Source organism: Antedon bifida, chromosome 11, assembly GCF_963402885.1.
Source record: "Antedon bifida chromosome 11, ecAntBifi1.1, whole genome shotgun sequence".
NCBI lineage: Eukaryota > Metazoa > Echinodermata > Crinoidea > Comatulida > Antedonidae > Antedon > Antedon bifida.
In genome coordinates, this window is record NC_136236.1 from 14120346 (window position 1) to 14180523 (window position 60178).

A 60178-nucleotide genomic window follows, 5' to 3' on the forward strand; every position below is an offset into this window, starting at 1 on the left:
AAAAGTTTTTCTTTCTTGTTGTTAAACCATAATACATTGAAATTTCTAATTATGCTTTATTTAATTAATTTATTTTTTATTTTTTTTTAAATGTTTATTTTGGTTTTTTTTATTGGATTATTATTTTATTAACAAAAAAAAAGGAATTTAACCTTTATTATTAGATTTACAATCTATTACTTAATTGTAAAGGAATACATTTTTTTTTTTTTTTTTTTTTTTTTTTATTTATTTTTTTTTTTAAACAAAAGAAAATAAAAAACTAAAATTAATATCCTTGGACAAAATAAAAGAAACTGAAAGTAAATGTCAAATGCACAAATAAAACTAAATTTCTTTGAACAAAAGAAAAATAAAATGAAAATGTAAGTGAACATAAGAAAAAAACTAAAAGCAATCATAATAAAATCATCTTCTTCATTTCATCTTCTTCATTTCATCTTCATTTCATCAGCCAGGAGTATACAGCCTCAGTTGCAAAAACTTCACCATCGGAGATGTCGCTATATGATTTCATCCTTTTGGTCGAAATCCACCCAGAATAAATAAAAGACCAGCAAAAAAAGGGAACAAATAAATACAATACAAAAAGGACCAGCAAAAGAAAGGAATAAATAAATAAATACAATAAAAAAAAGGACCAGCAAAAAAAAGGAATAAATAAATAAATACAATAAAAAAGGACCAGCAAAAACAAGGAATAAATAAATAAATACAATAAAAAAAGGACCAGCAAAAAAAAAAAGGATTAAATAAACAAATACAATAAAAAAGTACCAGCAAAAAAAACAAAGGAGCAAATAAATAAATAAACAAAAAAAGATCACCACCAAATTATACAAAAAAAAAGGAATAAATAAATAAAAAAAAGCACCAGCAAAAAAAAAACAAACAAAAGAAGCAAATAAATAAACAAAAAAAGATCACCACCAAATTATACAAAAAAGGAACAAAAAAATCCGTCACTAAATCATAAACATAAGAAGGAACATTAAAATAAACAAAAAAAAAAGGAAAAAAAAAAGTATAAAGAAAAAAAACCCATATGGAAATAAAAGGTACTTAGACGTTTAGAGCCACTAGATATTTAAAAATCCAAAAAGGGATGATTATACAAAAGGTAAGCGAAACGTGAATAGATGGAATTTATGAACAGAAGTCACTACTTGAAACCATATGGCTTCTCAATGCTTTATAGGAAAGCTAATCATTTCTGCCATATTTTGTAAAAATGCAAGTTGGATTGTTGTTTACTTTAGCAGAAGATTTTTACATGGTGTGTATATGAACTACTGCATACAAAAACATAGCAGTGAGATTGGGTATTTACAATTTGTAAATTCATGGTGATGTTATCTTGGTTCATAAATTCCCTCTATTCTTTACAAAACTAGATCAGCTGTGCAAATCACTTGTACAGATCAGCTATACAATAGCTGTACAGATTGGCTGTACAGATTGGCTGCACAGATTGGCTGCACAGATTGGCTGCACAGATTGGCTGCACAGATTGCCTGCACAGATTGCCTGCACAGATTGCCTGCACAGATTGCCTGCACAGATTGGCTGTACAAATTACTGTACATTTCTGCACAATGGGAGATGAAGTTGGCCTGCAACCGATAGAAGCAACAATAAATAAAAGAAGCAAAAAAAAAAAAAAAAGAAAAAAAAAAAAGCAAACACAAACATGGAAAGACGTAAAATATTATACTAACAGTCAGGGAAAAATGACAACATTTTTCCTAATTTTAATTTTTTTTTTTTTTATTATTATTATCATGAACCGGATCATCATCGATCATGAACTGGTTCATCATCAATGATGACAAATAGCAGCTGCAGGATTCCTTTGTTGATTTTGATGGATGTAAACACCTGTGCCATCCTTCTAGGTAGTACCAATTCATTCCACATGGAACTTGCAAACGATGCATCTTAAAAATATTAAGCAAAATTTATTGAACTGGTGCTCGACTTTTCCCACATGATTCATCATCACTGATGACAACCGGTTCATCATCAACGATCACAACCGGAATAGCTGCTGCAGCAACTCTCAGATTTTGGCCAAAAGGACCTTCATGGACGAGGAACTCTTGGTGCAGCATTTGCATCGGCTTCATGTCAATAGGCCTTGTACACTCCGTAGCTGATGAAACCATTGGCTTCTTGCTGAAGCCTAAAATAGACAGAATATTCGAACCGGTTCATCATCATCAGCTGGTAAATAAATGTGTCGCAGAAGCAATGGCAGAAGCGTTCTAATTTTACTTTGGGTACCTGTAAGTCGCCTCTTGAAGCTGCTCTTTTCCAGTGCATACTGGAACTGTGGAAAATCGATGGATGATATTAATTACTTAGATGATATTAAAAAAAGGACACGGCTAATACAGAGATAATAAATGTTTGTTTTTTTTGTGTTCAAAATAAATATACATAAACATGTACTTTCATTTTAATGATGGATGTTAAATACTATAATCAAGAACCAAGATATCTATATTGTTTAATATGTCGAAGGCACCTCTGACTCTCCACACCCCAACAATAATAGCACTAATAACCAAAACACAAGTAGCCTAGGCTAACATTTAGGCCTCTAAACTAGCTAGGTCAGTCCTTTTTTTCATCCTCTCTGCTCTGCCTACTAGCTTAAGGCTACATCTACCCTCCTCTTTAATTAATAGCTTCGGCTATTATTTAAAAAAATTTAATTAATACCTTGTTTGACGAAATTTGCCTTCCATAATACTGAATTACTACTTTATTTGACGAAATTTGCCTTCCATAAAACTGAATCAATACCCTATTATTGACGAAATTTGCCTTCCATAATACTGAATCAATACCCTATTATTGACGAAATTTGCCTTCCATAATACTGAAACACTACTTTATTTGACGAAATTTGCCTTCCATAATACTGAATAAATACCCTATTATTGACGAAATTTGCCTTCCATAATACTGAATCAATACTTTATTTGACGTAATTTGCCTTCCATAATACTGAATCAATACCTTATTGTTGACGAAATTTGCCTTCCATAATACTGAATCAATACCCTATTATTGACAAAATTTGCCTTCCATAATACTGAATCAACCCTATTATTGACGAAATTTGCCTTCCATAATACTGAAACACTACTTTATTTGACGAAATTTGCCTTCCATAATACTGAATAAATACCCTATTATTGACGAAATTTTCCTTCCATAATAATACTGAATCAATACTTTATTTGACGTAATTTGCCTTCCATAATACTGAATCAATACCTTATTGTTGACGAAATTTGCCTTCCATAATACTGAATCAATACCCTATTATTGACGAAATTTGCCTTCGATAAATCTGAATCAAATACCTTGTTTGACGAATTTTGCCTTCCATATTATTGAATCAATACCTTGTTTGACGAATTTTGCCTTCCATAATACTGAATCAATACCCTATCACTGACGAAATTTGCCTTCCATAATACTGAATCAATACCCTATTATTGACGAAATTTGCCTTCCATAATACTGAATCAATACCTGTTATTGACGAAATTTGCCTTCCATAATATTGAATCAATACCCTATTATTGACGAAATTTGCCTTCCATAATACTGAATTAATACCCTATCATTGACGAAATTTGCCTTCCATAATACTGAATCAGTACCCTATTATTGACGAAATTTGCCTTCCACAATACTCGATCAATACCCTTTTATTGACGAAATTTGCCTTCCACAATACTCAATCAATACCATATTATTGACGAAAGTTGCCTTCCACAATACTCAATCAATACCCTATTATTGACGAAATTTGCCTTCCATAATAGTCAATCAATACCCTATTATTGACGAAATTTGCCTTCCATAAATCTGAATCAATACCTTGTTTGACGAATTTTGCCTTCCATATTATTGAATCAATACCTTGTTTAACGAAATTTGCCTTCCATAACACTGAATCAATACCCTATTACTGACGAAATTTGCCTTCCATAATATTGAATCAATACCCTATTATTGACGAAATTTGCCTTCCATAATAGTTAATACTGAATTAATACCCTATTATTGACGAAATTTGCCTTCCATAATACTGAATCAATACCTTATCGTTGACGAAATTTGCCTTCCATAATACTGAATCAATACCCTATTATTGACGAAATTTGCCTTCCATAATACTCAATCAATACCCTATCACTCAATCAATACCCTATCATTGACGAAATTTGCCTTCCATAATACTGAATCAGTACCCTATTATTGACGAAATTTGCCTTCCACAATACTCAATCAATACCCTATTATTGACGAAATTTGCCTTCCACAATACTCAATCAATACCATATTATTGACGAAAGTTGCCTTCCACAATACTCAATCATTACCCTATTATTGACGAAATTTGCCTTCCATAATAGTCAATCAATACCCTATTATTGACGAAATTTGCCTTCCATAAATCTGAATCAATACCTTGTTTGACGAATTTTGCCTTCCATATTATTGAATCAATACCTTGTTTAACGAAATTTGCCTTCCATAACACTGAATCAATACCCTATTACTGACGAAATTTGCCTTCCATAATATTGAATCAATACCCTATTATTGACGAAATTTGCCTTCCATAATAGTTAATACTGAATCAATACCCTATTATTGACGAAATTTGCCTTCCATAATATTGAATCAATACCCTATTATTGACGAAATTTTCCTTCCATAATACTGAATCAATACCCTATTATTGACGAAATTTGCCTTCCATAATACTGAATCAATACCCTATTATTGACGAAATTTGCCTTCCACAATACTCAATCAATACCCTATTATCGACGAAATTTACTGGTACTGGTACTGGTTCAAATAACCGTCTCACAGAGACATCTGGTAGCCATTGACTTAAAGTTGGCATTTGGATGTGTTACTTTTAAATGTAGGCCTACAGTATGAGAGTGACTACTACCAAATTACACAGTCTCAAAACAACTTATAAACAGTTCATATATACAGTTAAAACATTGCTGGGAATTATAAATTTCTGTTGAAGCAGGCTCTAATGAAGTTGCATCTAGTAAGTTGACTTTGTTGTACAACTCTATCAAGTATTGATGGTATCTTCCGACCTCTTCGTTTACTTTGGGTTGTGTGAAAAGTAAGAATTTTTGTAGGATCTTCATTTTCTTTTCTAATTACATGTCCGATCCAGTTGAATTGTTGCTTGTAGACATATTCTTCTAGCGGTTGACAGCCAGTAATTTTGTAGAGATCGTCATTATCAATAACGTAACGCCAGTCTATATAGTTTTCATCTGTTTCTTCATCTGAGGATATGTCTACATGGTTTGGTGGGCAGACTCTTTGAAAGCCATTCACTAGCATTCTTCTTAGGAAGGTTTTGTATGTTGTGCTAAGTTTGGACATTTCACTTCCTGTTGCCCTCCAAGCATGGCAACCATAGGTGAGTCTACTCCTAACTAGACCATTAAGAAACATCATTCTTGTTTGTAAGTGGATCGTTCTGTTGGTAAGCAATGCTCTATTCTCTGCAAATGCTCCTTTGGCTGAATTGATTCTGTATTTTACTTCTTGATCTCCAATATGAACATCATTGTAGGTAGCCCATACACCAAGGTATCTAAAGTGTGTTACGTTGTTAATGTGTACGCCGCCAATTTGTATGATGCATCTTGGGTATTCTTCAACTTCCTCTTTCCAGTTCCATATAATGGTTTCTGTTTTGGGGGCACTAATTCTTAGACCAAATTCCAGACAAACTTTATTCAAGATGTTCACAATGGTTTGCAGTTCTTCTTGTGACCAGGAGCTTACAGCAAAGTCATCAGCATAGCCACTTTCAAAGTCGTCATAGATGCCCCTTGATGGTGCTTTACGTCTTTGAGCACGATTTGTAGCTTCAATAGGAATTAGGTATTGTATCATTAGGCCATCCAAACTAGCATCTTTACAGCGTTGTTTGAACACTCTAATAACGTAATCAAAATATTGGTTAAACATGCTGGTACTCTCAATACCACCCTGTCGCACCCCAGAAGATGTTTCGAACTTATCATCACTCGGATCGTCGTCAGCAAGGTATGCTTTCGTTGAGCTGTACAGTGATTGTATAATGTCAATCATAGTAGTAGACTGGTTTAAGTGAAACCTATTACGAACGCTTAGGAAAAGAAGATTACGATTCACATGGTCGAATGCTGCTGTTAAATCAATGAAGCATGTATAGAGTTTGCGATTTGAGCGATACGCAATTTCCTGGATCTGCTTGATTACATATATAGCATCATTGCACCCTCTGTTGGACCTGAATCCAAACTGTGTGCGTAGAAGTTGACTTTCATAAAAGATGGAAAAACGTGAAAGAATGATAACCATAAGTATCTTTGAAAATGTAGACCCAATCGATATTCCTCTATACATTGATGGATCAAGTGGACTGCCTTTTTTTTTCCAAATGGTTGTTAATTTGGACAGTCCCCAATCACTTGGTACTTCTTTCGTTCTCCAAATTTCCTCAAACAGTCTATGTACATGGTCGACGAATACTGGGTTCTCTGTGGCGACTTGCAACATTTCAGAAGCGACATCTAGGGTAGCTTTGCGACCTTTTAGATGTCCGATTGCATCAATAATTTCTTTCTTGGACGGAGGTTCATTGTCTATCTCAAATTCTGGTTGTCTCAGGTTGATAATATATTCTGGAGGTGTGCTAATTTCATCTGGGATTTTAAGGCTAGATTGGTCTGGATTAAAGTGATCTTTAAAGTGTTCACGTAATCCAGGACATTTTATAGGCTTTGGTGCTTTTCTTATAACATCACCGTGCTCCTTAGCTTTTCTCCATAAATCAAATATTTTTCTATTTTGGTGGGCTTCATTTAACTTGCTTGCTTCTTCATACAAATATTCATTCCGTAGTTCCTTAACCCTTATCTTAATTGCTTTCTGCATAGCCTTGATCTCCTCTTCTTTGTAGGTAACTGTGCTTTTGTTAATATTCTTTCTTTCTTTTATAAGCTGTTGTAGTCTTTCATCACCATCCCAGGGATGAGCATTTTGGTTTCTTGTTTTCTTCGGGACTTCTTCAACTGCCTTATTTAGCACTGTCATAAGTGTTGTATAGCGCTCAGTTGATGTAGTGGTTGTTGTCTTTTCAGGAGAAGTAATTTTATTAATTTTATTAATTTCTTCTTCTATCTTTGTTTTAACATTATTTCTTACTTCTCGATCTTTAAGTTTACTCATGTTGGCTCTTTTGCTCTGTTTTTTCTTTTTATGCTTCTTCCACCTGGCTGCTTTGTTGGCTGGTGTTGTCATATTACTCACAAGGATTCTATGATCAGACGAAAGATAATAGTTGTTATAGACTCTTGTGTCAGTAACATACTTCCTCAACCAGTGATCACATATGTTGTAATCTAGTGTTTTCTTTGTAACACCATCGCTGCTATGCCAAGTGATCCGATGAACGTTTGAATGGTCAAACCAGGTGTTCAGTATGCATAGCTTGAAGTCAGAGCAGTAGTTGATGAGTCTTGTGCCATTGTCGTTACTAATGTCATCTGTGTCTTGAAATCTATGTAGGTTTCCATCAAAGAGTGATTTTCTGGTTGTTATTGTTGATGTTGCATTAAAGTCTCCCATCAGTAAGAGTTTTGTGTTGTTCTCGACTCTTGTTACTTTGGAGAGTTTTGCATAGAAAATATCCTTTGATGATTCTGAACCGGATTCCGTAGGAGAGTACGCAGACACAATTCTTAATTTACAATTTTTTATTGTGACGTCTATTGCCATTAGACGTTCATATACATAATAAACATTAGACACTTTGATATGGGGTGACTGTTTGATGGCAATAGCAACTCCATACATCTTTTTGATTTTCAGTCCAGTCCAGTATACATTGTAGCCCTCATGTGAGATTGCACCGGTACCAATCCGTCTCACTTCCTGCATACACACGATGTCAAGGTTTGCTGCTTTAATTTGAATGAGGGTTTCATGTAGTAAGAAGTCATCTGAGCAGGTATTAACATTAATCTGTCCTGCTCGCCAATGAAAATATTTTGCAGGCTTTTGTTTCCTAACTGCTTCTTGTACTTTCTTGTTTATGTTTGAAAGGTTTTTAGAATCTATATCTTTATTACTCTTTGTGTGAAATTTTGACTTGCGTCCACCACGGGTACCTTCCATAATAGTCATTCAATACCCTATTATTGACGAAATTTGCCTTCCATAATAGTCAATCAATACCCTATTATTGACGAAATTTGCCTTCCATATTATTGAATCAATACCTTGTTTAACGAAATTTGCCTTCCATAATACTGAATCAATACCTTATCATTGACGAAATTTGCCTTCCATAATACTGAATCAATACCTTGTTTGACGAAATTTGCCTTCCATAACACTGAATCAATACCTTATTGACGAAATTTGCCTTCCATAATACTGAATCAATACCCTATTATTGACGAAATTTGCCTTCCATAATACTGAATCAATACCCTATAATTGACGAAATTTGCCTTCCATAATACTGAATCAATACCCTATCATTGACGAAATTTGCCTTCCATAATACTGAATCAGTACCCTATTATTGACGAAATTTGCTTTCCACAATACTCAATCAATACCCTATTATTGACGAAATTTGCCTTCCACAATACTCAATCAATACCATATTATTGACGAAAGTTGCCTTCCACAATACTCAATCAATACCCTATTATCGACGAAATTTGCCTTCCATAATAGTCAATCAATACCCTATCATTGACGAAATTTGCCTTCCATAATACTGAATCAATACCCTATCAATGACGAAATTTGCCTTCCATAATACTGAATAAACCTAGGTCATGCAGTGCCAGCACCATGTTTGTAGAAAACCACATCTGCTCGTTCTACGAACTACAACGTAAGGTGGTGTTTGGCATGTTGTGCAGGTTAGGGAGGTCAGACAATATTGTCATAAAATGTATTCATGAATTTGCTTTTCCTTCATCCAATCTACATAGTAGATGGATGAAGCTACTGTATAGTTCTAACCACGTGTCTATGTAACGTAGGTTTTTTTCTTTTTTATACATCTACATATATATATATATATGTGTATTCGTTATATTTGTTACTGAACTATGGAGAATTTTTTTTACGAAATAAAAGATGAATGAATGAATGAATACCCTATCATTGACGAAGTTTGCCTTCCATAATACTCAATCAATACTTTATTTGACGAAATTTGCCTTCCATAATACTGAATCAATACCCTATCGTTGACGAATTTTGCCTTCCATATCAGTAATACTGGCCTCCCAGCAGATACATCATTCTCGTCGTTGTTGTTTAAAATAATGATTTAAAATTCAGTGAATCATGGAGATAATGGCCATCAACATTTTGAACGAAAGGTGGTTAGAATTAGAGAGTGATCCAGGTAAGAATTGTTGTATAGTTTATTGATAATATTATTTTAATTTAAGGCTAGCCTAGGCTAGGCCTATATAGCTAGGCCTCCCCTCTCCTTGCATAGCAAGGCTAGCCCAGGCCTTCTACTCTAGGCTAGTTAGGCCTGGCTGGCTGGGCTAGGCTTGGACGGGAGGGCCTAGCCTAGAGAGATAACCTAGGCAAAGTTGAAGAAAATGAAAATAATATTGTTTTGGATTATTTGGAGTGGCATCCACCAGATAATAACCCGTGGCTGCAAGATAATTAAGTGGCATCCACCAGATAATAACAGGTGGCTGAAAGATAATTAAGTGGCATCCACCAGATAATAACAGGTGGCTGCAAGATAATTAAGTGGCATCCGTCAGATAATTAAGTGGCATCCACCAGATAATAACCGGTGGCTGCAAGATAATTAAGTGGCATCTGTCGGATAATAATCGGTGGACGGCAGAAAATTAAGTGGCATCCACCAGATAATAACCGGTGGCTGCAAGATAATTAGGTGGCATCCGTCAGATGATAACTGGTGGCCGCAAGATAATTAAGTGGCATCCGTCGATAATTAAGTGGCAACCGTCAGATAATTAAGTGGCATCCGTCGATAATTAAGTGGCAACCGTCAAATAATTAAGTGGCATCCACCAGATAATAACCGGTGGCCGCAAGATAACTAAGTGGCATCCACCAGATAATAAACGGTGGCTGCAAGATAATTAAGTGGTATCCACCAGATAATAACTGGTGGCTGCAAGATAATTAAGTGGCATCCACCAGATAATAATCGGTGGCCGCAAGATAATTAAGTGGCATCCGTCAATAATTAAGTGGCAACCGTCAGATAATTAAGTGGCATCCGTCGATAATTAAGTGGCAACCGTCAAATAATTAAGTGGCATCCACCAGATAATAACCGGTGGCTGCAAGATAATTACGTGGCATCCGTCAGATAATAACCGGTGGATGCCAGATAATTAGGTGGCATCCGTCAGATAATAACTGGTGGCCGCAAGGTAATTGAGTGGCATCCATCAGATAATAACTGGTGGCTGCAAGATAATTAAGTGGCATCCGTCAGATAATAACTGGTGGCTGCAAGATAATTATGTAGCATCCACCAGATAATAACAGGTGGCTGAAAGATAATTAAGTGGCATCCGTCAGATAATAACCGGTGGATGCCAGATAGTCCAGTCGGGTCATTCCATGACAACTCAACACATTTTCTGAAAATCATGGCTGGGTACCCCCTCAGATTTTCTTGAAACTTTCATGTAATATGCAACTATATGTCTCATGAACACACCAAAAATTTCAGTTGCGAACTCCAAGTCGTTAAAAAGTTATGGCCATTTGAAAATGTGTCGTCTGTAGAATTTTTGGTCTTAATAAATTACCTTTTTGTAAAGTTGCATTTTTAATTAGCCATATTTTAAAAACTATCAGAAGCCTCAAAGAAAACCAGAGGTTTGGCAAGAGATATAGGAATGAGTACAGTACATCCAGACCAAATCTGCGCTGAAATGTATGTAATGCCTTGCAATAGTATCAGGGCGTTACTACAGCAGCAGCCAACATAAGACCTTATGGCCACACGTCAGGGACACAATGGCAATTGAAAAATGCATTTGGTTCGACTTAGAGACTTCATACCATTGATACGGGAGTTACTGCAGGTGATTCGGAATATTAGCAATGTGGTATTAAGCATTGAATATTTTGGCCATAAAGTCTTGCAATGTATTCAAGATCCTGGCAATAAAGTCATATGTACATACAGGCAAATATGTGTGCATCGATCCTACAGTTCCAGAGGAGACTCGAGGTGACAACAAGGAAGTTTTTGAACATGAACTTTATTATCCACCAGCACTTTTTGAAACTACCAACTTACAATACTTTCAGCTAATAAACCAACATGATGCCATGTGGAAACAACTTCTTCTGAATAGTCTAACACATCCAACTCACTGAATGATGTCCAGTAGGCCTACATTCTAGATGGTAGTGCTCTACTGCACAGCATTCCATGGAATAGTGTAGAGATCTGTTTAAAATATTGCTCTGCCATCATAGTCTTTGATGATTATGAAAGCGGCTCATCCACCAAAGACGGCGCACATGGTAAGGCGTGTCAGGTGGTAGTCTCCCTGTACATTTTACCAATGACATGTTCCACAAAATAGGATCACTTTCTGTAACAAACAACAATTTATAAATCTTTGTAACTAGTATTTGAACAACATGGCAATGAGTGAATGCAACTGCTGATGCAGATGTTCTTTCGGATAGTACAAAAAACCATTGAATCAGCAAACGGGAAAACATCTGTCATTATCTGATGACACGGATCTACTAGTGCTCCTCTGCAGTCAAGCATTTAAAACATATTGTGATATTCTTTAGACTGGAACTGAGATGCTGGACTATCAAATTGGTTCAAACAGTACTTTTGAGAGACATCTGTGATAACCTTCTGTTTGCTCATGCGATACTGGTGACACAACATCCAGAGTTTTCGGAATCGGAAAACAAGTGGCTCTAACAAAAGCTTGTCATTGCACTTATTTCTTACATATGCTGTAGTCTTCAGATGCAAACAAGCTACAAAGGATGACATTGTGGTTGCTAGAGAAAATGATTTAGTGTGTCTGTACAATGGACGACCTGGACAACGTGGAATGCCTTTGACTCAATCCCATCTACAAGTATAACCTCGCATATTGCCAACTTCATAATCGTACCACAACCAATGTACTTAACATCATGTTCAAGTTCAAGTTATCTTTTAGCAATGGAGTGGGGTTGATATGTGTACCGAGGATTGGGGATGGAAGATCAGATGATGGAAACATGGTTCCTCTACACACAGACTTAAAGCCAGCACCTGAGTATCTCCTTGAAGCATTCAGGGGTAACTGGAACTACATGTGGTGAATGCAATGGCATTGCACTGTACTAATACCCGAACAAGAAAGTGATACTGATGACATAAGTTGTGAGTCCTTTTCTATTTGAAGGGTTTAACAATATCATCCAACACGGAACAATACAAATAAAAAGGTCTGGATTAAAATGATCTTACAAAAATATACAAAATATCACAAACAGTACAATATAACAAGAGTCAAAGTTCAAGAAGAGTCGGATGGCAACTGGCAAAAACGAATTTCTTTTCCGGTTTGTTCTACATGCCGGGCATTGAAAGCGACGCCCATGAGGCATGAGCTCGAAATCACTGAACAAGGCATGGTTAACATTTTTTAGAATAGCTCTACTTTTTTCAAGAGTTTGCATGTCACAGAAGGAAGATAAGCTACAAAGTTGACAACCTATTAATTTAGAACTTAAGATAACAATTCTTTGTAGTGAGTTTCTCTCTTGACCCTAAGACTAAAGAACCAGCATATAAAGGAAAAAAGTTAAAACGTTCTCAATAAAGGAATTATAAAAAACCCTGAGAATTACTTTATCGACATTAAAATGGTTCAGCTTCCTTAACAGATAAAGTCTCTGGTGTCCTTTTTTTACTATTCATGCCTCTGTATTTAAAATTCCCAGCTGAGATTGTCCTCAAATATAGTACCTAGGTATTTAAAGGAATGGACAATATCGCTGGTTCGTCATTTATGATGGATACCAGAGGGCTGCGTCCTTTCTCCTTCCTAAAATCTACAATCATCTCCTTGGTTTTGGTCACATTGAGTTCCAAGTAGGAGTTTCCACAAAATTGGATAAAACCATCTAATGTGGAACGATGACCGTCCTGTGAATTTTGAAAGAGAGACAGCAAGACAGTGTCGTCAGCAAATTTGACAAGATGACTACAATTTTAAGGAAAAAATGAGTTTTTGTAAAAGGTCAATAACCTTTTGACCTCTAGTTATATAAATAAGTGTTGTATTTTGTTTTTGTTAGAAAGAAATATATATTCTACACATTGATATCAAGATTATTGAGATTGGATTATAAAACCACAAGTTATGGGCATAAATGTTACCCCCTACCCCTAAAATATTTACGGAATGAAATCACTATATTATAGTTGTTGAGATTACGTAAAAAATAATGTGTTCCAATGCTTCAATTTTCGGTGACTTTTAATATGTCATTCTAAACTACATTTGGAATGAAAAAATCAATGTTTCGTTACTATTGCAATTTGTGGTGGGTTTACCTCTAAATATCACTAGATTGACTGGACTAAGATAATTAAGTGGCATTCGTCAGATAATAACTGGTGGCCGCAAGATAATTAAGTGGCATCCATCAGATAATAACTGGTGGCTGCAAGATAATTAAGTGGCATCCACCAGATAGTAACGGTGGCTGCAAGAAAATTAAGTGACATCCACCAGATAATAACAGGTGGCTGAAAGATAATTAAGTGGCATCCGTCAGATAATTAAGTGGCATCCACCAGATAATAACAGGTGGCTGAAAGATAATTAGGTGGCATCCACCAGAGAATAACCAGTGGCTGCGAAATAATTAAGTGGCATCCACCAGATAATAACCGGTGGCTGCAAGATAATTAAGTGGCATCCACCAGATAATAACCGGTGGCCGCAAGATAATTAAGTGGCATCCGTCAGATAATTAAGTGGCATCCACCAGATAATAACCGGTGGCTGCAAGATAATTAAGTGGCATCCACCAGATAATAATAACTGGTGGCCGCAAGATAACTAAGTGGCATCCACCAGATAATAACCGGTGGCTGCAAGATAATTAAGTGGCATCCACCAGATAATAACTGGTGGCTGCAAGATAAGTAAGTGGCATCCACCAGATAATAACCGGTGGCCGCAAGATAACTAAGTGGCATCCACCAGATAATAACCGGTGGCTGCAAGATAATTAAGTGGCATCCACCAGATAATAACTGGTGGCTGCAAGATAATTAAGTGGCATCCACCAGATAATAACCGGTGGCCGCAAGATAATTAAGTGGCATCCACCAGATAATAACTGGTGGCCGCAAGATAATTAAGTGGCATCCACCAGATAATAACTGGTGGCCGCAAGATAATTAAGTGGATAATTAAGTGGCATCCGTCAGATAATTAAGTGGCATCCACCAGATAATAACCGGTGGCCGCAAGATACTGTAATTAAGTGGCATCCACCAGATAATAACCGGTGGCCGCAAGATACTGTAATTAAGTGGCATCCACCAGATAATAACCGGTGGCTGCAAGATAATTAAGTGGCATCCACCAGATAATAACCGGTGGCTGCATGCAAGATAATAAGTGACATCCATCAGATAATAACCGGTGGCTGCAAGATAATTAAGTGGTGGACGCCGGATAATTAAGTGGCATCCGTCATTGGCATCCACTAGATAATAACCGGTGGCTGCAAGATAATTAGGTGGCATCCACCAGATAACAACCGGTGGCTGCAAGATAATTAATTCATGTAAAAATTGTGTGTATCGGATGTTGTGACATGAATTTAAAAATGCGTATTTCATCTTTTGTGTGTTAGTTCATCACATTGAAAAGAGCGCTCATCTACGTATCCACAGTTTTTCAACACGTTAATATGTTATTACTCAGATAAATTATTTCAAAAATTGCTATCTTCATGTTTAATTTTGATGACGTTATCATGTTCAAAATTGGAATAAAAGGCGGGTCCCGTAATTTCCCCTATGCTACACTGTATGTAGTATGTATCTGTATAGATATCTCACAAAATGTTATTTTCTTCAGGTCATAATTTGGCATAATCTTTTTCTATGTCCAATGTTCTACCGTGTAGAAGTGCATGTGGCGTTTATCATGCGAATAAATATCAAAGTGACGAGTTTAAACCGAGTTTACTATTATCTATATGATACTCTACGAATAGATTACAGAAAATGTTATAATAAACAAAGTATTCCAAAGATTAATTAATATTACTAAATGTTATATTTTATATTTCAGCTTCTATGGAACAAGTGAATGAACACAGACAACAAATGGAAAATAAATGTACAAATTCCTGAATATAATAAAAATTCAGATGTTGATAGTGAAAGCAATGAGGATGATAGCGGTAAGGCTTTTTTGGTCAAATTTTATGCAAAACTTTAAAATAAATAATGTCATTAGGATTCTGTTTTAATCTCCCATTCTTACTAAATGTGAGGACTATTTTTGTGTAGGCCTAACTAGTGACAGCTGCATGTAAGTAAAGTAGGCAAACACGGCAGCCTTTTTACGATACGATTCTGATCTACGTATTCGGGATCAATTTAAGGTCATCCTGGATTTTACGAATCCCATGTTTTACGTACATATTTCGGTTGCGTACTGTACTGACATTAATAAACATTAAACTGATGCGCACTTCTATCAACTCTATTTTCTAAAACCAAGATTTATAAAAATGTAAATAAAATACAAAATTGAAACATGAATTCTATCACTCAATCAATTAAGCCTCGCCAGTTTAGATAGATGGAATGAACAACCGAGATGAAAATAACATGTGTACAGTAATCTCCATTGCAAAATTAGGTTCCAATTCTAATATTCCCAACCTAAAAATAATTAATGTTTGTACTGTATTATAGCTTCCTTAGAATTTCGTCCACCCCATCTTAACCTGTTTTCCACATCGTATGGATAAACGAGAGGACACGACTTGATTGCAAAATTATATTCTTGAGTAGTAGTTCTAATGTTCCCGACTTCAATGTATAGAGTTATGTATATTATAGAATTTTTATCCACCGTATACAAACTTTTTTCTACACCGACTTCATTGCAAAGTAGGTCCCAAAGTAATAAATAAAATGTTATGTTAATATTTATAGGTTGCATAGAATTTCATTCATTCATCCCATCTTCCAACATGGTATATAAACAGACGAGATAATGACACGACTTCATTGCAAATTTAGGTTCCATTATCGCAAATGCATGTTGTTCCCGACCTCAAAATAATTAGGGCTATGTATTTAATAGGTTTCTTAGAATTTCTCTCACCGCCCCCATCCCATGAGATGATGACTTTATTACAAAATTAGGTTCCATTATGGCAAATTTACGTTCTGTTTCCAACCTCAAAATAACTAGTTATGTATTTAGCTTGCTTAGAATTTCACCCACCCCATTATGTTATATGCATTATCACTTTATTTAGTCATTTATTCTTTCCTTAGCACTATTTTGTCTGTCAATTATCTATAGCTATGTCAATTTTTCAGAGTAATCCTTATCGCCAGGAAACGATGTGGTTATATTTTCATGGTGCGCAATAAAAAATTAATTAACAAAATGTTTGTAATCATTTCTTCACAAGATTGTATTATAATTAAACCAAATTTGGTACTCATGAATTCCAGGTCATACAGTATTTCATCATATGACAATACAATTATGTTTGTAGCAAATATAACGCACACGTACACGCACTTACAATTTTCAAAATTTATTTTATTTTCTACGAATTTAGAGTACGTTTCAGGCAATTTTAAGCGTTTAAAAATTGCCATGAGTGCGCAGAAATTAGCACGCGCACTGCATGTATAATCTGCACACTCTTTTTGCCCGATTCTGTTTTACAACCTTTCTTTAGCAATTTCATCATATTTTATTCACTTTTCAACTAGAAACCATGTTATATGAGCACATTAAAAGTGACAGGCTACGCACGTGTAAATTAACAAAATGGTGGAAAATATGCTACATTTTAAAATTATTATATATAATAATAACAATAATATAATGCAACATATAACGCTATTTCGTAAAGATCAGAGCACTTTGAGTGTTAGTTGATCATTAAAATTATCTAGACTCTGAACAGGAAATAGGCTAACCAAAGACAACCCGTTAATGACAATAAAAAAATAAAACAACAAAGATGATTCAAACACCACCGCACTGTTCCCCTGCAATTTAAGGTGCAAGGCCCGTCTGGACAGTATTTACAAGTGCCATAGTGGTGTTTGGCGTCTATGCCTACCAAAAACCTAGTCTATCGGAAATAAATATGTGGCACATGCAAGCGTAATCGGACATAAGTCATTTGTAGATTTGTAGAAACAGCCAAAAACATTAAAAGGCTGAAAAATTAAACATTTTTTTATTTTTACAGAAAATGATAGCTGAAACAATAATTATTTACATTACCTTGGTGTTTTTCTATTTTGAGACAAATAAATAGATACATTTTAACATTTTGTGTAGTATGTTGGTTAAAAAGATGGTGTAAATTATGTATGATTTTCATAAAACCTATCATGTTTTATGCTTAAATTGAAAGTGTTCCATTGGGTTGATTTTAATGAAATTTTGCATAATAAAATAGAACAATAGTTAATTAAGGAAGGTGCGAAGTTTCATTGAAATAAAACAATTAGAATACCATTTTGCCAAGGCGTAAACTTACACGCCCTGTTTATTTTGTTGTTGTTGTCATTTCCAAGATTTGATTGGTACCAAATCCTGAAGGCAGGGTATTATTATTTTTAGACCTTAAACCAGTGCATCCAGAGCAATGCAACGGCAAGCAGGTTGATAGATAGTCTGGAACCAGGCGTTGGATGCACTTATAAACCATCATAAAGACTCTGAATTGAATCCTCTCCCGCACCGGTAACCAATGTAGTTGACGCAAATATGGCGAGGTATGGTCAAACTTCCTACCACCATAGATGATCTTGGCAGCCCAGTTCTGAGCATGTTGAATGTGATCAAGATCTGACCCTGGGAATCCGAGTTACAATAATCAAGTCTTAAATAGACTGCCCTGGTTACTGCATGGCACAGTTTGGTGTCAAGTTTGGTGTCAATGTATCTCTGGATTTGTGAAATATTCCGGATATGTGTGTAGACATCATCATTGAAGAGTCGAAGATGACACCCAAGTTCAGAACATTGTCCATTGGCCTAATGGTTTTGCCACACACCTGCAATGTAATAGTTGGCATGTGACATTTGAGATGATGTGCGACAGCTACAAGGAACTCGGTCTTCTCTTCATTTAACTTCAGCATGTTGGTACTCATCCATTGCTTCACTTCACTAATGCATTGCTTAGCCTCTAGAAAACCAACATTTATAGATTCAGTATCTTTTGGCTCGAATGGAACGTATAGCTGAATAGCATACATATGGTACTGAATACCATGTCTGCGTAATATCTGCCCAATAGGGATAGCGTAAAGAGTGAAAGCATATGGGCCTAAGTGATTACAGATTTAGACATGACAACCATTGATGTTTACACTTGATGTTCTACCAGACAAATATGACCGAAACCAATTAAGGATAGTGCCTTGAAAACGGACCCTTAAGCAGGATTGAATGACTAACAGTATCAAAGGCTGTACTAAGACACAACAAGACCAACAATACATCTCTCCGCTGAGCAATGTTTTGTACGATATCACCCTTAACCTTCAGTAGAGCCGTCTCAGTGCTTTGATGTGATCTGTAAGCTGACTGCAAGGGCTCATGTACTTATACAAGTAATTGCTAATGTTGATCATGGCAAACTTCTCAATTACCTTAGAGAGAAATGATATATTGGACACTGGTCGATAATTAGATGGCTTATTAGAATCAAGTAAAGACTTCTTTATGATAGGTGTACTTAGGTGAATATGGAAATACACCAGAATTCAGAGAAGCATTAACTATCTTGGTGATTATAGGAACAAGTGCTGATGGACTCTGCTTTATGAACCAGACTGGCAGAGGATCAAGTACGCATGACTTCACCTGAACCTTGTTGATGTACGCCACAACATCAGTTACTTCCTGAAAGTTGGAAAAAGAATGAGAACACTTGAGTGTGTTTCCGACCTTAAAGTAATTGTTTTGATGAAACAATTTGATGAATTTCCCCTCGACGTACCTCACCATTCTCACATTTCGAGAAAAATTCTCCAACTACATGTGTTCGGAGGAATTATTTGAAAGAATTATGCTACAGTCACATGATGTAATGAAACAGTTTAGTATTTAAGTAAAAGTGAACAAAGCTAGTGGCCCTGATAAGATCAGTGGTAAAATATTGAAATCATGTGCTCCTGAACTTGCTGAACCTATCAACAATTTGTTCCAATTATGTTCCAAAAAATTGGAAAGCTGCAAATATAACCCCTGTACCCAAATTAACACATGCAAAGATCCTAAATGATTATCGTCCGGTAGCTCTCACATCATTAGTGATCAAATGTCTGGAAAGATAGTTTCTAAAATAATTATGTCTCCCCTTATTCTAAATGAGATTGATCCACTCCAATTCGCTTGTCAATCGAATAGATCTATTGAAGATACAGTACTCTCCCTTATATATATGTTGTCGCAACACACAGATAGTTTGCGATGTTTAATGCACATGTTACCTTTGCGGATTTTTTATCAGCATTTAACATTCTTGATACAGCGACTCTTAGTCTTAAGAACAAGGAGTTAATCCTTGTAGTCCGTTGGATTGAAAGTATTTTAAAGGTCCGTACTCAGAGAGTGACTGTATGCGACTATGTTTCAGAAGTAATTACTATCAATACTTGAACCCCGCAAGGATGTGTACTTAGCCCGTTGCTTTACAGTATATCCTGTATACAAATGACTATAAGTCCTGTACAAATAATATTCACTATTTGAAATATGCAGATGATACTGCCATTGTTGGCTTGTTAAAGGATAGAAATTCTGAAATATTTTATCACGAAGAAGAAGAACAAAGAATTTTCTACCTATTGAACCACTCAATATAAATGGTTCTGTTATTGAAATCGTAAATAATTACAAATATCTAGGTATTACCATTGACAATGAATTAAATTGGGCTGAACAATTTAAAAATACTATACAGAAAGGAAATATACGACTGTTCTTTCTTAGGAAACTAAATAATACGACTGTTCTTTCTTAGGAAACTAAATAATAAAGTGTCATCACTTTCTGCTGTGTTGTATGGTATGGAAAATGTAAAGAAGAAGATAAAACTTCTATCCAATGCATCGTGAAGAAATGTGGTCTAATCACAGAAATGAATTATTCGCTTAAGGAAATATGTCATAAATGTATTAAATATTAAACCATTAATATTCAAAAAGACGCTCGCTTCGCTCGCGTACCATTAGGTCGTGTCCACAGATGATCGAAAAACACCCCTATTTGGGGCAAATTGTTGAACCTAAATTTGTTTTAATCGTCAATAACTAATTAACTCAATTTAATTAGTAAACAGGGTTACATCAGGTGGTTAAAATCAGTACCGAAAGAACGAACCAACTTTATATACCATCGAGTAAACATTCTAGAAGTAACACGCAATTTACCGAATTTTGCCCTTACGTAAATTTATATATAGATTAGGCGTATAGTAGTAAAGTCAGTATTTATTTTTTTTTGCCAGTTTTTATTGCATATTTTAACTAATTATTGGAACCAGTATAAAGTAAATATTATTATTATTATTATAGCTTTTTGATGTTCTTATATGTTGCTTTTAAAATATTGTATCCCTGTGGTATTCATGTCTGTTTTTAAATTTTGATTGTTTGAAGTAACATCTCAAGTATCCTTAAATATTTTTATATAGTAATAATTTTATTAAATAATATACATTTTAGAATTTTAAATGTTTGAAAATGTACTCATATTATTCCATTTTAAATTGGCAAATAAAATTGAATCTTGAATCTTGATCCCTTATTTGCTTAGGTCACATGTATAACAAATGAGATGACATTACATCGCATTTGAATATCTAACAAAAATTTGCAAAATTAGGTTCCATTATTGCGAATTTATGTTTTGTTGTTTCAGACATCAAAGTAAATATAGTACAGTATATTAGGCATCTAGCTTGATTATAATTTCTCCTACCCAACAAACTTGCTAAAGTACTGATACCGTATGATATGGAAATCCCAAGTGGCTCAGGTGGTTAAGACCACTGCACTTGGACCTAAACCTTTGTCCGTTTGAAGGGGTTCGAATCCTACTAGGTACATTTAAAATTATATATAAATTGTGTCAATTACAATGTATAAAGTATCTTAGAATTTGCGGCGATCCATCGAAATCCCAAGTGGCTCAGGTGGTTAAGACCACTGCACTTGGACCTAAACCTTTGTCCGTTTGAAGGGGTTCGAATCCTACTAGGTACATTTAAAATTATATATAAATTGTGTCAATTACAATGTATAAAGTATCTTAGAATTTGCGGCGATCCATCAAAATCCCAAGTGGCTCAGGTGGTTAAGACCACTGCACTTGGACCTAAACCTTTGTCCGTTTGAAGGGGTTCGAATCCTACTAGGTACATTTAAAATTATATATAAATTGTGTCAATTACAATGTATAAAGTATCTTAGAATTTGCGGCGATCCATCGAAATCCCAAGTGGCTCAGGTGGTTAAGACCACTGCACTTGGACCTAAACCTTTGTCCGTTTGAAGGGGTTCGAATCCTACTAGGTACATTTAAAATTATATATAAATTGTGTCAATTACAATGTATAAAGTATCTTAGAATTTGCAGCGATCCATCGAAATCCCAAGTGGCTCAGGTGGTTAAGACCACTGCACTTGGACCTAAACCTTTGTCCGTTTGAAGGGGTTTGAATCCTACTAGGTACATTTAAAATTATATATAAATTGTGTCAATTACAATGTATAAAGTATCTTAGAATTTGCAGCGATCCATCGAAATCCCAAGTGGCTCAGGTGGTTAAGACCACTGCACTTGGATCTAAACCTTTGCCCGTTTAGAAGGGGTTCGAATCCAATCAGGTACAGTTGTTTAATTAATATAAATTGAGTCAATTACAAGGTATAAAGTATCTTAGAATTTGCGGCGATCCATCGAAATCCCAAGTGGCTCGGGTGGTTAAGACCACTGCACTTGGATCTAAAACTTTGTCCGTTTAGAAGGGGTTCGAATCCAACCAGGTACATTTAAATTTATATAAAAATTGTGTGAATTCCAATGTATAAAGTATCTTAGAATTTGCGGCGATCCATCGAAATCCCAAGTGGCTCAGGTGGTTAAGACCACTGCACTTGGACCTAAACCATTGTCCGTTTAGAAGGGGTTTGAATCCAACCAGGTACATTTCAATTTATGTATAACTTGGGTCAATTACAAGGTATAAAGTATCTTAGAATTTGCGGCGATCCATCGAAATCCCAAGTGGCTCAGGTGGTTAAGACCACTGCACTTGGACCTAAACCTTTGTCCGTTTGAAGGGGTTCGAATCCTACTAGGTACATTTAAAATTATATATAAATTGTGTCAATTACGTATAAAGTATCTTAGAATTTGCAGCGATCCATCGAAATCCCAAGTGGCTCAGGTGGTTAAGACCACTGCACTTGGACCTAAACCATTGTCCGTTTAGAAGGGGTTTGAATCCAACCAGGTACATTTCAATTTATGTATAACTTGGGTCAATTACAAGGTATAAAGTATCTTAGAATTTGCGGCGATCCATCGAAATCCCAAGTGGCTCAGGTGGTTAAGACCACTGCACTTGGACCTAAACCTTTGTCCGTTTGAAGGGGTTCGAATCCTACTAGGTACATTTAAAATTATATATAAATTGTGTCAATTACAATGTATAAAGTATCTTAGAATTTGCAGCGATCCATCGAAATCCCAAGTGGCTCAGGTGGTTAAGACCACTGCACTTGGATCTAAACCTTTGCCCGTTTAGAAGGGGTTCGAATCCAACCAGGTACAGTTGTTTAATTAATATAAATTGAGTCAATTACAAGGTATAAAGTATCTTAGAATTTACGGCGATCCATCGAAATCCCAAGTGGCTCGGGTGGTTAAGACCACTGCACTTGGATCTAAAACTTTGTCCGTTTAGAAGGGGTTCGAATCCAACCAGGTACATTTAAATTTATATAAAAATTGTGTGAATTCCAATGTATAAAGTATCTTAGAATTTGCGGCGATCCATCGAAATCCCAAGTGGCTCAGGTGGTTAAGACCACTGCACTTGGACCTAAACCATTGTCCGTTTAGAAGGGGTTTGAATCCAACCAGGTACATTTCAATTTATGTATAACTTGGGTCAATTACAAGGTATATAAAGTATCTTAGAATTTGCGGCGATCCATCGAAATCCCAAGTGGCTCAGGTGGTTAAGACCACTGCACTTGGACCTAAACCTTTGTCCGTTTGAAGGGGTTCGAATCCTACTAGGTACATTTAAAATTATATATAAATTGTGTCAATTACGTATAAAGTATCTTAGAATTTGCAGCGATCCATCGAAATCCCAAGTGGCTCAGGTGGTTAAGACCACTGCACTTGGATCTAAACCTTTGCCCGTTTAGAAGGGGTTCGAATCCAACCAGGTACATTTAAATTTATATAAAAATTGTGTGAATTCCAATGTATAAAGTATCTTAGAATTTGCGGCGATCCATCGAAATCCCAAGTGGCTCAGGTGGTTAAGACCACTGCACTTGGACCTAAACCTTTGTCCGTTTGAAGGGGTTTGAATCCTACTAGGTACATTTAAAATTATATATAAATTGTGTCAATTACAATGTATAAAGTATCTTAGAATTTGCAGCGATCCATCGAAATTCCAAGTGGCTCAGGTGGTTAAGACCACTGCACTTGGATCTAAACCTTTGCCCGTTTAGAAGGGGTTCGAATCCAACCAGGTACAGTTGTTTGATTAATATAAATTGAGTCAATTACAAGGTATAAAGTATCTTAGAATTTGCTCCGATCCATCTAAATCCCTAGTGGCTCAGGTGGTTAAGACAACTGCACTTGGATCTAAACCTTTGTCCGTTTAGAAGGGGTTCGAATCCAACCAGGTACATTTAAATTTATATAAAAATTGTGTGAATTCCAATGTATAAAGTATCTTAGAATTTGCGGCGATCCATCGAAATCCCAAGTGGCTCAGGTGGTTAAGACCACTGCACTTGGACCTAAACCTTTGTCCGTTTAGAAGGGGTTCGAATCCAACCAGGTACATTTCAATTTATGTATAACTTGGGTCAATTACAAGGTATAAAGTATCTTAGAATTTGCGGCGATCCATCGAAATCCCAAATGGCTCAGGTGGTTAAGACCACTGCACTTGGATCTAAACCTTTGCCCGTTTAGAAGGAGTTCGAATCCAACCAGGTACAGTTGTTTAATTATATATAAATTATGTCAATTACAATGTATAAAGTATCTTAGAATTTGCTGCGATCCATCGAAATCCCAAGTGGCTCAGGTGGTTAAGACCACTGCACTTGGATCTAAAACTTTGTAGTTGTCACACTTGCTCAATTCACAATCATAACAATACATACATTTCTACACGAGACAATCATGATCATTAGGGACTTTACGAAACACGACGGGAAGCCACAGGATGGTGCTCATGATTTATTTTTAAATTTGTGCATGAACTTTAACAAAACGCCACCATTTGTTGGTGGCGTTTAAGTGTACAAGTACATTTGAAAACCAATTGCTTAAATCTATATTATTTTAGATCAAACGCTATAATTTCTTGCATCAACAGTTGTCGTGTTTACTTGTAAAGGTATACGTAATATATAATCAAACAAGCAATCGGTATTTGGAAATCTGAAGAATTAAGATTTATTCGTTTTAAAGCCAGACCAAAGGAGTACGCAAATACATGATCAGCATACAATCAGAAGGGGACCCAATTCAACCGGAGTAAGTGCCTTTGTTTACCCTAACAACAGCCTCAAGGATAACGATATTAGAAAAAAGGGTGAGGAATATTTAAAAGAAGAGGTTTTATCGGAGCTCAAAAAATCAAAAATCTATGGCGAATTTATGTTAATGATCGTACTGAACGTGTTAAAGCAATAACTACAGGATTAAACATCAACGGCAAACACATTAACGTACATGATATCAACCCATATCTCAACGAGGAAAACGGCGTTAGAATTCTTGTGAAAGACATACCACTTTCAGTAAGGAACGAAGAAATCACTGATTCTTTAAAAAAATTGGGATGTAAGATCCTAAGCGACATCCAATTTATAAAATTCAGGATAAATGGAAAACTTTCACATTTTCTCAATGGAGACCGCGTGGCCTTTTAAAGGAAGCCTTCCACGATTTTCAAAAGTTAACAATTTTAACGCAAGATTCTTCCACAAAGATCAACATTTTGAAATTAAATGCTTTGAATGTGGCCGTCATGGTCACAAAATAAATGAATGCCCGCAAAAATTTGAATCCACAATATGTCACAAATGCAACAAACTAGGCCATCTTGTTCCTCAAAATAGTAGCAATCAAACAAAGAAGACAAAACAATCAAAAGGAAAAAAAGAAAGCAGAGCAAGAAAATCCGGAATCAGAGAAAGTGAAACACGGTGGCATACGACCTATTACAGACTTTACTATCACGGTGAATCCTGAGGAGACGACTGCCGACGCAGCTGCCACAGCCAGGCTTAATTTTGCTGCTGGAAAGAGAAAGAAGCAAACGAGGAGTGGAGAAAAGAGTGTACAGAAGAAAGAATTGTACTTGATAGAAGGTTTAACTTACAGACCCTGATTTCTTTACTATAATCAACATCAATTTGAAATCAACTATTGTTTTCTTAATATATAAATAAATAAAAAAAACAAATTAAAAAAAATGAATACAAGAAACACACTTTGGTAAGTCTAATGTAGGTCATAATGATATGCTTTGGAAAGGTAGCATGTATCATAGTTTCGGTACCACAAGAAGTAGAGGCGTTTCAATAATACTACTAAGGCCCGGTTTTGATACAAAAGCTATAACATGTAAATACATAGACGATGACGGTAGAATACTAATACTTACCTTAAAAGTTAATGATAAAGTGTTTAACCTAATTAATATTTATGCTCCAAATAACTGTAAAGAAAGAGCATTATTCTTCAAAAAACTTGATAAAAAAAATAAAATATGTAACAAAAAAAATGAATATCTCCTTCTTGGAGGTGACATGAACTGCGTTTTAGAAAGAAAATTAGATCAAAGAAACAGTGTCCATAGGTATGATAATTCTCCAATGACGTTAAAAAAGTGTATGAATAAACACAAATTAATAGAAATTAAAACTCAGTTTACGTGGAGACGTAAAAACACATACAGAAGACTAGACTTTTGGTGTGTATCAAAAGCCCTTTATAGAAATGGGGACGTACTGTCTACTGATATAAGACCTTCAATTTTCTCTGGTCACCAAGCAATCTCTATTAAATTATTAGATGATCAACCAAAGAGAGGTACAGGTATGTGGAAAATAAACAATAGTGTTCTCCACGATAAAGTTTACGCTTTAAATATAAACATAATAATAGAAAATACAAAAAAAAATGATCAAAATCTTATCAAAACGATTTAAAGTCTGATTTTATTAATGTTCATTTTTCATGTTTTTTTATCTTCTAAAACTGAACATGGTCCAATTATTAGGTAGTTACTGAAGTACAATCAATAATTTTATGGATTCATCGCATTTGAATACATCATTTTTAATTTGCCCATATCCATTTTCATAACGATATTTATAGCATGGATCTTAGACACTTTGTTGTTCCAATCGGTCACCATTTTTCCTCGTGATAAGCTACTTTGCAGCTCAATCTGTACATGTACATGTTCCAACTTAGTCACACATGACTTATCAACAAGGTAGGCTATTGCATATATGTCGTATGGCACGTATGGGTCCTTTTCACCTCTCTCGTGTTGTAGACAATATTCAGTAATGGCTTTGACAAATTTTGCCTTTTTGTTATCTCGTGATACCAGATCTTCAAAGTAATTCTACAAAATAAATAATAGTAAAATCAATTGTTCAATAATCTTGACTCTACTAAACTGATTAGTAATTTGATTTCTAATTGGAGTGAGAGAATTAGGGGGGTGTAGTTTTGTTGTGTGTGTGTGTGTGTTATTGTTATTCTTATTAAAAGTATGCATAAACTGAAAATTCACTCTTTTTAAAAGGACCAGCAAAATACATGACCAGGTCACTTGTACCAGGTCAGTCAACAATGGCTCTTTGTAACTGTGACAATTACAGTATAAGTAACTGTATATTGCTGTTTGCTCTACTAAGCAAACACTACAGTACTTCAAAGATGTACAGTATTGTCCCCCAAATTAGTTCGGTTATAAATTGACAAAATAAATGGTTTATGATTCAACCAAACACCCATTGGCCAGCAGTCAATTTGACTATTTGTTGCTTCAAATTACAGTTAAGGTTTTACGTAAATTTATCGATCCAATTTTTGGTCAAAGTGGATAACGATTATGTGTCATTAAAATGGCATATTCAACAACATAAGCATATTTTTTCAGGGGGACAATACATTGTTATATTTTGTTTTAAGGTTCTGGTGTGGGGTTTCTGGACTGCAGCACAGTTCATGACTGTATGTAAATACCCGTCACAATGATCGCCTGTGCGACATCAAGCATCAAGGACACAGGCTTTTCCCCATTCTATAGCAATCAGGTTACCTCGGGCCAAAGCCCATCAGCCTTCATTAGAAAAGTTCATATTCATTTTGATTCGCTACATAATAAAACATAATAAAATCTGTAAGGCAAACAATTTAACTTACAATTGGCAACCCATGTTGAGTACAGATTTCAAATGGCAGAATAATTACTGGGCATACGCTAGCATTAAATACCACGTGGGCTGCTTCTGGGTCACAGGTGAAATTGAATTCAGACGTGATATACGATAAGGCTTTCCCTTGAAAAGAAAGAAAATCACAATTATAATGTTAGGTTATACAGTAGGCCTATACAAAATTAGCCATTCTTAATCATTATCTTGTCAAGTCTCATGATGCAGCAACCAGTGCTTGCATTGTATAACAACCACCAGATTATCTATAATATTACCTTCTAATTCTCCACCCATTATTACAATCTCCTTCACTTTCTCTGTGAAATGTGGATCTAGTTTCATAGCGATTGCGATGTTTGTCAACGGACCAATAGCAGCTATGCTGATCTCTCCAGGTCTCTCATTTACCATTCTCACCAGAGCAATGGCTGCCACTTCTTCCTTTATCAACTTGATGTCGGGTTGAGGTATTTCTTTTACATTTCCTAGGCCATCTTCACCGTGATAATACCCTGCTCTTTCTTCGTGGCCAAGGATTGAAGTCGATGCTCCTTTGTATACTGGAATCTGAAGTAGTACTTACTTAATTAGGTAGTGTTACCGATGATTAATGTGTCCAAATTGTGTTCAAATATTTATTTAAAAAAATTAGTATTTTATTAGTTTCCAATGTACGCTTAATGACAGATGCGCGTAAACGTTTTTTTTTTTACTACAATGTTTACGAAACAAAAAATACATTGTGTCAAATAACAATAATTTATTTGAAAGATACACTTTTGAAAAAGTGGTACAAAATATAAAAGTAACAAATAATACAATAGTATAACAATAGTTCAATCTTATATGGTGGGTCATTTGGAATGTTGACCCTGGCACATATATAACATACACACATACACACATAGTCTGCAATGTAGGCCTACACTTCCACAATTCAGCGTTGGTGCAAATATGTGATCGATCTGATTTTATTTTATTAGTTATCCGCTTGGTAGAGCGGATAACTCCTTGTTATTGTATGAGATCAATATTTTTTTTTCTGTATTATGCTTCTTCTTTTTCAAGCCTTTCCTAGTAATTTTAAAAACAATTTAGACCTTTTCCAGTTTAAATAACGCCACACGAACACGTTGAATTAGACAATTCGTGCGCGTTTTTTATGAAAAAGCTTTAAAAATCATCAAAATAATGTCTTTTTTTAAACAGTCATAGTTTCTAAAGTAAACCGTGAACCGTTTATTTTTATTACAAAATCTAGAAGTTGATGCCTAAAAATTTTAATAACGTGGGTCATTAATTTCATCTTTACAGTAAATTTTAATCTGTAAGAATAAAATGTGATAATCACGATTAAAACGTTTTCTGGAAGCTATTGGATTGTAGATACGAATTCATGTAAAAATGTTGCCAATCGGATGTTGTGACGTCATCATATGGCCAGTTGAATAAAAAAAGTCGTATTTTCATATTTTGCGTAATAGTTCATCACATTTAAAAGGGTGCGCATCTATATTTTACGTATTCAAATTTCTTCTACACGTTAATATGTTGTTCCTGAGATAATTTCCTTCTGAAATTGCTATCTAAGTGTTTCATTTTGATACCGTCGCCATGTTAAAAATTGGAATAACTGGCGGGTCCTGTAATTTCACCTATTCTACACTGTATGTAATATGTATACAGATTATACTGTTTGCATGTATATACTATATGACACAAAATTGACAGAATTCAGCACTAACAGCATATCATATTCTTCAGTTCTTAGTCATAATGCCATAATCTTTATCTGTGTGCAATATTCCAACGTATGACGTGCACGTGTCGTTTGTCATGGTGCGGATAACTAACTCGTCAAAGTGACGAGTTTCATGTCTAGTTTATTTTTTTGTATTGTATTTTACGTTTTATAGTGGATGTACTATGTGAAATACAAGAATGAATAAAGATTGATTTAATACAATTTAAATGTTTGTAGCATACTCACATCAAGTCTGTCACAAACTTGAAGAACTTTAAGTGTGTTGATGCATACTTTATCAATACCAACATTACCTGCAACGCAGGTGATAGCAAGTAACTTGATGTGGGGCGTTGTTAGGGCCAACATAATAGCCTGAGCATCATCAACTCCAACGTCACAATCAATTATCAAGTTCACTTGATCCACCATTATTAGTTTTAAATTATTCCTGTAACGTAAAGATGAAATATAATTTAAGTAAATTGAGGTGCCATCAAATTGGATGCCCCTCCAACATTTGTTATTTTATACCATGTATCCTATAAAACTCAATCTGCATTACTTACCTGCCTGTAATAATGTTTTCCGAGTTTTTTTTAGTATTGGCAGTACGTGTTTTGTTTAAAATCCTACAAACATATAAAGGTTTAAAAATTAACCTTGCAGTATGTACTGCTATACAATTATAAATGAAAGTGCTATTCAAATACGGAACACTTGATTAGATTTGTTCTGCATGGCTAACTTTCATTGTCATGACGTCCCTTAGATTTTTGAACCAAGGTCTTTTAACCTGTCAAAATTGTAATGAGGTATCCCAACAGCAGGGTCCTTGTAACACAAATCTGCTTCATTGGGACTGCTATACATTTTATAGTAGTACAGTTTCTAGACATCTAGACACTGGACATCAGTGATTACAGGGTCGTAAATTATCAGAATTGAGCTTTATTTTAGGCCAAATTTTTGTGCTTTAAAAACAAATTAAAAACATTTGTTGACATAACTGGCCAATATAATATGGCACAATTTATGCTCATATATAGTAAAATTATCGCATACACAATATTTTAGTTTTTTTGGAACAAATCCCTGGGATTTTTGATAATCACATAATCGCATAATAATTGCATAATAATTGCATTTTAAAAAGTCGATATTTTGGCTATTTTTTGCGAAAATCCTTATACTATATGGTAATTGTAATTATTTTATTTTCAAGGCTGTTTATCGTCGGTCATCAGCATTAACTAAAGATTGTCTCAAGTTGAGGTCGTCGATGGGTACCGTCAAACCAAATTGTGAGCAGAAAGATGAGTGAAGCTGTACACGTCTAATCTGTGATTCATTTATAGGAAAGCGAGTGGTAGATCAAAGACAGAGATGAGTGAAGAAGTACGCATCTGACCTACAATGTTTGTGGTGCAGTGAAAGCGTCTAGTCTGTGATTCATTTATTGTAAAGCGAGTTGAGCGGAGCTGTACGCCTGTTTATTAATAATTTTGTCATGTTGTACTTTATGAAATTTTTGATATGCCCAGAACGAGTTGTTACTCGTAGTAGATATAAATGAATAAATACTTGGATACACACTTATATTGTTTATGCGTCATTTGTTTCACGTGTAGACAAGATATTAGTGATAATTATTCATTATTATTTCCAACCCAAGAAAAACTAAAGGTCAAAGTTCAAGTCAGGTCGTGACCTTTGAACTTTAACCTTTTGTTTTTCTTGGGTTAAAAAGGTCAAAGGTCATGACCTGACTTGAACTTTGACCTTTTGAACCCAAGAAAAACTTTTGTTTTTCTTGGGTTCAAAACATACTTGTGCTGTCCCGAGAAACTACAGAACAAAATTCTCTACTATTTGTTTATTGTATAAGAATAGTATTTCACAAATACTGTAACATTTTCATGTATATTATTGTATTACTATACATACATTATATTAAAAATATATAGAGTTTGATAACAATTCTACGCGACTCTACAGCTCACTATGTATGTCGGTCGGTCGGTTGGTTGGTAAACACTAACTTGAGCAAGCGACTGTTATTTATGGCCCTTTAGTATTTTGAGTTGCTCTACCAAGTTGGACTTGTTTAGCATTTGATCCAAACTGGAGTGTACTAATTGACTCGCTCTGGTTCTTCTCATCAGGACTCACGTTAACAAACAAACATGCCTACAAATAAATTTAGTATGAAGACATTACCTAGCAATGGTTTTTTTTCATACATATAAAAACAAAATTGATCACACTATAGTATAATAATTAACTCTGAAAAAAGACGAGGATATGAGGATATTGGACCACTTGGTATGGTTCAACTCCGATTGGATAATGACGATTGCACCCTTGGAACTACAGTAGTATCAAGAGGAAACCATGGGCCAATGAATTAGTAATGTTCAAACAAGTTGATATGAAAGAATCTTTTTAATATCGAAATGTTTATCATTGTACGTTTTTTTTTTAATATCACCACACACATGTACAAGCATTACAGTCTCATTCATGTTGGGTTGGGAATTAAAAGTTGTAGTTTAAATTTACCTTAGAATCTCCGCCCAGTGATGGTTGAAGTAGATGTGTTAATTTTGAATTTCTATAAGGTATATGTAAAGCACCTGATTTTAAACCTGAGAAAACCTGCAACAAAATTAATAATTACAATAGCATTAAAAGTATATCCACAAGTAACAATACTAAATCAAATTTATATCAATTGGTCAGATGTTTTTAAGTAATTCTTGGGTGAGATGCAAACCTACTATACGACCTCCAGATCACTAGCTATGGCTTTCATACATGACGTATAGCTTTTTCGAAATAGTTATTATCAACATTATATTTGTAAGTTTATAAATAATATGAAAAGTTTAGTGTACTGTACCTGTCCAAGTGACGTAAGTGATTTATTAATAGCTGCGGCCTCAACTAGTCTTTGTCCAGTGGCTTCTGTTTTACTTATCCTCTCTGATCCAGCCAAGTCAACCAAAGTCAGAGATCCAAAGCTGGTCGCCTTAGAGATCTTGTCCACACCCTCCACAGTCAACATCAGCAGCAAGTGTGAACGAGAACTAAGGGAAACAAATAATAATAGTTTTTAATGATAATAAAAGCAGACAGTATCCAAAGGTATATTCGATAATCAGACTCCTTGCTGTTTATATGCCGGTAGTGGGAGCAGATCACTGTGAGGTGTTTGCATGTGACCAGTTAAATACGTCTATATATTTAGCACTTTGAAAGTCAGCGATAGATGTGAACATTAGTTAAAATATGTCTTCCAGCTGAAGAAATTTGTCAAATTTGGTTTTCATTTTCAGATGGTAGTAAAAAAATAGATTTAAATTTGGACTAAAAAATAAGAAAAATGTGCACCTCCATCATAGAAAGCAAACACACTGTTTTACAATATCAAAGTGTATTACCTTGTTGAATTCATTTTAGTAGATGCCACTGATCGATTCCTATCTCCTATTGCCATGACCTCGGTAATATCCCCTTCATTGCCAACTTTGAACTCTTTCAGTCCTTTGATTGTTAGCCTCTTCCCCTGCATCCTGATGTCTAGCGCTTCTTTGCTGTTCTCCGACAGTAAATCCAGTACATGCTCATTGTAAACTTCAACCATAGAAACCTATTGAAAAAAGTGTTATTTATATGTATTAGAATTGTTTTCTTTGTGTATTTTTTGGTATAAACAAGGCAATTTAGCAACAGGACGCTGAGCTCGGCCAGATCAAAGGTTTACCTCTAGTTTCCAAATTATCAGTCTACAACCAATCCCCCCCCCCCCCCCCAATAAGCGCTTGACTGATTTTTGATTGGCTTCCTCAAATATTTAGTGGGTACCAAAATAGCACCATCCATAATCCATACACTTATTGATAGCCTTGCATCAAAATGAAGGTAAACATAATTTCATGGGAAAAAATAGTTAAAATAACTGTTAAATGGGAAATATTCTGTCTACAATCAATCAATTTAATTTAAAAAATTAGATGCCTATTTAAACTTTAAACTAAAAAAATCAGGTCATATGGGCCTTTCAAAGTACCAAAATACAATTAAATATCAATAAAAACGAATCAACATAATTATGGTGTAGAATTTGATGGCTTTGATCTGTGCTTAGGCTTCACCAAATTTATACAAAGTCTGTTACGATAGCCTATCTTGGCAAGTCGAGCTCAGCGTCCTGTTAGATTGCCTTGGTATAAATATGTTTTTTCTTTTGTGGGTGGTTAGTTTTTGTGTTTTTTACCTTTTATATCATATCATTTGTTTTACCTGACAAAAACATTTGTATGGTATATAAAAATTAAAAAACAATAGCACACAGCTAAAAAAGTTTTGAAGTTCAATTAAAAAATATCTCTGATATTAGTATAAATAGTTAACATATTAAGCAGAAGTTATTATTATTATTTACATAGTTTTATTTACTGTCAGTTTTAAGTTTGTTTATATATTGAACAATGAGGAAATGTATTTTATCAACTAAATTAATTTTTTAAGTGTTTGACAACCAATTAAATTTCTCTATGTCACTGCCAATCAGGTTGTCTTATCCCGTCTTCAGAGTGTATGAGGTGGCGCTTTCCAAGCAAATGCTATACACTGCAATATTTTGTCGCACTATACTGTATTCTGTTGTTTGGTCTAATTTTGTTGTATTTTAGCTTATTAGCTGGTGTGGTGAATTGTGAAACTTGTCTCGTGCTTTTGTGTTTGTTGTTTTACTTCAATCGCTCTTTCTGTGCCTAGCCACACCTGCTAGTCCTGACAATGTTGTTCGAGTGAGATACACGGGCGAGGTGTTGCTCGAACTATGTCAACAATGCATCCTGTGATGTGGTCATTGCTGGAATTCCGCTCGAACTGTCTATACAATATGGAATCGACGTTATAAAGAAATGAAAGAGGGGTAAACGTGGTGGTATAAACAACGACTTCGTCTTAGACCTAACATACTTCCACCGCCTTCAATTTCAATTCAACAAATACAAGGTCAGTAAAAGATAAAACTGAAGAACTGGGTGCTCTGGTTAAATTTGGTCATGCCTTTCGCGATGCCAATCTCATTTGTATCACCGAAACGTGGCTAAATGAGCATGTATCTGATAGTAGCGTAAATGTTAATGGCTACACATGTGTTCAGATATTACAGTCCTTAATAAAGTATGTACTATAGATTACAAATTGTTGTCGCTGTATATGTGCCAGGAAATTTCTCAGTCACTGCAGACGCTATAGCTGAACTTACTCATAGTCTGCAAGAACGTTCCCCGGAGAGCTCCATTTCAATATTGGGCGACTTAAACCAATACTTCAGACAGTATGTATCATGTTCAACAAGAGGAAACAATCTCTTTTTGTGAGGAACTAACCAATGTTAGTTAGTGTGGACTTAAAATAGCTACATGAAATTTAAAATCCACTATAAAAAGAGCAAAACAGAAATTAAAGGATTTTGTTGAGAAAAATTCTTAGTAAGAAATGTTGGAATGATGTTAAATCAGTAATTGGGTTTCAGTGAGGAAAGCCTTGCCAGTTTTTGTTAAATGAATTTTACTGTCGGTTTGATAATGACATTTTGAGGGGGAAAATATTAGCTTCTGTAAGAATCTGAATTATAATAGTAATCATGTTAATATATCTGTTGAAGACGTTCCCAAACTTTTGCCTAAAATTAAGACTAATGATGGACTGGCAAGTATCTTGATTAGAAAATGTGCTACACAAATTCCCACTATCTTCCTGCATATTTTATTATCATTTCAATTGGGTGTTGAAATGAGGTTCATGTGCTATAGTGTAGTGTTGGATCAGTTTCTGTTTCTCGTTGGATTTAATCTTTGGTCATAGCTTTTGGTATTGTGTGGTTGATTATGAAGTTAACGTATTTGTCTTGTGTTGCGTCCATCCCTGTTTTTTATCGGGTGATAATTTGCAGGATTCTAGCTTCCTGGTCTGTATTTGATCTCAAAATTGTAGGGTTGGAGTCTTAATCCCCATCATACAATTAGTGCTTCTGCCTTTGATTTTGGGACTCCACAAATGGATTTCCAAATAAGTATAGGTGGAAGTGTTTTGCTCGTTCAGTTTGAGAATATTGGCTTTCCGTGTCAGATAGTGCCCTACTTCCATATCTGTGGTTGCGCATCGTTGTTACTATGTGACCTGTCGATAGGCCAACCGGGCTTGCATCTGTGTCAATTTCTGTAAGTTTTGTAGGGTCTAAGTATGCCATTACTGCGTCTCCTGTGAGGATGTGTTTTAGCTTTTCTTAAACTTTGTGTATGGATTTGTGTCAATTTCCACTCTACATCCTTTCTTGTGAGTTGTCTTAATGGTTTTGTTATGGTTGCAAACTCTGGTACAAATTGTGCGCAGTATGACGTTTGTTTGAGAAGATGTGACCATAGAAGGATATTGAAGATGCATTTATCAGTATTGAGTTTCAAGCCTTTTTTAAAAATCTTTTGAGTACATCTCGTAGGCTTTCATCATGTTGCACCAAACACTATTATATCATCACTCATGTTTTGTGCTCGTGGTATGCCTTGTAAGATCTCCGCAGCTGAACATACAACAAAATTTAGTTTTTTATATCTTCTTAGACCAACGAATGTTGCAAATGTTGTGATTTGATGTATATAGTTCCAATTTGTGGTACCCTGATTTTAAATTGAGAATATATTTTGCACCGTTCTAGTCATGAATGATCATTGGGGTCACATGTCTTTCCCTCTGAATGGCTTCGTTGGCCTGTCTGATGTCGATGCATAATAGCCTTTGGGATAATTACAAGTTGTGACACCCATGGTGTTGTTTCTCTTCTCAATTATATTTTGTTTTTTCCACTTTCACACATGAAATGGAATCAGTCTGTGTGCTTGTTTCTGTGGTTGGATACTTTCATCAATGTGTAGCTTAACTTGGTAGTTCTTTAGTTTGCCAATGCCACCAAACACTTCTGAGTATTCATCAATGATCTTTGTATTTTTTTCCTTATTTGGAGTGTGTTGGTCATTGATTATCGTGTTTGAATTAGGTCAAGTTCTCTTGCCATTTTGTAACTCAGTAGTCATCCTGTATCGCCTTTGACAACATAGCAACTGCTATCTTCTGGTTGCTTTCAGTGTGTGCTGTGAATTCTCCCAGTATAGGAATAGTCGCCTTTGTACCATATGGATGGATTTTAGCTGAGCATTCTGGAGCTTCGGTCGGTTTCCTTTATTCAATTTACTGAGGCTCCTGTGTCTAGCACTGTCATTAGGTTGATATTTCTTCCATCTACATGCAAAGTGATGCCAATTGTTGATGGACCCTCTGTATTATTTATGTCAACTATGAATACCCATTCGTCATCTAAATCTTTATCATCACCTGACTGTTCAACCACTTTAAATTGTATTCTCTTTTTTGTTTCGTTTGTCGTCAGTCTTACTAACAAAACAAAAAACTGGAAAAGTGGTTATTCTTTTTACACTTGTAGCATGTTTTTCCAAATGACGGGCATGAGGTTTTCCCATTTTTATGTGGAAAATTGCCTCTACAATTTCTGCATTTTGTACCAGTCTCCTTTTTGTTCTCATAGTGAGATTTCTGCCTATGTTTCTCAACACTTTTTTCTTGAGATTTCTGCTTATGTTTCTCAACACTTTTTTCTTGAGATTTCAGATGTTTTTAATCCTCTTCCCATATCTAATAGTTAGTCTAGTGTCATATTTGTGTCTCTGAATACTCGGCATCATAATATCCCTGACAGGCAACTTTGTATTATTTGGCTTTGTATTTCTTTATTGGTGTCACCAAATTCACAATATTTGGCTAATGCCCTCAACCTGGTTACATACCGACGATTTGTCTGCATCTGGATGGAAGGCGCCTAGTGTTGTTGACAGCATTAACGGATTCGTTGCCATCTCTGCTGATGTATATAATTACTCCTAGGTACTCACCGATCTATTGTTTAGCAGTGTATTGTTTATTTTGACTGTATTTTGAATTTTATTATTGATTTTCCTTCATCGCCATTGAAATGAAGTTACACAAACTCACGTTTGTAGATAACCTGTTTATTTAACTATAGGTGGCGCTATTACAATATTACAGGTGTTATCCCCTCGATCTGGAAGTGCTCATTAACTGTGTGCCAAAACTCCAAATGTGAGTACAGTAATTTAAATGATTATCGACCTATTTCCTTGACATATCTGATTGTCAAGTCCTTAGAGAGATCTTAATTAAGCAAGTTGTCAAACAAAACTTGATACCTTGCTTGCAGGGAGCGTCGTGGTGTGGAGGATGCAAAAGCAACCTTCATCATATCAAACAAGGCCATATACATGGCTGCAGTCCCATGCTCAAGTTAGTGTTTACCGACCGACCGACCGACATAGTGAGCTGTAGAAAAACATCTTGAAACCCTCTTTATCACGTGCTTCTTCCTAAACTCGTTTGGAATCAACCATCGCATTGTTCTTTGGATTCGTGATTTCCTCTAGCTCAGATTCCCACAGGTCAAGGTTAATAATACTCTTGCCTCTACTATGTATAATAGCACTGGCTCTCCTCAGAGATGTGGCCTTTCCCTGTTGCTCTTCATCCTCTACACAAATGGCTGTCTGAGAACTGCATGGTGATCCTGTATGCTGATGACACTGTTCTTATCAGTCTGGTAAATGATGACCGCCCCATTAGAAATTATTTTGGTGACGTGAATCATTTTAAAAATTGGTGTAAAAAAACAGACTAGTTCATAAGCTTCTTGAATTAGGTGGCGAGCTGATTACAGTTTTTCCCGAGTATAAATATCTATGATTCTTCGTGTAATGTCTTTCTGTCGTGTCAGTCGGGAGGCGAGCTTCTCGTTAAAGAAAAGAGAATGTTAGATAAGATCACCAAAAGTACAAGTCGTGGAGTCGATGCTTCTGTTCTTGACTTCAATTATGATGCAGGTGTTCTCTCCATGGTTAAAGGTATTATCTCCAAAACGACCACCCTCTTTATAATGAATACACTTTTCTACCATCTAATATTAGTATCCATCAACCCTGTCGTCGTACTAAATGTTATAACAAGTCATTATAATGGATCTGATATTATCTTACCTTCAGAGTGTATGATATCTTGGAACGTTCATTACACATTTTCAAGAGCTCTCTGATGGATCTGATATTCACGCCAGGATCTTCGAGTGTTCCCATCATTGTGTATGTTTTTCCTGCTCCTGTTTGACCGTATGCCATGATGCAAATGTTGTAGCCATCTACACACGATGTTATGATTGGTAGAACCTCCGAAAATACCTAAGATTAAGAAAGAATATTTTAGGTTGACTTATATAGTTGACTATGAGTGGCTAAAACTTTCTTCTTCGAAACATCAATATTCTTTTGGGAAAACACATATTGTACCACAAACCTAACTGTATTAGTGTTTACAAACAAATGATATAATACTTCTTGCCATTAATTCTAAGTATTTTAACTAATGCCAATTCTTAGGAACTTTGTTAAAACGGTATGTAAAAAGTTGAAGAAAGATTCTTCCGTATATTTATGCACTTATCAATTGTATGACCCACTATACGACACCCGGGAGAGGTGCATCATTTACAAATAATTACTGAGGGTGCGTCAAAAAACCTAAATGGTACATCACATCAATGAACAATGGTGTGTCAATGTCCGTTTACCAACTACCATATCATAAACCACATGGTCACAGTGTGCCAAAATGAGTGCGTCATGGTCACCTAAAGGCAAGTCACATTTTGTATGAACAGGTGGGTCATGGTATTCATAGGGTATGACGCACATCGGACAAATGATGCACCTCTCCCGGGGCTTGTATAGTGGGTCATAAAATTGACAAGTGTGCAATTTCAAGTTGAAAAGTGAATAAAATATAATGAAATTGCCTGAAACGTACTCTAATTTCATCAAAAATAAATTGACATTGTTTTAAAGTTTTAAGCACGCGTACGCATGTGCTATGCACGTATTTCCATATGAAGAACTATGAAAAGAATAACTATTGAAATAGGTAAGTTTTCATGAGAGGATGGAGTGTAATGGATGGAACGAGGAAGTTGGTTCCAGATCTCTGGTGCCTGAGCAAAGAAGCCTTTAGCCATGGATTTTAGGTTTATTCTAGGTGGTGTTAGTATAAGAGGATTCGTTTCAGAACAAAGACCTCTGCATAGTGTGACATATGTGGGACAAGATAAAAGAAAGAAATTGAATACAAGATAAAACAAATTTTATCCATTTTCTTACCTCAGTTTGTTTTGACTCTGGAGTAAATATTTTATCAAATTTGAAGCTCATTTTCTTGCCAGCTGCGTTATTGCACACAATATCTTGATCTGATGGAAACTTATGACAATTTTCAGTTCGTTGATCAAATCGCACACGACAAAAAACCCGAATATTTCCTCGGAGTTCTTGTACCTGGAAATAACAAAAAGAAATTTACTGTTAAGTCAAAACAAATAAAAAATGATTATGGCAACTTTATCTTTATCATCTGCGCATGTCCATGGTAGCGTGAAGACGTGTGGTGTTACAGCTCAGCAAATATAAAAGGTGAATAGAATTTTTATGATTAAGTAGACATTCTTCCAATTATCTGTTAGTTATGGTATAGGAAACACAATGGATAATACTAATACTAGTTTAACCAGGCGGCAGAAATATGATATTCGTAGGAGGACAACTAAGCCTGATTCACCGGTGACAGGCATAGTCATAGAGGATACATGTGATACAATCTCTGCTGTTGATCCTCCTGGGGCGATGGGCTGACCTTCCAGAACGCAGCTAGATTTGATTAATGAAAGGCTGACGCTGATACTTGATGAGTTAAAATTATTAAAGAAGTTACAGGATAAGGAATTTAAATGCATCAACGAAGATGTTTTTGAAAACAGAAAATCAATGGAATTTTTGTTAATACGAATTTGAAGAATGAAAAACATCTCTTACACAAATGGTATACAAAGAAGAAATAGCTGAGGAAAAAAGTTGATAATTTGGAAAACAGGTCAAGAATAATAATGTGGTTATACACATTGTTGGCCTTTGAGGTATATCATGAGGTAAAAGTGGTTCTGGTGTCTGAGCATGTTGGTGTTCTTGACATATTTCACAGTGTTTTACTAGCTTGTCAATGTCGGCGTTAATGTTGTTAAAAAAAACCCAGATTCTTTTGCAAGTATAGCTTTGTTTTTTCTTGTCTGTGATGTGTGCAGTTGCTTTTGTATCTCTCTTTGCATGTGTGCTGGGATGATGATTCTTTGGCCCTTTAATATGAGGCCATTTTCAATTGACAGCTGATCACGGCACTTGTGACATGCCTTCTGGTCAACCAGAATGATTTCTTGAGAGATTTTAACACTGCGTCACATGAAGTATAGTCGATGAGCTGTTGAACGAACGAACCATATTCACTCGCATGTCTAGCTCTAAGATTGGTAGTCTGGATAGGCCATCCGCTAACTGGTTAGCCAGATTTTGCATCGAGTTTGGAGAACCAATTTGCTTTGGCAAGCTTATGGTTGATCACGTCGCCAGTAGGAATCCTATGGATGGGAGAAGTAGCTCTCGATGTTTGGGATCTAGACATATTCTTCCATCTTGTTTGGAGTGAACTGACCCATGTCAGTCATGTCATGTGAGTGTGAAAACATGAATACCAGGTCTGTTCTCAAGTTGGACTTCAAGAGTTCCATGTGCCTCAGTGCGTTTCGTGCTTTGTTAATTACACCGAATGAAAATCTATCATATATTTCATATTCATCATGCTCATCTTGTGTTTCTCAATGTTTTGCCTTTCATGCTGCATTCTGTTTAGTGCCGGTTTTTCTGCGTTGCTGGTTTCTGGGTTGCTGGTATGGCCCTGATTTGTTATCAGTGTTTGTACATTTTGTGGTAATACAGTATTTGGTCCAGTGGCCTATTTTGTTACATGCTCCACCTCAGTGCTGTTGGTGCCTATTATTAATTGTTCTAGAGTCCGTTCATCAAATTCAGAATTTACTATAGGCCTAGCAGCAACTTGGCCGTCTTCTATCTGGTTGTTTGGCCTATCCATGCTGGAGGCGTAGCCTTGTTGCGAAATTCTCCACAGATTCATTACTCTCTTGTTTTAGTCTACTACTACGAGAGAGTCTATAGTTTGTTTTTGAAAGTGTTTCTCTAACATTTGGAAAACATATTGCTGATTTTTGTTCTGCTTCTGGAAGATTCCACGAGTTGTATAGTTTTAGTTCATCCTGGCCTAGTCATAGTAATATGTACGTCAGGGTCGTCCTTGGCCTGTTTTGCTAACGGGCCGCGCAGTACTGGCTCAGCATATTGTTTAAATAAATGTACTTCTGTTACCATATCGACAGCTTTCCCATTTGTTTTTGGTGTTGCCATCATGTAAAGTGTTGAACTTTAATTGATGTGATATTTGCACATGTTTAATTCGTTTGATAATAAGAATAAGATGATTTTAATAGAAACATGAAGAACGGTAAAAACAAGAGGGCGCTATCATGTTTTATGTCATATCATTACAACAGCTTGATTAAGATCTGTAGTTATGGTTAACATAAGCATTGCCTCACTTAATGTGAGGGGTATTAATCAAGTTTAAAAATGGTGGGACATTTTTAGTTAGCTTAAGAAAAGTTCATTCAATATTCTGTTCACAAGACACCCATTGTGCTAAAGAGCAAGAGTGGGGATATACTAGTGTGTTTAATTCCTTTAGTAATAACAGCAGACGGGTTGCAATTTTATTCCAAAACAACTTTAAGGTTAAAGTACATAAGTATATAAGAGATCAGATGAAAAGAGACATTTTTTGGCAATTCATTTGTCGGTGGGGGATAAAGATTTAAGTTTAATCAATATACATGGCCCTAATCGGGATGATCATGCAAAGATTTTTGGCATGAAACTCACCCTGATATTAAGCGGTACTCATGGCGTCAACCAACACCTTTAAATCAAGCTAGATTAGATTACTTTCTAATTTAATTGAAAGTGATATTTCTATGCGCGGTAAAGGTTTCTGTAGAAAAATGTATTTTTTAAAAAATGCGACTCTGAAAACATTTGAAAACAGCTTGACTGGATACTACAATATGCTTGTGAAAATGCTTTACTTGTTTTATGAAAAGTAAACACCAACATGCTTTCCGTTCTGCTTGACAACTCCTAGAGTTTTTCCGAGATGTACACACGCTTTGGATGATAGTGATCCGGTAGATGTTATCTATCTTGACTGTAAAAAGGCATTTCATACTGTACAACATGAATGTCTCAAAGCTAAACTTCAAGCAAATGGAATCAATGGAAGAATCCTAAACTGGATATCTAACTTTCTTAGCTGAAGACAGCAATGTGTAACTGTGAAAGGTTCTCTCTCATCCAAGCAAAAAGTAACTAGTCGTATCATTCAAGGTTCAGTTATAGGACCCGTCCTTTTTCTCATATTTGTAAACGATTTACTTGATGACATCAAATGATGATTAAGCATACTTTCTCATACATGGACCAAGATATGTTTCTTCCTCTTTATAAGACACTTGTTAGAAATTAATTAGATGTTTTGCCCTACTCTGACTTAATTTGTACTTTATACTAAGTACATTTGAGAATACTTGTGAACAAATTTGCAAGTAGTTCTCGGATAAGACTCGCTACAATTACAACCCTTGTTAGACCGATCATGGAATTTGCAGTACAGGCTTGGTCTCCTAACTTAAAGAAAGACATCATTAAACTTGAAAAAGTGCAAAATACAGCCATACGATTTAATGTTTAATGTTTTGGTATCGGAAAATGTCTCGATGCATTAAATACACTAATTTTGATAGCTGAAAGATTTATATTCAACTGTAAAATTTCAGTATTTTAACAAATTTAAATTCATTGTTTTAAAGAAATATTGAAATAGAAAAATATATTGCTTTTGGAAATGATAATATGCATGCATATAACCTAAAATGAAAAAAATTAGGAGTATAGTCTGCCATTTAACTACTCATGATTTGTCAAATTTGTTGATTGTTTTTTTTTATTTTATTGAGGAGAATTTTTGTTTGTTTTTTGTTTTGTTACCACAGCTGGTGGCACAGAAAAATTTATCTTTTGTTTTGTTATAGTGTACATCTTCGATGGTCTTTTTAAAGGTCCTGGTGCAAAACTCACCTGATTGTAGAGAAGTTTCCTTTGAATACATTCCTTCTTGTAGAGTATTTTAAGGTCCTCAAGATCCTGATTAGTTGTGGTTCCAATACTACTCATCTGCAACAGGGCATCACAAGCTTGTTTTAATAAACCACTCAAATCTAATGGCAAAAAAAATTAAAATCTTTGTCAGAATCTAATCTAAAACTCCTATTGAGAAAGACATACTACTAACACCTAAGGGCATGTCTCTTTCATCAATCCAAATGACGTGTCTGGTCAAACCCAATAATACGTCACTATAAGCTTGTACATGGCGTGTTTCTCCAACCCAAAGGGCACATCTATCAAAACCCGAATGGAGTGTCTCGTCAAACCTGAATGGAGTGTCTCGTCAAACCTGAATGGAGTGTCTTGTCAAACAGAATGGTGTGTCTCGTCAAAACAAATGGAATGTCTCGTCAAACTGTCTCCAACTGTCTTATTGTACTGTTTATTTTTCAGCTTAAGTATTTGTATGATTTACCAGCAAAAGATGTTTTGATGTCATTTTTCAGACTACGTTGAGCTTTGTCCAATGCTTTAGTCTGCTTTTCAATTTTCTTTAGCTTGGCTTCATCAATAACTGGTCCAGTTGCTACTGGGTCTTTCTAAAATAGAAAGCAATAGAGTTTAGTAACTCCTATCTACTACTCAAACCAATACCATCATGTTGATTAAAAGAACACATTATGTTTATGCAGTCAAAAAAATTTCTTATTTTGTGCCTCATTGATTCAGAACATGGCTAGACCTATGTTTTTTCGACCTAATTTAAGGTCACACACTACATTTGATGTAAAAATACTATATGCGATTATTTTTTTCATCTTCAAACGGTTTCAAATGAGAGACATAAGTTGATTCTAACAATTTAAGCAGCCCACTATAAATACCAGAATGTATCGCGCACGGATTGATATTTTCATAGTATGATGTGATGCACCCACTTTGATCGATAGTGACAGGGTAAACACACATGTTCCGGCATAACCGAAGAAAGCTACTTGCATTATTTAAACAAGCAATACTTTAATTGGACTTGTCCATCATGCGAAGCGATGAACTTAGCTAGCTTGTCACTTGGCACAGACATTTTAAAATCACACTATAGTTCATTACTTAAAAATTCTGATAGTGAAAGCTCAATAGACTTCAAGTAAAAAATATCTTCAAGTCTCTAAATTAAAACTAATACTAGACGTAAGACTTTTGTACTTAAATTCCCAGACTATAATTCTGAAGCACCAAAACCAAAATAAACTGAAGAACAATTGTATTAAAATAGCTATTATGAACTGTGGTAGCATTAAAGGTAAAACACAGAACTTGAGGTGTTTAATGAGACCGAAAAACAGATATCATTCTTGGTACAGAGTAAATGGTATATCGGATCAGCAGAATTATTTCCCTCAAACTTTACAGTCTACTGTAAAATAGAAAAACGTGAGGTGGCGGTGTATTCATTGCAGTTGATAAGACCATATCATCCAACTGTCATTCCGACCAAAAGACAAAGATGTATTTGTTGGGGCATACTCCAGTCAAAATACAAAAGTAAAATTACAAAACTGTATTAAATTGAATTGAAGAGAAACTGGTGAGCTTTGTGAAGAACACAAACTTCGACCAGCACAGATGAAGTTTCCACAGCCTTGAAGCCGTCAGTGGACATGGATGCATCCAGTAGGATTGACACATCAGCTGAATCACATTCTAATAAATGGCAAAGTGGTCAAACTGTTTAAGAAACTGCAGGGCTTACAACACAGTTGAATTAGACTCCGACCATCAAATCATCAGCATTTTGCTAGTGTGCAGCCTTAGAACCACCAATTGAAAATTAGGCAAGATGCTTTAATCTCATTGCCTTACCTGAGGGTACCAAATGATCAGCAAGTGCTGGATGGATCACCCTCATCAAATATGGTTAAAAAAACAAAAACACCTCTAAAAAGGCCAAAGTTTGACTGGATAAAGCTAAAAAATTGACGTTTTGGCTCCATTCCTCTTCATTATTTTGGTAGATTTTCTGCTGACGAAGGCCACATCAGATCTCGACTCTTGAGATCGAGACAAGATTCAGCTGAAGTATTGAATGACCTGAATTTCGCTGACGACATTGCACTACTTGAATGTACTATTCCCCGGGCTCAAGCTCAGCTGACCAACACCGCAGCCGCAGCAGAAGTCCTTGGTCTCATAATCAGCGTAGCCAAGACAGAGTACATGACTTTTAATTGTCATCCTCACACAACACTCAAAGTTTATGGTGCACCCATCAACCATATGACTGACTTTAAGTACCTTGGCTCCAAGAAGGCATCTGCTGCAAGCGACCTCAAAAGAGCATTAGTGCAAATAGAGCTAGAACATCTGTGGAGAAGTTCTCAACTCCCCATCTCTTCTGAAGTCAGTTTCTTCAATACTACCTGTGTAAAATCCAACTCATTTGCGACTGTGTCTCGAACACCGTTGTATATTCCATGAACAACTCTGAGCCCCTTATCAACTGTGAAAGGAAGCAGCTGAGATTCCTTGGGCACTGTCTTTGTCTGCCAGAGGAAGAGCCTGCAAGAACATACGCTCTCTATATACCAACTCATCTTATTCAGCCTATTTTTAACATGTTCTAGGGTTACGATACAAGCTGAACAAATAGCCTCACTTGCTCAAGATCGAAGTGCCTGGAAAAGTCTTGTAATCGCCTGCTCCGCAGCATGAAGGATAGATAGATTCTCATCCATGGTCCAGATGTGTAGAAGACAACTAGAATCATTTAAGGAAAGCCTGACTAAATTAATTGAAAAACTTAATTTAATAAAAAATAATTAGGTGACATCCAAGACCATCGTTGCTGATTACAGAACTGCTTAGGCATTGTAGAAAGAAAGAGAGATGCTACATTAAAGAAAAGATTCAAACTGGATTACCTTCTGGCTGGTATAAGTTTACCACCGTAAAAAGTATGTGCAAAAGGAAGTCTGTAGAGGGAAACGTGAGGGGACATGTTTGCATACAGCCAAGACCATATATATATAGACCAGTCTCATTGAAAAACATCAGATCCTCAATAAAAATCAGCATGCTTTTCACAAAGGCCTGTCATGCGAAACCAAAGATTTTATAGCTGAAGGCTAGATCGCAAACTTTAATGTTATCGCAATTCAAAAAGTGATTCTTCATTAACAAGGAGCCAACAAGATGGTGGCTGCAATCGCCCAATCAGATACGCAGTACGAACTACTATACGCCTGTGTTGAGCGTATCAGCACGAGAACTAAACGCAACACAGCGTGTTAGGCGTATTACTTAACTCCAGCAAGTTGGGGAATGAGGTTCAATCCAATCCATGCGTATCTCCAGAAAAAGAAACTCTGGAGAAACAAATTACTGCATGCTAGGTATCAACTGAACTGACATCACCTACCTCGGTATCTTCATTTAAAACAACATGAGTTGGAATAAACAGACTAATCAAGCATTAACAAAAGCAACCTGAATTTCATAAAAAGGAATTTCTACGCAGCATCAAGAAGCGTAAAACAAAAACTATTTAACACTGGTCACACTGGCCACACCTAGAATACGGTAGTATTGCATGGAGTCCATTCACAAAGAAAAATATTACTTCTATTGAAAAAATGCAACAGAGACCTGCTCGCTTTGTATACAATAACTACTTCAAAAGTAGCAGCGTGACTGATATGTATAACTTTAGAATCTAGACGAGAGATAAATCAGCTTACATCCTATATAACATTATTAACAATAAAATCAACACAAATCCAACTGTTTGCACACCGAATTTGGAACCCCCGGCTTTGTGAAAATGATTAGGTTCGCTTCATTTCGACCCTCTCTTTTGCTGACACTCACGTTCTTAAAAGGCATTTGGTAGCATACATGGCTTACACACGTTTAAACGGATTACATTTAATACCAGAACGAGGACAGTGTTTTCTTACAAACCAGATAATACCGTAATCACTGTATTTTAGAATACATTTTTCTTCCCAACGTTTTCAAATTTAGAAGCGAATAACTGATCCGTATATATGTCTTTACAGACACAGTAAACATTGGGTTCTTAGTGTTACAGACAAATGCAATTTGTGTGCACGTATACAGTAGTGCATTGCGTAGCGGGCTACCACAATGTCACAACACATTTCACAAGAAAATATTTTTCTACAAGGCCCTTGTTTTTAGTCTTTGAGTTCGCTCTTGTCTGTGAGTGACAAACATACTCAGCCTACGACAGGCTATTGTTTATTAAGGCTATCCTAGCCAACTGTTGCCGTCCGTGGTTATCGCTATGGCCAGTCTAGTTTTTAGTTAAGTTCAGAACGTCTATGAGTAAATGCCATGCGCCAGTGAGGCAAAGGGCACACCACAATAAAGACAACCGGACACGTATGACTCAAGTAGAATAAGATCTTTATTCGTCAAAACCAAATATCACAATAACATAACAACCAGCGGCCATAGTGTGTCAACCCAGCTAGAGGCGCTAGACTGGCGATGGTTTTAACTTACAACTTAATGTATGTGGCAACCGCCGTGTGTGGCTGTACTGTGCCAGATTAAACAAATAACAAATTTCGTTTGTTGTTGCATGGGGTTAGGGACAGAGATGAGATCACATCATCTCTATTCTCATACTTACTATTTTAGTCTTCATTCGAGTAATAAGTCTGGCAGTTGGAGGGCGCTCTTGCTGTAAAGATGTGACCTTTAAGTTAGTTGTTTTAACCTCGACCTCTAAACTGGTAACTTGTTCTTCCAAAGAATTAACCTGTACAAAAATATCAAAATTTCTTAAGTATCGTAATAATAATAATAGATTTTATAATAATATTTTGAAAAAATTAAAGGATGTAGATTAGATTTAGGTGACAGGAAAGGAACAATACTGAACTCTCTGAAAACTAGAAACTTTCCCAAAACCAGGTGCCAAAATCTGTTTTAATATTAAAAACCCATTTAACCTTTAATTAACCTTGCTAGCTATGCTAATCAACGATTAAATATTACAGTTAATTTGCTGCGGTTAGAGACATGGAGTTCAAAGAGCAGGATTGGCAGCAGTGCTTTAGTATAGACAAGCGCGTTGAAAAATCAGTTGTCACCGTCGATACGTATCCATCTATTCATAAATCTATATCCAGCCCAAAGTTTTCTGATATTGAATTGTTTATTCATTCGCTGTTTATTCAAATACATACCTGAGCTATCAATGTGTCATTATCAGTCACCATCTCACAATGTCTCCTCTTAGTGGCTTCATGTTGTCTAGACTAAAACAAAAATGACATTTACATTGAAATATTTTATTTATACTGGGCGACATCTTCATTCGAAGACAGGTCTCCCAGAGAGCCCAGTTATGATCAGTGGCTGTGATGTACTAGTACACCGTACTAGTAACCCCCTACTCATCTCGAAAGATGTATTAGGTTCTTTAAAGTGCACATGAGCTAGATATGTACATTCACTCGTTCTACCACCAGAACCATGGAGCGAGTGACCCTCGAACCCTTACGATGTTGTGATTACGAGATTCCAATGTCTTAACCACTTGGCCACTCACTCATAACTGCTCGGCTACTCACGGTCAACAACAACTGTTTACACAACTAGTTTAAAAAGGCAAACATCAGTTTTTTAAATTTTCTTTGGTCTTCCAACAGGTATTTTTACTTTCAAACAGCAGACATGGAATTCAAACCTCAGCAGATTTAACAGTTTTTTACAGTCACACAGACCTAAAGCCTGAACCTCACTAGGACGCAGCGCAAGAACGTATGAGAAACATAATAACAATAATAATAACAACTTTATTTAAAAACAGATGCAACACTTGAATCACCATATTGGTGTTTTTCACAAGGCCGTTACTTATTACAAAACTATTTATACTATTACACAAGTTATCATTTACAGTACAAAAACAACAACAACAACAACAAAAAAAGATTTCATGAAAAAATATAGAGTTTCAAGTATATTTTATCTTTGGTCATTTATCATTTTTTTTAAATATATGTATATTAGGAGCTGTAATTGCATTTGAGTTTATAGCATTTAAACTGTTCCATAGCTTTGCGCCAGAATACGAGAAACTTTTCTTTTTATACTCAGTGTTTGCCTTATGTAAACTTAGAATATCTTTTGATCTAGTATTATATGTTTGTTTGCGTTCATAGAATCTGTTTCTTAAGTAGGATGGTGTCAAGTTATTCATTATTTTATACATTGTGACTGCTTCGTTGTAATATTGTTTTTCTTCTAAATTAGGCCAATTTAAATCTTTGAGCGCCTGTGAGCTAGAGTCATACCTAGATGTATGTGTAATTATTTTAGCCGCTCTATTTTGGAGTACTTGGAGTTTATATTTGAGGGTTTGGTTACAACGACCCCATACTACATTGCAGTAGTCAAAATGGTGGGCTATGATAGATTTGTACATTAATGATTGAATATTTTGAGGGAAAATATTGCTGCATTTTTTTAGATAGTACAGACCTGATATTACTTTATTTTTCACCTGATCTATTTGTTTATGCCATTTTAAATTTTCATCGATAATGACACCTAAATGTTTACAGTTATTTACTTTTTCAAGTTTTGTACCGTCTATATTAATATTAATATCCATGTTAATCAATTTATTTAATTTTTGATGTGTTCCTAAAATCATATATTCAGTCTTTTTAATGTTTAGACTTAATTTGTTACTTGCTAACCATAGTTGTACATGTTTTAGATCAGTATTTACTTTGCTTATTATATCGTGTATGTCTTTAGATGCATAATATAACGCAGTGTCATCTGCGTACATGCTTACATTTACATGAGAAACTGAGTTAGGTAGATCATTAATATACATGATAAATAGAAGGGGCCCTAATATTGATCCCTGAGGGATTCCACAAACACTATTAGACTTTACCGAATCAACATTGTTAATATTAGTAATATGTGTACGATTTGTTAAATAATTTTCAAACCATTTGATAACATGATTAGCAAAATTAAAATTGTGTAGTTTTTTTATTAGTATCTGGTGATTAACAGTGTCGAAAGCTTTTTTGAGATCAAGCATTATTAGTCCTATGTATTTACCATTTTCAATACTGTCAATCCAATCTTCAGTTATATTTATTAATGCCGATGATGTCGAGTAATTTGGCCTAAATCCAGATTGTTGATTGTATAATTTAGGGTTGATTTGTGGATAGAGTTGGTCAAAGACAGCGCGTTCAATAATTTTCGATAAAATTGGTAGTACAGAAATTGGCCTGTAGTTAGATGGTTCACTTCGGTCGCCATTTTTAAAAATTGGGCATATTCGTGCATTTTTCCATTTACTTGGGAAGTCGCTGGTTCTTAGAGATAAATTAATTAAAAATGTAATGGGTTGTACAATTGAGTTGATTGCTAATTTTATTAGTTTAGCAGGAATTTCATCAGTTCCTGTAGCCTTTTTGTCAGATAATGATAAAATTTGTTTATATACATATTCCTCGTCAACAAGTGTGAAATTTATTTTGTCTTCACCTTGATTTGGGCATTCATAATTTACATGGTTATTTTCAAATTGAGGAATTTGTTTAGCTAGGTTAGGTCATATGTTTGCAAAAAACTCATTTAAAGTATTAGCTATCTTGTAAGAATCTGTTTCAAGGCCATTTATTGTATTTATACTACTTATAACACTTTTTTTATTGTTAGATGGTACAATATATCTTATGTTTTTCCAGATTATTTTGGAATCTTTTGTATTTAATTGTTCAGAGAAATAATCTTTTTTTGATCTCCTGATATCGTAATTTACTTTGTTTTTTAATTCACGATATTCGTTCCATAATTGAGGACAATTTTCTTTACTCGCTCTTTTTTGAGTCACGTTTTCGCATTTGTAATATTACATTTTTTGTGAGCCATGGGCTATCTTTATTTCGAACCCGTTTTTTCTTTAAAGGTACATGTTTATTAACAATTTGTAAAAACTTGTCTTCAAAAAACTGCAGATCGTCATTCACATTTGTATATGAAGTTATTTCATGCCAATTTACATTTAACATATCAATTTGTAGTTTTTCCTCATCAAGGTTATTATAGTTCCTTTTTGTTTTATATTTATGGTTATGTTTTGGTTTTTCTTCTTTACCAATGACAGCGTAAGTAGCTGAATGATCACTAATTCCTGTGTTAAGTACACCCGAGGAAGAAATTCTGTTTGGAAAGGATGTATAAAAATGATCAATCAGAGTTTTACTTTGGTTTGTTATCCTTGTCGGTTCAGTTATAATTTGTGTTAGAAAATGGTTATTAGTTATATCCATTAATTTTTGTGTATAGCAAGTAGGGTTTTGTGAAAGTGTGTCACAATTGACATCTCCTATTATTATTATTTCTTTGTTTAGACATTCGTTTTCTTCTAAAATTTGTTCAAAAATATCTAAAAGTTGAATTTTTGAGTTTGGTGGGCGGTACCATGCTATTAAAATGATTGGTTTAGTTTTTGGTTTACAAAGTTCGATTACTACTATCTCAAGCTCCATTTTCATGAAATCATTTCTTAGTTTACAAGTAAAACATCCTCCTCTATTTACATAAACTGCAACCCCTCCCCCTTCCCTATTTCTGTCATTTCTATAAATATCATAGCCATCAATGTGTATTGATTCATCTTTAATTACATTATCTAAACGTGTTTCATTGAGTGCTATGATATCAATAGAATTGTTGTTGATTAGATACTTAAACTCATCAAATTTGCTTGGTAGAGAAACTATATTCAATCCTAGGATACTTAGACCATTATTTAAAAATACTTTACAATTTTCAGTTAAATTATTATGTTCATTTAGCGAACAGTTATGTTGATAGTTAATTGTTTCATTTTTATTTGAATTGATCGTATACGTTAAATTTGAGGCAACTCCGGGTGGTATAGTATCATTTATATAAGTTTGTTGAGTGTTCACCTCGTCATGGGGATTTTGTTCTAATTCATTGTCATTAATCGTAGAATTTACGGCTAAACCCTCATTGCCTATTTCCTAGTAATCATAAAATGCTTGGCAAAACTTAGCCTTATGTCCTACAGAGTTACATTTCCAGCATGTAATCGGTGCCCTATGACGACATATCCTCTGCACATGTCCACTCTCACCACAGTTGAAGCAGGGATTCAGAGCTTCCTGGTTGAAGGATGAAACAGATGAGTATCGTTGTTTGCCTTCTGGGTGTCGTTGTCTCGCTGGTGTACGTATTACTTGCACTGCTCTATTAATACTTCTTAGTAGGACTGATGTACCTTTCTGGTTGAGGTGTAGGCCATGTCTTGTAAAGTAATTTGAATGTACACTGTGTGCATCTGTGAAATAGTTGGTATGGTCAATGTACATATGGCCAAAAACCGTTTGGAGCATATCATTTGCTTCAGCAATTTGTCTGTTAAAATTTGTATTGTCAAGACGAGGACAGATTCCCGAGACGAGCACCTTTCCAGGTATCCTTTGTTGCAAATATGTTGTTATTTGAAGAAAGTCTTTGTGAAGTTTGCTAATGTTAAAATCTTCTCCACTACAATCATTTGTTCCAGCATGAATTATTATGTTAGTAACATTTTCCAGATTCATATGTGTTACAGCATTGTAAAGTTGGCTAACAGTAAAGCCTCGCTTTGTCCTGACTGATGTATCACTTAGACCTCTTGTTTTAATTAGTTTCAACATGGAATCTCCGATTATCAAATTTGTTGTCTTCACAGTGTGAGATGCATTATCATTATTTTGGACGTTGTATGTTGAGTTTTGGATGGCTTGATCAGATTCAGGAATTAACAGCTCAGGTAAAGTGGGGAGCTCATCTGCCAGTCGAACAAAATGGTTACTAGTTTGGATCTCGTGATCATTACCATTCAGACTTATTTCCTGGCAACAGTTATGAATAGGCTGATAAAATGTGTTGTGTTTTACATCAAGCTCTGATCGTAGGCTAGTAATTTGTGCCTCAAGGTGTTCATTTCTCTCACTTAGTTCCTTAAAAGATGTCGAAAGTTGGGCAAAGTTAGCGTGAACAGTTTTCAGATCGTGTATTTGTTTCCGTAGATCATTTATTGTGTCATCCTTACTTTTCACTTTGTTTTTTAAGGAGGGTGTCAGATCCCAGTGCTCGGGTGTTTGGGTGACTATATTGGTTGTTCTTGTTGCAATTGATTGTGTAGAAACTTCACGAATCTCAACTGAAGAAGTAATCGTAGCAGCATCAAATGTTCTGGGATTATTAGTAAATCGCTTAATTGGTGTGGAAGCCGAGGGTGTTGTTAAATAAGAAGGCATACTTAAGATAGATAGCTCTAAATCCCTGAATTCCTTCAAAATTGATTCTTCATCGTCATTGTCAAATGTCCGATTAGCTGGACACACCAGGCTATTAGATATGAGATTTGCCATAAGCAAACCAATGACAATGGATGCCTTGCGATTGGTCAAATACTTGCATCACACTTACATACAGTATGACCACACCACCTCTGTATTGCAGCAATACCAAGATGTAAAATGATTATATTATTTTCAACATACCAACTCTGCAAGCTTTGTCTGCAGGATAGATATCTTATTATCTTTCTCTTTCATCAGTTTACTATTGACACCTGCAAGTCTGTCGGATGATTCCATTACTTCTGTGTCGCCAATCGTATAAAACGTAGCTGCAGTGTCATCAACGTCATAGTTACTCTGGCGTAAAGCAGCAATTATATCGTACTTATCCTGCCAAGTTGGCACTGAATCCTACATATAAAACAAAGAAGCACTGATGAAATGTTTCTATAAAATTATGTCTATCTTAATTGTAATGACACCATTCATTCATTCATTCATCATATGCTGATGATGTAGATTTTTTTAGTCTAAACAGCAAGCATAATGTAAATGAATTAGAACGCCATCTATCAACTTTCAACTTAAATGTAAATAAAGAAAAAACAGAACACACTATCGTAAGACGAGAAAAAGAGGACATATAAGAATAATGGAGAAACACGAAAAAGTAGGATCGCTCCTTGGGGACAGACAAGACATAATTAGAAGAAAACAACTAGCGCGTGTAGCAATGACCAAACTAAACTCGATGTGGCTTCGAAAAGATAAAATCAAATTAAAAATACGTATCAAGCTGTACAACTCACTAGTTAAAAGTATATTACTCTACAACTCTGAAACATAAACTCGACACATTTCACAGACAGCAACGTCGCAAAATCATAGGTATCAGGTTCCCAGACAGGATATCGAACATAAATTTATACAGAAGGACAGGAACAAAACCGATTTTATTAGAAATAGTCGACGCAAGATGGAGACTATTGGGTCACATACTTAGACAAGACCCATGTACACCAGCCAACACAGCAATAAGCTATTATTTCAGCAACAGTACCAATATAAAATTTCGAGGAAGACCGAGAACCACCCTACCAATAACTCTCAGCAACGACCTACTCACCCTTTATAAGCATAACACAGACATTAAGTATCCCGGACAATTGAAAACCAACCCGTTTACTAGCCCATCCACTTCATCCACAATATTAAAATTGATGATTTTCCTGAGGATGACATAGATGATTTGGCTTTATTGCAGGCAACAGAACTTGCAAGCCCGGTACTCGACCAACCAAGTGGCATAGCCGCAAGCACGAAACCCAGCCAATCAAGTGGCATAGCCGCAAGCCCGGAACACAACCACCCAAGTGCCTAGCCGCAACAGGAAATAGTGAAATAGTTTTGAATAATAAATAACTATTAAAATATTGCATACCGTACATTACAGTCATAGTAAAATATGTACTAATGATGCTTTACGTTACTATTCAGTTTGTTAGGTGTACTTTAAGTTTCAAAACTTATCAAAAAGGTGTTTAACAATGGTTTGATGAATGTATATGTACTTGCGTTTGCTCACATATCTTTATTAGTATTAAAATATAAAGGATTTCAAAGAATTGTGTACTTTTCTGTACTGACTCACAATCATTGCTAACAAATAAAATTATGAGTTAAAATAACTATTGAGACATTTGATAAACATGCAAACTGCCTTAAAATGTCTTGACTTGTTTAGAGAAATCAAGTAATGCATTTTCTCATGAACTAATTGTCCAAAAAACTTCATTTTTGTACAAGAGGCAAGAGTTATAATTTTTGATTTGTAATTTTAAAACTTAATTAGATTTATTGTACAAGGTATAGTTAGCTATTGTTAGTTGAAAGGCTGGTTACATAACCTGTACACCAAACTCGTATACACATGATTGTATTGAAATTAGCTTAAATCACACAGCATTAAGACACACACTTTTGGTGAAAATCGTGTCAAGGTGAGGAGGCCAATTTTGATTTGGCCAAGTATCGCGCTATGCGCGAGGGCTAGCCAATGAAAGATCAGACTGGAAGAAACTGGTAAAAGAGATTTACGGAGCAGCCCAAGCGGAAATGTCGGCAGACTTTTCAGCGGAAAGGCAGTAATAATATATATAATAATAACACCATTCATTTAAAAACATTTTGCATCAAAGCCTTCAGAATCTTTAGCCAGGCTTTTAGATACAATACAATAAACACTCTCCTTACCTTTATCTGTAACAGAAGAGGTTTGATAAAATCTGTATGCTGTTCCCATGATACAGGCATCTTAATCCATGCCCCAGTCGCATCATCAAAGTAGCAATGAATGTTGCGCCTCTCCTAAAGTTACAACAAAAAAGATCAAAAAATATCAGCAATAGTTTACAATCTGTGGTGGACTGCATTGAGATTTATGCCTGTCATTGGCAAGTTAGTAAACAAACCATATAAAATAAGCCTGATTAAGGTCTCAAATCGCTGGTGGATTAATTGTTGCTGATTTACTACTTTTAAAAGGCTATTAAGACAAGAATATAATTTAAATGCCACATCATATTGTTATCCTTTGATTATTAACCTAGTCCCTCCCTCCAATTAAACATAGGCAACTAGTGGGAAAAGTGTGATTAAACATCTAAACTGGGGCGCTGCTAAGGGTGCACTTCCAATGCTACACTCTGTATGTTTAAACAAAAATATAAATAAGAACCTCAAATATGTAAGTTAAGACACGTCCCCTTGTTGGGTGTTGCATGGTACCAGCTCTATCATCCACACTGGATCCAACAGTTCCAGATGAAACCTCAATATCACTCAATGGTTGGTTATGTGAAGAAAAATGTTGGGGTTGTTGAGCAAGTGGGTCAGCAGCCAGTGGACTGCTATCTTTGATTGATTGTCCATCTCTTTCAAAGTGTCCCTGAGAATACCAGAAGTTTGGAATTGGCTGCCATTCCTATAACATAATTTAAAACATTTAAAGATTTTAGTGCTCACAATAACACTTTCCAAAACATTGAAATGAATCTAGAAAAGGCTGTTTGTGTTTCATAACTGAGCTTCTGGTAAATTTAAGATTTAATGCCACATTTAAGAAATGGTGAATGATCGAGTGTCCCCTCATTGTTGATGATTTTGATGTTACAATTTGAGTATTTTTTAATAGTTAATCTTTAACCTCACAGTATAAACAAATCAATAACCTGAGTGTCAAACGAGTCCATGTAGAACCGATGACCACCTTGGTTGATGCAAGTGTAAGTTCTACCATTTTGGTGATAAAATGTTTCAAATGAAATAACTTCATCATCCTGAAATAAAAACAAAACCGAATTAATTAAAATCAACAATGTAATAAATTGTTTACACATCAATCAAATTTAAGTTTTTATCTATTCTATAAAGTTCTGTCCTGTTTTTTATCCTTCATTATTGTTTAATATTACAGACAGTAGAATACCCTTTTTGGTAAACCGTCAGGGGACACTTGAAACAAACGAGAGACAGTTTATGTTTTAATGGGCAACCCTATTTAAATTCAGAAGACGCCACATCAAGTGGAAATAGTTGAATCAGTCTTCTACTGTGCTAATTAACATTTGGTATAATAATAATAATGATTTCTTGTATATGTACCTCCATGTTCTGGATTTCCTTGGCAAGACTGTTATTTGTTCTATAAACTGTTTTATTTACAAATTGAGGCCGAAAAGCATTCACAACTCTGTGTTGTTGTTGAGTAGATTTACCAGCTCGTTGCCATGAGTTATCATAACTGTGTTGTAATGTCTGGAGACCACTGTAAAAATTATTATCAACTGCATCATTTCTTGGTGGACCACTAAATTCTGGAAGTGTTGCTCCTCTGTACTTTGTCATCTGTGAGTTTTCATTATTAGATTTCTGACCACTTTGATCATCAGCTTCAAGAGCTAGACTTCCACAAGATTTCGGCAAACTTTCCAGCTGGTGAGTTTTAGTTATATGACCATCTGATCTCTCAAGCATTGATAACTGTTCAGGGTCACTTTCTCTATGTCCATTTTGCTTGGATCTAAGAACAACAGATTGTCCAATGCTTGTAGTACTTTGTGGGTTTCTGTTGGGATCTTTTACATCTGGATCTTCAAAATTTGAAATTTGTATTTCTTGAAATTGTTGGTGCTTACAAGGTTTGGATTTTTGTCGCCTTGTTGGTTTGGGTTGCATTACATCAATTACATTTGATTTTCTTGAAGAACCAGTTCCCATTTAATCTGGATCTAGGTAAGTTTAGGTTACAGGTATAAAATAATATGTGCACAAAGTAAAATGAATCTATAACCCTTGGCAGAATCTGTTAAATACAAATTGGGGAAGACCTGGTATTTTATTTGTTTACCCTTTCATGATCGATTGATGGGGTGCAAGTATCAATCTGCTCGAGATGCTTCTGGTATTTATAGCGGGCTGCTTAAATTTTCGTAATAGGTCCGTATAGTATACATTACAGTGACCTTAAAAGAAGTAAAAAAATGTAGGTCTAGTGGCTTTTTTAAAGGTTTTCCAAAAAGAACATTAACTTCATTGAAACTTAAGCAAAATAAAAAGACAAATTTTTAAAATTTAATAGGCAATAATAAACATATTTGTTTTGTTCGTTTGTCTGTTATACTTGTCACTGTCTCACGTTGTCTGTTTGTCTCTCTTAGGGTATGTTCAGACTCACGGTGTTAAGGTGAGCGGCATAAATATTTTTGTTTGAACTAGGCTGCGGATTAGTGGCGTTAATAACCCTAGCAGGAGAGGGTAGATTTAATAACGCTAATCCAGTGATGCATCAGGGATTTTAACCTTAACAATTACATTACAGTGACCTTAAAAGAAGTAAAAAAATGTAGGTCTAGTGGCTTTTTTAAAGGTTTTCCAAAAAGAACATTAACTTCATTGAAACTTAAGCAAAATAAAAAGACAAATTTTTAAAATTTAATAGGCAATAATAAACATATTTGTTTTGTTCGTTTGTCTGTTATACTTGTCACTGTCTCCCGTTGTCTGTTTGTCTCTCTTAGGGTATGTTCAGACTCACGGTGTTAAGGTGAGCGGCATAAATATTTTTGTTTGAACTAGGCTGCGGATTAGTGGCGTTAATAACCCTAGCAGGAGAGGGTAGATTTAATAACGCTAATCCAGTGATGCATCAGGGATTTTAACCTTAACCAATGAAAAGTAGTAAGAACAAATCAGTATATTTGAAGGTCACATTTTATAAATAAAAATACAAAAAACAATTTTACAAAGTCAACTTTCATGCATTGTCATTCTATCTTCTTTGACCTGATCAGAGTGTTTTAAACGCAAGGCATTGGAATGTTGATCATTGTGTCTGAACACCTTGGCTTTTAACGCCACGGATTACCATACGCCTTGCATAGATAACGCTGTGAGTCTGAACATAATCTTAATCTCCATTATTTTTATTTGAAAACCGATATGATTAAAACAGCGTATCTAGCAGGACTTTGCGATGAGGAGACTTGACTGGATACTAATAGTAATACTAGACCTTTAGCTTAAACTAGAATAGTAATAGCCTAATAATAGCCCACCTAGGGGCCAGGCCTACCTTCATTATTAAATTAGCTACAGGTAGAGGTAGCCTAGGCAGGGCCCAGCAGCAGAGAAG

The 60178-nt window shown here is 35.4% G+C and overlaps 3 protein-coding genes and 1 long non-coding RNA gene across 4 annotated transcripts; 1 reads left to right on the top strand and 3 right to left on the bottom strand.

Annotated features, from left to right (window-relative positions):
• Positions 1-5052: 5052 nt before the first annotated feature.
• On the bottom strand, positions 5053-8232 carry LOC144855213 (uncharacterized). Its single transcript, XM_078713023.1, has 2 exons — positions 7261-8232; positions 5053-7188 (listed from the first exon to the last, which is right to left on the bottom strand). Exons 1-2 carry the CDS (start codon positions 8230-8232, stop codon positions 5053-5055), a joined length of 3108 nt encoding a protein of 1035 aa, XP_078569149.1.
• Positions 8233-9346: 1114 nt separating this feature from the next.
• LOC144856009 (uncharacterized) lies at positions 9347-31420 on the top strand. The gene is made up of 3 exons (XR_013614893.1): positions 9347-9487; positions 15435-15546; positions 31063-31420. It is a non-coding gene; the product is annotated as an uncharacterized LOC144856009 (long non-coding RNA).
• LOC144856131 (inosine-uridine preferring nucleoside hydrolase-like) lies at positions 26947-30451 on the bottom strand. The gene is made up of 5 exons (XM_078714097.1): positions 30407-30451; positions 30084-30288; positions 28369-28660; positions 28080-28216; positions 26947-27273 (listed from the first exon to the last, which is right to left on the bottom strand). The coding sequence occupies exons 2-5, from the start codon at positions 30267-30269 to the stop codon at positions 26947-26949; spliced, it is 942 nt and encodes a 313-aa protein (XP_078570223.1). The 5' UTR covers positions 30270-30288; positions 30407-30451.
• A 346-nt stretch (positions 31421-31766) lies between the features above and the next one.
• On the bottom strand, positions 31767-58777 carry LOC144855963 (uncharacterized). The gene is made up of 15 exons (XM_078713931.1): positions 58150-58777; positions 57717-57824; positions 57224-57469; positions 56740-56853; positions 54688-54897; positions 49315-49386; positions 48756-48884; positions 44574-44697; positions 44069-44208; positions 40142-40315; positions 38972-39169; positions 33281-33489; positions 32740-32926; positions 32400-32495; positions 31767-32027 (listed from the first exon to the last, which is right to left on the bottom strand). Exons 1-15 carry the CDS (start codon positions 58762-58764, stop codon positions 31899-31901), a joined length of 2751 nt encoding a protein of 916 aa, XP_078570057.1. The 5' UTR covers positions 58765-58777; the 3' UTR covers positions 31767-31898.
• Positions 58778-60178: the final 1401 nt, after the last annotated feature.

Bases quoted from the DNA above. Each gene is read 5' to 3' on its own strand.
- LOC144855213 (XM_078713023.1), bottom strand. From the start codon at position 8,232: ATGGAAGGTACCCGTGGTGGACGCAAGTCAAAATTTCACACAAAGAGT. The intron at 7,189-7,260 runs GTAAGAAATAAT...TCTCCTGAAAAG, and splicing joins GTAAACTTAAAGATCGAGAA to ACAACAACCACTACATCAAC.
- LOC144856131 (XM_078714097.1), bottom strand. From the start codon at position 30,269: ATGGTGGATCAAGTGAACTTGATAATTGATTGTGACGTTGGAGTTGAT. The intron at 28,661-30,083 runs GTGAGTATGCTA...GTACTACTTCAG, and splicing joins AAGTTTGTGACAGACTTGAT to ATTCCAGTATACAAAGGAGC. The intron at 28,217-28,368 runs GTAATATTATAG...TTTCTTTTCAAG, and splicing joins AATGGGTGGAGAATTAGAAG to GGAAAGCCTTATCGTATATC.
- LOC144855963 (XM_078713931.1), bottom strand. From the start codon at position 58,764: ATGGGAACTGGTTCTTCAAGAAAATCAAATGTAATTGATGTAATGCAA. The intron at 54,898-56,739 runs GTAAGGAGAGTG...TTTTATATGTAG, and splicing joins CTCTTCTGTTACAGATAAAG to GATTCAGTGCCAACTTGGCA. The intron at 32,927-33,280 runs GTAATACACTTT...TGTTTCCCTTAG, and splicing joins ACTAAAATGAATTCAACAAG to TTCTCGTTCACACTTGCTGC.